Below are 70,982 nucleotides of genomic sequence, written 5' to 3'. Positions count from 1 at the left end.
AGTTTTGAGGCTTTTGATGATGTGAGATGCGGGATGTTTTTGGTGGGCCTGTGGCATGTGGGTCTCGATCCCGATAGTACAATGTTTCCTTTAGAGATCTCTGAATTTGATTTTGTGGCTAGATATTATGCTCATTTTGTAGCGGCTCTTCTCAGATTCGATTGTTTACTCTATGACGTGATCGCCGGCTTGTTGTCGTTGAGTCCCCCTTGTTAGCTATGGCTATTTGTTTTTTTTTTTCGTTGTTTTTATCGTTTTGTAATAAAAGCGTTGATACTTCCGCCATGTTGTTGGTTTTTGTTATTTTGTTATTGTATTAGTTTTGTAATAACGAAATGGTTTCCCTGCCTTCTAACTTTATTAATGTGTCCCGCCCATTTATCGATAGCATGGGTTATGGTATCCGATTAGATTTGGTTCTATGTCATGTTGTTTGTTTCTCCATTATTTAGGGTTTGATCTCAGTCAACTAGGTTAATTCATCGACTGTAATGGTTCCGTCTAACGAGCCTTGGTCGCACTCATTCTTTATGTGCCGAGCGAATCCTTTCCTGTTGGGTCTCAGCACTTATGTTTCACTTATGTGCTTCATTCATCTTTACGAGCAGATATTTTCTGTTGGATCAAATTTCATTGTAAGTGGTGCTCACTTGCCATTAGTTTGAGTATATAATTTTTTTTATTAAAATGAAATTTTTTCCTAAAAAAAGTGATTAATTAGATATATTTCGTAATGTAAAAGAAAAAAAAAAAAAAAAAAAAAAAACCCCAATTGCATGTTGTCGTTTTTTCAGTTTTAGAAACTCTTCGTTCTTCCATTACTTTACCTCTTTTTTTTTGTTTTTTGAATAATTTACCTCTTTATTTTTAATGGAAGTCAAACAAATTGTACTAGTACCATTTAAATTATAAGCAATGACATTTTCAAACTTCAAATCACGGAAAATAAGCCTAATGAAGTGGTGAAATGTTTCCTATTTGTCTCCTATCCTTAAGTCTTAAAAAGGTGTAAAATCTAATTGGCAATCATTGGCAACCCTTGAAAATCTTGCAAACTATCCAGCGTAGTCTTACATCAGATTTGCCTGTCCGCGGCTTAGCGCCGACAAAGAAGGATTATCCTCTCGACCACAAGCATTGAAGAGAAACCACCGCAGTAGCTCAAATGAAAGTAATAGTTTAAGGATAGTACCATATTGTCACTTTCGTTGTCTCATAGAACAAATGTCATCTTGTTCTTGGCCAGTTAAAAAAGTTTAAACCCATTCACTGGCATCTCTTTGTTTGATTGGGAGTAATGAAAAGGAATTAAGGTTTATTTTTATATTTAGTTGGTTTTAGAAAAAAGAATGGTCATTTAAAATGGAATGACTTTTTCATCAAATTGATGAATCATCATTCCTTCTTTATATGAGAGAAATGTTCATTCCAAGTTCTTTTAATTTTCTTTTACATCATTACCTTTGAATATTATAATTATTATATTAATATTTATAATATAATTAATATTATATTATACTAATTTATATAATGTAATTATATCTTATAATATAATATAATATACAATATAATGGTGATATTGTAATTAATAATAATTATATTTATCATTATAAGATAATATAATATAATATATAGTTGTGATGTTGTAATTAATAATAATTATTATAATTATATTTATCATTATATGTTAATATAATATAATATAGTTGTGATATTGTAATTAATAATTATAATAATAATTGGGATAGTAGTATTTTTTATAAAATTAAATATAATAATCATATATTTTATAAATAATATTATTATATTATATTATGTTATGTTATATTATATTATATAGATGTGATGTTGTCATTAATAATATAATAGCTATAATAAAAATTAGGATTTTATTATTTTAAATATATAATATTATAATTAAGTGTTTATATAATTACAATATAAATTTATATTATAATAGATAATATATGATAATATACTATATTATATATTATAAGTATAATATGTTATATTATATTATATTATTATATTTTATAATTATATTATATTTCTAATAATATAATATAATATAGTTGTAACATTATAATACCAAATAATCACAATATCATTATTTTATTATATTATATATTATATATCATGATTGTATTATAATAATAAATAATTATATAACGATAATTATAATTATATATATTATATCCTTATAATTTTACATATATAATATTAGTTATTAAATGATTATATTAATATAGATGATATTAGTTATATTAATATGAGGGGTAATTTTGTCAAAATGAAAATATTCATATCTCATTTTATTGTATTTGTAAAAGTAGAACCAAACAAATTAATCATCTTTCCTTTCTATTCTATTCTATTACCATTTTCATTATCATTCTTATTACCATTCTCATTACCATTCCTATTATTATTCCCCCACTATAACCAAACGCACCCTTAGATTTGTGCGGTGGAGCGACCAATATCGATGTAAACATAAGATATCCCATACTGAGTGTAACTGTAACATATCTTCTACCACGTGTTCAAGGCCTGATTGAGAAATGTCTATGAAAAATGATTGACTTTTGTCTCCATTCAGTTGGAATTGATTCTGTTTTTATTTTTCACGTTTTTTGAAAAAAAATAAAAACGTTTTCAAAACAATATTTGGTACAATAAAGATAAAAAATAAAAATGAAAATAATTTTTTAATTTAGTGTAAAATAAAAGATAAATAAAAAAAATTATTTTTCATTTTTTATTTTCATTTTCTCTTTTCTCGAGCAGAGAGAGAGACATTAATGAGTTTTTTTATACTGAAAATAATCTCTTGATAAAACTATCAAACGTATTCTGAGATTAAAAATATTTTTATTTTTATTTTTATAAAAATAAAATAAAATTATTTTAGAACGAATTCTAAACACGTCCTTAATTTTCTCTGAGTCTTTCTTTGGTCTTTGGAAGGTCCAGCACTTGTTGCGCTAGTACTACTTCCTTAGAAAGTGCTTGCCAATATGTAGTAGAAGGCTCTCCCCATAAATATGTTCTTTGACTCTTTTTTCCTTTTTTTTTTCTTTTTTTTTTTTCAATTTTCTTAAAATGTGGAATGATTTCACGACGGCGTGGCAAGACGTGATGAAGTATTAGAGAAGGGTTGTTGAGGTTATTTTCTTTTTCAAATGGTGTCAAAATCAAGCCCTACAAATGATCAAAGCAACTACTATTTAAAGTAAAAAGTCTGTTGGTCAGATGATTAAGGCCGATGGGGCTATATTATAAACTAAAAGCACGATTTAAAATAATCTTTAATTTGTTTTATCAAGTTTTTTTTTGTACGCGTGATTCATCTGTTTCTTCATGCGTTTTGACTCAACATTATCACGATTCACCAAATAGTGGCATTATTAGGGAAAAAGAGGCCATAATGTGCCAAGTGCCAACCAATTAGAGCTAATATTTGAGATGTTTTATTGTCACTTCCACATTAAACCGCTGTAAAAGATTGCCCCTTTTTTTTCCCCCCTTTATCTTGCTAAGAAACAGAAAAGAAGAGTGAATCCTATTCAAAATGGCATCTGGCATTCCCCTTTCAATACAAGGAATGTAGTTGCTACATGCTTTTTGTTCAGTTGCCTTGCTTTACTTCCAATCTTAGATTTCTGGGTATCATAGCACCCACACTATTAATATTATTACAGATATTTACTGCCAACCAAGTGAGACATGCGTAGTTTTGATATTCCTACTCAGTATGGTCCATTCTACATGTATATGAACACCGTGCGCAATTTAATCCTCATGAGCTGATAGTTAAGTTTTTGTCGTTTTGTATAACTAGCCTTAATCCACAAGCAACCCCGCATATCACATATTGACCTTGAAAAGCATTTTAGTCGTAAGATATCAATCTGACAGTTATAATAAATTAGATAATTAACTAAAAAAATTATAATTGTTAATAAAATTAGATTCTTATTATGTCATGTTATCAATTTTTCATATTTAATGGGTAAACTCGTCCATATATAATTATATATATATATATATATGTAAAAGGCCATATTATCAATGTAAATGTTTGTACTCTTTCTCCCATTTTCTTTTGGGACATCAGCCGAAAAGGACTAGCTCTTAGAACTCCTAAAAGTCTCATCTGTTTTTAATATTATCATGTTTTATATCCTGTTTGGACAACTTAATGCGTCTTGACTAGGAAACAAAAAATATGAACTTGAAAAAAAAAAAAAAAACCTAAAATTACGGCATGGTATCTGATTTACTTGTATATTAGTCAACTAACAATAGTATTATTAGAGATTAGTGGATAAACAGCATATATAATAGTTGATTCACTTGCCCTAATTGTAAGACTTTAGACAACTCTTTCAACCAATTGTGGTCGTACACTTTCCACAATTATATTTGCTGACGTAATGGGATGGAACTAATATATGAAGCTTCAAAAGATGATTTCATATTGTCTCAATTGTTGGTTTACAGAATTGGCATCTTATTTACGAAATCTTTTTTCTTTTTACATGTCAAGCTGAGCTGTTTAATTATAATTAAAAATTTTAATCAGTGAACTAAACGGACGATAAGAATTTTTCTTTTCCAACTCAAAGATATATAACTGTTTTTTCAGTGTGGCTCGAATAAATGGAGAATTCTTGGATAGTAATATTTGCGAAGTATATTCTCATTGATATAGTGAAGGAACTGCGAAGGAGATAATTAAACAACCCCTCATCTGCGGAATAAATTTAAATGGCAGGATCTTTGATAAATTTATTAATAAAAGTAAATTCAAGAATTATAAGATTTATCGCATGATCAAATTTGATAAAATATGGATTCACTTTAATGAAACCTTTAATTATTATTACTATTTTTTACCAGTATTTACTAATTGTCACTTGAATAATATTTGTTAATCTTTTTAGTTAATAAACATTGTTTTACCCGTACAGTCTTATTTAATTAAAAATACTGTTCACTGAATTTAGAGTATTGGATATTATTTTTTCAGACGAGATTCATAAAATGTCCAATTGGCTTCGAGGGGACAACTCAACGGTCACTATACTAATCTTCAGCACTGAAATAAAAAGAACTCTCCAATTTTCTCATTCTTTGCTGGAAACAAGCGAAGCCCATTTCTTTTAGCTTATATTAACCAACAAAAAAAAAAAGGAGATGATATAACTCTATTAACCGTATATATACCAAGCAAAAGAGCATGCAACGTCTATGAACTGGCTGATAGCAGTTTTGAATATTGCTAATTCAGGCCTCATTCATTTCATCAGTTTGAGTTTTTAATTTCAATCTTATTACAGTTAAAAACTCTTATGAAGAGTCACATTTAACTTTTTATGTTACAGTAAAAAATTCTCATATAAAATTACATCACAATTTTAATTAAAAACTCAAATCTGTAAATTGAACGAGACCAGAGTCTGAGACTTTAAAAAGAAAAAAGAGATGGAAGAATCTTAAACTTTAGAAAGAAAAAAGATATGAAGAATGATGTGAAAAAATATATTAAAAAAACATTCTAGTGATTCGGTAGAATACACTTTTGAACAATTAAATTCTATTGAATTTCTATAAATAAAAAAAAATAAATAATCCATTGAATCATATTATGATATTTTTTATAATGTGATACAACCCTAATTTGGTTTGAGAACTCAAAATTATGTCCTAGTAAAAGTAATACAAACAAAAGAAAAAACGACCAATAAGAAAGAAAATAACCAAACTTTAGTGAAGCAAAAAAAGCAAAGAGGATTTTTTTAGGTCGGTTTATGATAATTAGTGAGACGTTTAGTTCATGAATTAAAATTATAAGATTAGAATTATTTTTGATTTATGTGTATTTTTTATGAGAAAAAATATTATAATAAACTATGAATCATGATTTAAATCATGATATGAATCCTCTAACTAAACGTCCATTAAGTCATATTAAAATTACATTTAATTAAAAAAATATAATAAAATAAATTTTAAAAGAATATGATGATCAAAATAAAAAAAATAAGAAACAAAAGAAAAAATAGACATAAAAGCTGGCCGTCATGGTGATACGAATATCTGAAATACATAGATCAGAAAACCATAAAGTTTACTACTGGCAGATTGTACGGCCAGCCAAGCATTCTCTGCCCAATATTTACTTTTTTTTTTAACCATAAAAGGATTTACGAAAGAGAATTATAGCGGCGAAGCCCACCTAGAGAGTGAATAATTTCTTCCTGAGAGCAGAGTACCAGGCGCTATTGGAATTCTCTGTAAGCTAAGCTTTATACTATTCGAAGATCGGAAAAGAACTTGTAGATGATGTTTGAAGTTGGTTTTATTTTTATTTTTTACGTTATTTAAGAAAGAAAAAAATAAAAATATGAGAAAAATAACGTTTGACATAATTAAAGATAAAAAATAAAAATAAAAATAATTTTTTAATTTAGTATAAAATAGAAGATAAATGAAAAATAATTTTTAGTCGTTTTTTATTTTTTATTTCCGTTTTTTTCTTTCTTGAACACAGAAAGAGAGGGAGAGATATTAATAAATTTGTTTATACTGAAAATAATATCTTGATAAAATTATCAAATGCATTTTTAAAAATGATTTATATATGAGATTAAAAATATTTTTATTTTCATATAAAAAATAAAATTATTTTAAAACGAGTTCCAAACGCATCCGTAATATTATTCCTAAAATCATCAATATAAAACATACAAATAATTTTGTTAAATCCCACAATAGTAGTTTTTCGTCTTCTTTTTACCACCATTGTAGTTTTTCATTGTGCATCTCAAAATTGTGACCTATTTTTGTTGTTAGATTATTTGTAGTAAAAATAAATTTGTGTAATGCGCTGTAAATTTTTAATAATACATGCACAAATTTAATTGTTAAAATTTTAATCTCAAGATAAAAAAAGTCTTACTCTACTAGTGGATTACAAATGAAGAATGCACCGTGAAATTTTCCTTTTTTTTAACCATTAAACTATTGTAGAAGTAGAAATCATCATTTTTTTTTTCCTTTTTGCTCGTGACATCAAAATTATTATTAAAAACAAGTGTGAATACTAGACGATATGAAAGTAATTCTTTGTAAGAAACTTTTACGGTGGAATTTACATTTTTAATTGTTATATTCATTTTCTAACAGTTAAATTTATACAATTTGTATTAAAAATTTTATAACACGTCATATAAAATTGCTTGTATTACAAGTTTAATCATTAAAAAAATAATCTCATAATAAAAAGCAATGCTCTACTAGTTTTTTTTTTTTTTTTTGTCTCACCATAGAGAGCTTTTTTTACCAGCAGCGGATACAAAAGAAGTTCGTTACAAACTGACGAGTGTCCCAAATTTCAAGGCCTCTGGTAGCCTGCTTACTCCACTAGGCACTACATTTTTTTTTATTTTTTTATTTTTATTGCTTTTAAGGAAAGTTTTATATATAATCGAAGAAAGTGCGTGCTCTGAAATCTTCACGAGCGTAGCCCCTGAGTTCCACGTGAAATTAGACCTTTTCCTTAGACTTGTCTACTGATATTTTAGATATATTTATGTCTCGTTCATTTCACCGATTTGAGTTTTTAATTTTAGGTTTTTACAGTAAAAAATTCTCAAAAAATGTCACATCTAACTTTTTCTGTTACAGTGAAAAACTCTCAGAAAATATCACATCTCAACTCAAATTAAAAACTCGAATTCGTAAAATGAACGAGACCTTATTTATTTATTTAAATTTTTAATTTGAGATGAGATGTGATTTTATGTGAAAATTTTTTATTATAATAAAAAAATTAAATATAATTATTTTTTAGAATTTTTTACTGTAACAAAACTTGAATAAGTGAAATAAACGAGATCTTTATAACCAATGTGAATGACCTCTTTTTGCACTACGAAAATGGATGGTACGACTCCAGAAAAGAAAAAAAGTCTTCCCAAGTTCCAATTTTAGGCGAGGCTTGTCCGTCCACAATGGCTTCCCCTTGTTGTCAAATATAAACACGTATTGGATAAGATAATCGGCTTTTTCGTCGGTTCTCAGTTGTTTGTCGACATACTTTTGCTAGCTCGGCTGTTTGTGGTCTTTGATAGTTCGGCTTAATTTTGTAACTCACGCGTTAGTCGCTTATGTTTTTTTTAGTCCTGTTGATATAGTGTGTGTGGAATCTTATCCAAGATTTATCAATTATTTTATACAAACTGATTTAATTTCTTTTGAATAAAAGCAAGATTTCACTAAAAATATATATATCTTTTTTTTGAATAGTGTAGAATGTCTTACTTTCCTCTTCTTTTAAAACGTTTCCAAATTTCTTGTTATTCTAATAAGTCGTACTCGACCAACAAATTATACGACATTGTATTCATGGCAATTTTCTTGAAATGGAGCTCATATTTTAACTAGAATTGAGTAAAGCTAGCCAATGAGCCACAAAATGTTTTCTATAGACTGAAAATAATGGTAAGATGATATGAGTGATCTCTTTTTTATCAAAAAAAGAAAAAGAAAGAGAAAAAAATGCAGTACTTCGATGCAAACAAGACCTGTAATGTTCAGCTACTCCATTAACTAGGCAAATAATTGTAAATGATAAATGGAACAGATTTTTCATGTAAAAAAGAAAACCTTTACAGTTCTTAAACATAGAGTAATTGCAAAGGAATTAAAACTAAGTGGTATATTTATGCAATCACCCTTTATTAAATAAAGGAGTTTTTCTTGTAAGAATAGAAAACATGAACTAGTGATAATTTCATATCTTAAATTGCTAAATTTATGTAAAAAAACTATTTATTCTACGTATTTTGTCAATCTGATATTATTTTAACTAGATCTTATAGTTATTAATTGACTCTAGTATTAATTGACTCTGATAATAGAGAGACTCTCTTAGAGAAAGTCACTTTATTATTAAGTTTTTTACATCTATGTCTTTAATCTATAAGTGTTTTGATTGATTTGACCTTCAATTGTTTTTAAGTAAATTATTTTTCGAATTTGTTTTTAATTGGAAATTGCAATTTTTAATTTCCAAAAATTAGTAATAGATTTTAAAATTAACAAAATAGTTTCATTTTTCATTATATATTAACCTAAAAGTTTGAAAAAAAAAACATTCATATGAGTTTACAATTCGGACTTTCAATCAATAGTTTTTAGGGCCTTTACCAGAACATATGCACAACATTACACTGATTGCTTCTATTAAATGGAATCATTATTCATTTTACAATTTAAACACAAAAATTTTCAATAAAAATAAACTTAAAAGCTAATTTATCTAAAAAGATTAAGAGTCGTTCCTAATTCACCTTGTGTTTTTTTCCTCTTATTCTTCTTCTCCGTTACTGGTAATTAGCTCGACGTTGGTATTCATCTTCATTGGATTACACTGATTGCTTCTATTAAATGGAATCATTATTCATTTTACAATTTAAACACAAAAATTTTCAATAAAAATAAACTTAAAAGCTAATTTATCTAAAAAGATTAAGAGTCGTTCCTAATTCACCTTGTGTTTTTTTCCTCTTATTCTTCTTCTCCGTTACTGGTAATTAGCTCGACGTTGGTATTCATCTTCATTGGAAAAAAAAAAAATTAGACCTAAATATTTACTATGTTATTAGTTTATGCTAATTGTTCGATCAAATATTTATTGTTTGTCTCTATTCAAATTTGTCACGCCTGTAATTGAGAGAAACCCTATTCCTCTAGCATGTTTCTCCTCTTTCCTTTCTTTCCCTCTCTTAAACGTCGTTGGAATCAACTTTTAGTCGGAGCTCTGGCACCACCTACAGGCACATTGTCGGGTTCCCAATCTTGATTTTTGGTCCTCCGACTCGATTCGTCGTGGACTTCTTGACGATAGTGGTGGTGACATGCTGGGTATTTCCGTTTGAACGGATCGAAAATTGAAGGGAGCTTGGAAGCCTCACGATTGGGCTGCGGTGTCCAGCGCGTTCACAGATGGCTGGCTGAGATCTCTTGGGGTTTTCTTTCGCATGGTGGTGGTCTTCTTTTGGTGGCGGCGGCGTCTCTTTCCCGTAACTATGCAATGGTGCGTGCTACTCACATGCTCCTGTTTAGAGGCACCATTTCGACCCCCTCGAAGCCAGCCACCTTTTTTTCACGATTCCTTCGCTTGTTGCCCCTTCGCCCTAGGCATTCGACAGTGTTATCCGGAATTTTTTTTTCCTTTCTTTTCTATAAATCTAGTATATGTGTAATAACAGCGTTGTTTTCGCCGATGAGTTTTATGTTTCTTCTAACAACGAATGTGGTGGTTTCTTCACCTTTTAGTTTTTTTTTTTTTTTGACTCACCCGCTTTAGTTATTTACCGACTATGTGGATAGTGATGTCTGACTACATGTGTATCTAAATTGTGTTGCTTATGCTCACATTATTTAAGATTTGGTCTTGATCGATTAGTTTAATCAATTGATTTTAGTGTTTCTTTCAAACAAGTTTTGTTGTACTTGATTTTTATGTGTCGAGCAAGCTTTTTCTCATTGCATCTAGGTGTTTGTGTTCGCTCCTTATGCTTCAACCATTTTTACTGTTAAATCCAATCAATAATCAGAGTCGAATTCTTTTATAATGAACGGTCATTTGTAATTAATTATGACTCCGTTTATTTTATCAATTTGAGTTTAAAATTTAAATTTTATTATATTATAAAATTTTAAAAAATAATCACATTTAATTTTATTATTATAATAAAAAATTCTCTCATAAAATTACATTTTAACTTAAATTAAAAATTTAAATTAGTGAATAAACCGATCTTATGTATTTTTAACTTTTTTTTGTGTGTAAAGGAATAAAAAAAATATATTCGAAAATCTGTTTGTCCTGTCGGCATATGGCTTTCACTTGCACTAAAGCTCTGATTGGACGAAAATGCCCTCTGAACTCACACCAACGGACTCTATCTGCGGTCGCCAGATGCGACACGCAACCTTAGTCCACATCCTTATCCAACGCCACTATAATTTTTAGACCACAATAAAGCCCCCATCGAATCCTCACACGAAACGTGGACGGTCCAGATCCTCCCACTTAGCAAATCCCCATTGGTTTCGTCACATGAAAGCCTCCTACCCATTCCCCTTGGTCCACGTTTTAAAGCAGGCTGATCGGTGATCCACCTCTCATTTATTTTATTATTTTATTCATATAAATATTTCAGACAATTCGATTTATTTTTAATGATTTTTAACCCTACACTCCCTTTCCCCCACAAACAGAAGAAGGAAAAAAAAAACAAAAACAAAAACACAAATAATAAATAGAAAAAGAAAAAAAACACTAAAAATGAACAAATATATGAAAATCGTTTATATATATAGGCGAGCAGCAAAAGACAGTAGACATTTGGCGGTTGTGGTGGCAGAAGGCCTGCTAAGCTAAGCAAGAAAAAAGAAGAACGCAGCCAAAGAAGCCACCAGAAAGAGAAATTTTCTGAAAACCCGAAAATACCCAAAAAAGCAAAAAAATAGAGTAGACGAAAAAAAAAAGAAAGAAGAAGGTAAATGTAGTAAAAGCATCGCTTTATCTTTCTTACTTTTTAATTTTCCTTAATTATTATTCTCTCTTAAAATTCATATGAGTTTATCATTTTCCCAACTACTACTGCTCTCTGCTCCTCCTACCTTTTCTCTGTAAATTGTTCTGTTTTTGCAAGAATTTTTTTTTTCTGTTATTTATTTTCTTCTCAAATTCCCTCTTTTCTCGCTTTTTGTTTTTTGTTTTTTTGTTTTTCCCGGTTGTGAGCTTGAGTAACGATGTCAGAAATTGATCGGTTCTAAGGGTTTTGAATCGTTTGCCTGATGTGAAGCTCAGAAGAATTTTGCATCTTTTGGAGTTTTGGAAATTCTGGTTTTTCGAAACCCAGTGATTTTGTTTGATCGGAGTTCATGAATTAACAATGTCGATTTTCGTCTCCTCAATCTGAAATTTCTTCCTCTGTAAATCATTTTCTTGCGATTATAGGCGGAACAGAAGCAAGATTCATATCGCGGACAATCAGAAGCTTCGAGATTTTTAGATTCGCGCGCAAAAATGGGGTCAAATATGAACTTCAGGGCGTTCGGGAACGAGCTGCCGGCGAGCGGCGGCGGCGTAGGGAGGCCGCCGGGCGGCAATCAGCTGGTGAGACAGTCGTCGATCTACTCTCTGACCTTTGACGAGTTCCAGAACACCATGGGTGGGAGCTTGGGAAAGGATTTTGGTTCAATGAACATGGACGAGCTTCTGAAGAACATTTGGAGCGCGGAGGAGATCCAGTCGATGACGTCGGTCGGCGGCGCATCGGTCGCCGTGCAGAGCGGTGGCGGCGGCGCGCCTCTGCAGAGGCAGGGCTCGTTGACTCTGCCGAGGACGCTGAGCCAGAAGACCGTGGACGAGGTCTGGAGAAACATTTCCAAGGAAGGGAATGGAGCCGTTGGGGCTAGTGTACCGCAAAGGCAGCAAACCCTAGGAGAGATGACTTTGGAGGAGTTCTTGGTGAGAGCTGGGGTTGTGAGAGAAGATAATAATAGCCAATTGGGTGAGAAGCAACCGCCGAATGGAACTGGCTTCTTCGGTAATAACATCAACAACGCGAGTTTAGGAATTGGAGCAGGATTGATCGGGAATCGGATTACGGATACTAGTAACAATCAGATTCCAATTCAAGCTGCGAACTTGCCTTTGAACGTTAATGGCGTGAGATCGAATCAGCAACAGCAGATTTTTCCAAAGCAGCCCGCTATGGGTTACGCGTCTCAGTTGCCTCTGCAAACTGGGGCTAATCATCTGGGAAGTCCCGGTGTGAGGAGTGGGATCATGGGCATTTCGGAGCAGGGTAACTTGGGAGGTGCTTTGGTACAAAGTGGAGGAGGGATGGGAATGGTTGGATTAGGAGCTGGGGCTGTGACTATGGCTTCTGGGTCGCCTGCGAATCAGATATCGTCTGATGGGATGAAGAGCAACGGCGATACGTCGTCGGTTTCGCCGGTGCCCTTCGTGTTTAACGGCGGTTTACGGGGGAGGAAGTGCAGTGGGGCTGTGGAGAAAGTTGCGGAGAGGAGGCAGAGGAGGATGATTAAGAACAGAGAGTCTGCTGCCAGGTCGAGAGCTCGCAAGCAGGTGAATTTCACTTGTTTTGATTTGATTTTGTTTTTCTGGTGTTTTCTTTCGTATATATGGTTCAATCCTAGATGTAGTGAGTCAGCTGCTGAGTCCCATGTTTGGTTTGTGTTTAGACAAGTGAACGCTCGGATAACACAACACGCATTCAAGTTGAATTAGTAGATTAAAAAAACGCTTCAAGTGAACGTGTCAAAAATTTATTAGTGGGCTCTCAGGTCACCTGTAAATTTATCAGTGATGCGTAAACAGCTATTATGTTGCATCACCGTACCACTTGGCTGTATCTTTGTACTGGCACCTTAATGTGCTGACTGAAAATCGAAGGCTAGATAGACATTCCTTGCACGCTTTAACAAATGAGGAAGAAAGGGAAGTTTTTGGGTTATCAAAGCACCCTTTTTTTACAGATAAAAAGGGTGAAACTGTGATTGGTCCAAGAATTAAAGAAATTACTGATAATTTACGCGTCTTGTTGTCACTTTATAAATTTTGCTAGCCATTGACATTCTGCTTTTATCGTCTATTGACGTTCTGTGTCCCAAAACTTGGTGAAAGATTATGTGGCAGAATGGTAATGTGATAGCGATCTGACATGACAAAGAGATGAAAGATTTTGAGAAGTTACGGTCATGAGAAGTTATAAGGATCCAGTTTATTACGAGGTAATGGAACGCCAATGAACATAGTATGAAGTTAAGTTATACCATCTCAAATAAAAAGACGTTAAATAACTTCTGGAACTATGAACTTAATTCTGTTTTGATAAAAAAAAATTCTATAATTTGATTGGTTGTGGACTAGCGTGATGTATTGCGTAGGATGACTCGTAACTGTTGTTGGTATAGCATTTGGCTATGTGCTTGATATTTTCTACTGTTATCTATCTCTTGTTGGCTTTTTACAGGCTTACACTATGGAACTGGAAGCAGAAGTTGCCAAGTTAAAAGAGGATAACGAAGAGTTGAGGAAGAAACAGGTACTTTCTTATAGATTGTTTTTGTACGTAGGCACACATGAGTAAGTTGGCATGTCTGTGAAAAACTCATACGGTTGTCCTTTGGCTGTTGCAGGAAGAAATTATTGAAATGCAGAAGAACCAGGTACTTTGGATTTTCCTCCCTTTTCTGTTGATACAATGTTTCTCTCTGATTAATAATGAGTTTAATGAAAAAATGAAATGGATTTACAACTCCCTAGTCAGCATGAAATATGGTCAGACAAAATTTCCTTAGCTAATTAATGAAGTTGTCATAATACCATGTTTTTCGCTTTGTGTCTCTTTCTTTGTAGATGGTTTTTTGTAGTGTACGGCGAACACTTAATCCTGAATTAGAAAAAATACCAGTTTGAAGAACATATAAATGTCTTTCTGCAACTCATGTCTCATAAACATATAGTACTAAGAAACCATCACAATCAAAGGAGCGGGAATGGGATCCTGTAGACCACTAATTTATTCACCAAAGAGACAAGAAATCTGGAATTCGTGATCTCAGCATCTTTTCATGGATGAACTTAACCATATTTATCTCCTAAATACGTGGCAAATTATAGCCTGTCTAAAATCAAAGAATTATTTTATTTCAACCCCACGGATATAAAGTATATAACTGTCAAAAGAATTAATTTCTTAAGATTTTAGACAAGATTTTAAAAGACGGAATCGGGCCTCAAAGCGTTTTGCCTTTATGAGGTGAGGCGTAAGCTTCAAGGTGCTTTGAGGTGTAAGTCTTAAAAAATTTAAGAAAATGAATAATACTAACAAAAACTAAATCCATACTTAATAATCATTAAAAACAAGAAATTTAATCAAACATCCATATAAAGAGAAGTCTATTTCACTACTAGAAGCGTAAAAAAGACTAAAGGTTTGTTCTTTTGAGTGAAAAACTCAAAAAAATGCAACTCGAGTTACAACTTTATTCGAATTCATGTTCTTTTAAGTTTAAACTCAAGTTTAGGACTAAGGAGACGTTTGGTTCATGGATTAGAACCATGTGATTAGAATTATTTTCGATTTACGTGTATTTTTTGTGAGAGAAAATACTGTAGCGAATCACGAACCATAATTCGAATCAGGAAACGAATCTAGGTACCAAACATCCCCTAAAACTCGAGTTCAAGTTTTCTCTTCAACTCGAGTTCAGAAACTCGAACTCAAATTAATGAACAGTATTTTTTCTATTATTAAAAATGCTATAACTTTTTCGTTTTAATTCTGATTGAGATGATTTTTTTTTCTATGCGTTGACAACGAAAAGACGAATAAAACCCGACCCATATACCCTATTAAAATTTTTCATCAGCATTGAGTTTTTATTAAAATACTATTTAAATACAAATTTAAGTTTTGACTCATTCAAACACAAACTCAATAAGATTCTTATCTCAAACCATAACTCAAATGTATACAACCAAACACAAACTCAAGTTACAAGTTCAACTCAAATTCAACTCAAGAATTATAATAAAGTTAAACTCTAAAAGAACGAGCTCTAAAGGTTTTGTCCGGTTGTATTTTTGAGTTATGGTGACTTGAGTGTAGATCTTGAGTTGAATTTGAGTTATAACTTGAGTTGAAGTTGTAACTTGAGTTTGTGTTTGAATGTGCACATTTGAGTTATGGTTTGAATTGAGAATCTATTTGAGTTTGTGTTTGGATGAGTTAAAACTTAAATTTGTATTTAGATTGTTTTTTAATAAAAACTCAATGGTAATGAAAAATTTTAATAGGGTATATAGGTGTGGTTTTATTCATCTTTTCATTTTGAATGCATAGAAAAAAAATCATCTTAATCTGAGTTTGAGTTTAAGAATAGAAAAAGTACATTTTTAAGAATAGAAAAAATATTGTTCATTAATTTGAGTTTGAGTTTAAGAATTTGAGTTGAAGGGGGAACTTGAACTCGGATTTTAGTCTCAAACTCAAGTTAAAACTCGAGTTTAAACTCAAGTTCAAACTCAAATTTTATAAAAGAACGTGAATTTGAATAAAGTTATAACTTAAGTTTTTTAAACTTTTTTTGAGTTTTGATCTAAAAAAACAAACCCTAAATGATTATCAAGTCTTAATATTATAAGGTTCATAATGCACTTCTAAAAGCCTAATCTCCTAACTCATCAATCATCATCACTACTAAGAGAAGAAGAAGAGTGTTTGCCCGTGCGAGGAAGAAAGGAGAGACGGATGTGCAAGTGGCTGGCTTCTTTTGTTATTAGGGTTTTTTCTTAGTCATTAAGGGCCTGGGTACTTTAAGCTTTTTAAAACTTTTGGACCAACATGTTAAAATAACCCACCAGAAGACCCTTTGCAGAGAGGCGGACGCCTCACTAACTGCCTGAGGCGCCGCTCAAAGGCGTGTGCAGTGGCTGAGGCGCACGCCTCAACACCTACCTTGTAAGGTGTAGGAGTTGGGCGCTTTTTTACCGTCTCACCACGAGGCTTGCCTCAAGGTGTGTGCGCGCTTTTTAAAACCATGATTTTAGATATCCCCTCTCCTTGTGATAAGCATCGTCTTGAATAGAATATTTATTTTGTAACTTGGAGTTTCTTTATATAGCCCTTGATACATTTTGTAATGACGGGCTAAGTACTTTCATGACAGGCAATGGACATGATGAACATGCAGCGGGGAGGGAAGAAGCGGTGCTTGAGAAGAACACAGACAGGTCCATGGTGAAGTGTAGCGGTGCGATTGTGAATCTGTAGTTGGAAGCTTGTAGTAGGTGTCTTGTACATACGTAAGGCGAATGTGTTTTCTGTTGTAGATCATGAGAGCTTTAGTGTGTTGTAGGTAACTTTTTTTTTTAAAATAATAATAATAATAAGTTATATGATCCTCCATGGCTTCTCCTAACATGAGTATAGATAGGGAAGGAGAAGCCGAATACATCTGTGAGATATTGCCTGATAATACATATTTTAGAGCCATGTTAGTTTTTATCATCACTAGCCAAGCAAATATCCTAAACATAATACGTTGTGCCGTTGTCTGCAATTTTTTCCCCGTCGTTTATCATTCTTCCAAATTTCCAATTTTAAATAATAAATATGTAAAATAGGCAAACAAGTCTGTTTGATATCCTCTGGTACTAAAGTAGCATGTAATGGGATATTTTGCACGCATATACGGGTCTATTATTTAGTTTGTGTAGTCCGTAGGTTTGAGTTTTTAATTTAAATTGAGATATGATTTTATATGAGTTTTTTATAATAATAAAAAAATTTAAATGTAACTGTTTTTAAGAATTTTTAATTATAATAAAATTTAAATTTTAAAAGTAAATATTAAATTCTCGTATGCATGCCAATTACGGTCTATTTTCAAAGACGTCACCCTGTAGTCGGCCAGAATAAATTTGGCATATATATGTCTTGATGTGATTATGTCGTCATTTCGACGTGACAAATCCCTTTAACAACTCCTTTAACAACTTGACAAAGGCACACGGACGAAATTTTATTAATGGTTACGTAAAAACGGTGGTTACTTTTCATTTTATATGATATGAAATGATAAAAATTAATTTTATTAATTTTTTAATTAATTTTTTAATTAATTATATAATTTTAGATAATGGATAAGTACTTAATCTTGAGCACATTTAAAGTCTTTTTAATTTATTAATTTAAGTTTTTAATTCAAATTAAGATGTAACTTTATATGAGAATTTTTTATTATAATAAAAAAATTAAATATTACTATTTTTAAAAAAATTTATTATAATTTTTTTTAAAATTTAAATTAATAAAATGAATTCGAAAGAAAAAAGAAAGGCATTTCTAATTGATAGACCGAATCAAAGAATATACGGTGGCTACGGTAGATTCTTAACGTTGCCATAGTTAGTGTCAGCTTTATATAATTTGTGCCTCACCAAGTCTATCGGAACAAGGTGCTAAATATCTCGGTCGCTTATAATTTGTAGGGCTAACCGAGTCAATGGGAACAAGGTGCTTGATAAATATCTTGGCTTCCCAACATACTACATTGCGCTACAAGGCAGTATGCTAAAATTTTTTACATATATAGAAAAAAAAAATGTGGAAAATAAATTACACATGTAATGCCATGAAATAATCTCCTGGACAAATTCTAGGATATAGCTGGTGAGAGGTGACCCCTTTAACTGAAAGTCCCAAGTTCCAGCTGCATAAAAAAATCGCTTCAAAGTTCAAACTCGCATCTGAACTCATATTTTATGCCCAGTTCCACAACTCATATTTTATGCCCAGTTCAAAGTTCAAACTCGCATCTGAACTCATATTTTATACCCAGTAGTCGAAAATCATTGTCATTATAAGTTGCGTTTTCACAATATTTTTTTTTCCTCTTCTCCTGAACATTATTGTGACCCCTGGCTATTCAATGTTCACCTTTAAAAACCAAAGAAATATGCTTTCCTAGTAAGGATAGCCAGGAGTGCATTCCATGTCTTTCCAAGATATCATCTTCCTGCGATCTCTTCCTCTGTATGATCTGGAAACAAGCTGACCACTAACAGGCTTACACAAGCCAACGTCAACTACAGAAGTACTCTTTCTCTTTTCAGAGGAAGAGGAAACCTCGTCCATGTAATAGTCAAACAACATTGCCAGACAACGTATTTGATGGGCCAACACGTGGTTTTCTTCATCCAGAGGTAACATCTTCAGCATGTGCAGATTGACCTACAAAAGTGTGAATAAGCGGAAACTGATCAAGCCATCAAGCGGACTACAGTCGATTGAGAGTTTCTTAAGATGTCAAGTGGAATAAGCTTTTCTACATCCAATGTTTCTCACGTCCTAAAGAAATTCAAATTACCAAGAAGCTACTTCTAGAGCATCACAGCTCTAAGACAAATAACTACTCACCTCCGCTTCAATTGCACGAAGTTCATTGTACCACTCAGAACCATCATCCTCGTAATGATTTTCTCCAGATGAAGTGTAAATGCTCAATGCAAAAAGGGGAGGCCTCAACGGATACTCCATGCTGATCTTAATCTGTCATAATAGAAATGTCAAACTAAGAAGTATAATTCTGATGCAATGCAAGACACGAGACAAGAGGAAATTTGTTAGCTACCTTGGCTTCTAACTTCACAGTCTTCTTATCTGCGCCTGTATTCCTGGTTAAGATGAGAGAAAATTCCCTGACCCCATAATGTACCCATTTTCTGTCCACCTCGAAGCATTGAACGGGGTCCACTTGTTCTTCCTCCGGCTCCATATATGCTGGCTCATCCATATCACTCTCGATATCAAGCAAGAGAATTGAATCTTCATCACGTTTCTTAAAACTTTGTGATTTTGCCTTACTGATTGGAGATACAATACTTTTTGAAATTAAAGCCAGCTGCCTGAAGTGGTCAAGATTAGACTCTTTTGATGGAGTAAGTTCAATGTCACTTGCAGTAGAGAAAACTGGAATCAGAGATGGAAGCTCCCCATCTTCCCTAGCATTCTCTACTTCCTCCTTCGAAGAACCAGATCGTTCAACCACATCTATAGGTTGTGGAACCTGCTCCAACTCTATTAAAGAAGAACCCTGATTAGGTGGGGTTCCTACAGGTGAACAACTAATAAAATTGCACAAAGGAGTATGCAAAGCCCATGGAACACTTTCACAAGACAAATCAGGCCATTTAAGCTTCATAAGTGAATCAAGCTGTTCCCTGTAGCCAATCACAGAATATCAACATTTCAAGACAGAGAGTACCTTACCACGCTGAAAAAACATGATATAAAGCATCAAATGCAATTAAACTTTCTTATATAAGATGCTATTAATTATTAAAACATAAGTAATGCATTGATCAGATTCAAGATACAATAGCAAGGGGAAAAAACCACCACTTCATAAATGAGTTCCGCTAGTAGAACTCTACAAATTAGTAAAATCAGACTTGATCAGATGTGGTATTCATTTCCTAATGTTTTCTAGACTGTCCTTGATTCATGACTTAAAAGGTACAGAACAATGACTCACACAAGAGCCAGCTGTGCCTTCTTCCGAGAGCGAATTCGTTGAACAACTGTAAGTACACGATTTTGCTGGCGATATAGAGAAAGGCCACACACAACAGCATCATTTTTTGCTACATCCGTTCCTGGAGTTCCATGTCCATTAAGCAATGGAGACACCTCAGGTAAGAAATCAATTCCGGCCAGATGTTGGGCCCACTTGTATGGACGGGAAGTTCTCCTTTCACCAAACAGAAGAGAATCACCAATGACGAGCTTGGCTGACTGTGTCAAACAAATAGACATAAAGGTTATTATAACACAAAATAATAATAATAATAAATAAATAATTTATACAAGAGGTGGAGCAAAAGGAGTAAAACAGAGTTAGAGCTCGTGAGAAGAAATGGATTACTAACAAGAAAACAAATATCAATACCTGGTGTGGAAGCTCAAGACCGGTGTCATCGGGGAATAAGTTACATAAGATGTTATTCTCAGGCGCTTCATGGGATCCTTCAATTCCAACACATACAACATTCAACTTCAACAAATACTCGAACTTCAGCGTGATAAGTTTTGCAGACTTGGGGTCAGAAACCTCTTCATCATACACATGAAGCATGACCTTTAAAGGGTGAACTTGATAAACTCCTGCCTGGTCGAGGTTGTCCTTGGTTGGAATCTTCTTTGTCCGTTTTCTCCTTCTCTGGCCATCATCTTCCTCGTCCACTACATCATCCTCCATTCTAGAATTCTCTAGGCTGTTAGAAATGCCTGAACCACACAATATTCAAACGACATCAGTATTTCGTCTTTGGAACAACCAAGAAAAACGGTTCGGAAAACAGTTACCAGTGTCCACATTAGCTTGTTGGTGAGCACAAGTTTGTGCATCCTTGACACTTCCTACTATCTCCAGCTCAATTTGTTCCCCAAATGCTTCCTTCTGGGCCAAGAACTGCGAGTAAAGCACATAGAGAGGTGGTGGAAGCAACTCTGCTGAGTGTTGCTGCTTCAGCTTCTTAGTGTGCAGCACCCCTAATTGGTTCTGTACTGGTAAGGACGCTTTCTTCAGCGATTTGAGGTGGGACGGAAGACTTGATAAGAACTTTTTCCGATTCGCAATCGTCTCCTGAAGACTTTTCTTATGTTGTTCAAGCTTCTCGCGAAGTTTGCATAGCTCTTTTCGCTGAAGTAAACAAACCGTTAGTACTCATCATTCCATGCTCAGGAAAGCAATTAAAACAATAAATTGAAATTAGCTATGAACACCATAATCACCTGTAGGAGTTCAAAGTCGAGCCTTTTCAGCAAGAGATTGTGTGCGCTATCATTCGATAACACAGAATTTTGTATATCTTCAGGCGCGTCGCGGAAGAATTCTTCCTCGGGAACAAGCTCAATATCTGGATACTTCGATTTGAAGTCTTTGCAAGCCTTTATTGCTTTGATGTAGTGACCTTTCTCGTACATCAGATTGTGAAGCTGCAAAGTCGTGAAATCCACTGGCGCCTTGGCATTTTCCGTCTCCGCTTTCACTCGATCCTCTTCAAGCAATATCGAACGATTCGCCTGCAAATTCGAAATCAACAAATTAGGGCAAAGTGAGTCAGAATTAGCATGATAACATATAAATTCCTCCTAGATTCTTGAGTAATCAATGAGGAAGAAACCCTAGAATAGGACCTGACGAAGAGTGACGAAATGGATGAACATCTGAGTGGCGAGTTCTCTGAGAGTGAGGTCGGATTTGGAGTTGCCTTCCTTCTTAATGGAGAGCATTTTGGCGACGATACCCTCGACGGAAGCCTTGCTCTCTTTAAGCAATTCGCATGGAGATTTCTCCACCCTGGGCTCAACCTCTGAATGCGAATCGTCTTCTTCGATGAACATCCCCTCCTCGACCTCCCCGTCTTCCATTTTTTCCTTCTTCTTCGTATTCAGTGGTTCACGGCCTCCGCAGCGTTGTTCTGGGTTGGCTGAGGATAGAGTAGAGACTGTTGCGCCACTACCGCTGCAGCACTTCCATTTAGGTTTTAGACTTTCTCTCTCGTCCCTCCTCTTGTATTCTACTTTAGCCCTTCATTTTGGTGTCGTTTTGTCATTTGACATGTTTTCTTTTCCCCTTGTTTATTAGGCCCTTTTTTCACTATTTTCCCATGAATTTCTCGTTTATTGTCGATGTGCATCTCCTGACAATAAGTTTAGCAATTAACCTCCTGAAACTGGAAATATATAACAAAATTACCCTATTTGTCGGTCGCGTTAATTTTTCTTAAACGAAAATTGGTACATGACTCACACAGTTATATACTCATTTTCCTTTGTTAGTTCTCTTCTATGCCTTTATTGTGGATTTTTCACCTGTGCCAATTGAAATTACAAGGACATTTAACCCATGAATTTTAAAAATCTCATTTTTATCTTTTAAATTTTAAATTAATCTCATTTAATTTTATTTATTAGAATTCTCGTTAAGAACTGATAAAAAAAATAAGAATTAGTTTTACTTAACTAATTTTATTAGAATTTATGTAGAAAACAAACGAAAAGATCCACATGACTTGACTTGTTCTTTTAAAGTAAAATTTTAAAAAAATTTAAACGCAAGTTACAACTTTATTTAAATTCATATTCTTTTATAACTTTTAAGTTTAAACTTGAGTTTTAACTTGAGTTTAGAGCTAAAATTTAAAGTTCATTTTCCCCTTCAACTCAAGTTCTTAAACTCAAATTCAAGTTAATGAACAATATTTTTTCTATTATTAAAAATATCATAATTTTTTCATTTTAATTATGATTTAGATGATTTTTTCTATGCGTTTACAACGAAAAGATTAATAAAACCTCACTCATATGCTCTATTAAAATTTTTCATCACTATTGAGTTTTTATTAAAATACTATCTAAATACAAATTCAAGTTTTAACTCACCCAAACACAAACTCAAATAGATTCTCAATTTAAATCATAACTCAAATATGCACATCTAAACACACAAACTCAAGTTACAATTACAACTTAAATTATAACTCAAATTCAACTTAAGATCTACACTCAAGTCACCATAACTCAAAAATACAACTGAATAAGCCCAGTAAATTCACGTAAAAGAAAACATTGTAGTAGAAAAAGTTAAATTTATTTTTTAAGAGAAACACTGTAGCAAAAGCTTGATTTGTAATTCGAACTAACGAAACGAACTCAGTTTGTTTCGCTAGTTCGAATTACAACTCAAATTTTTACTGCAGTGTCACAAAAATTCAAATTTAACTTTTTATGCTACAACGTTTTATCTCGCATGAATTCACTTTTTAGGCTTGTTCATTTGCACTTTTTGAGTTAGGGTAACTTGAGTTCAGATCTTGATTTGAGTTAAGGTATATTTGAGTATGGTTTAAGTTGAGACTCTAATTTGAGTTTGTGTTTGTATGTGCACATTTTGAGTTATGGTTTGAATTGATAATATATTTGAGTTTGTGTTTGGGTAGGTCAAAACTTAAATTTGTATTTGGATAATATTTTAATAAAAACTCAACGGTGATGGAAAATTTTAATAGGGTATATGGGTGGTGTTTTATACGTCTATTTGTTGTGAACGCATAAAAAAATCATCTCAATCGGAATTAAAACGAAAAAATTATAGAGTTTTTAAGAATAGAAAAAATATTATTCATTAACTTGAGTTTGAATTTAGAAACTTGAGTTGAAAGAGGAACTTAAACTCAAATTTTATAAAAGAACATGAATTTGAATAAAATTATAACCTGAGTTCAAACTTTTTTTGAGTTTAGGTGCAAATAAACGTTGTTCTTTTGCCATTTTTGAGTTAAGTGACTTAAGTGTAGATTTTGAGTTGAGTTTGAGTTATAACTTGAGTTGAAGTTGTAACTTGAGTTTGTGTTTGGTTGTGTACATTTGAGTTATGGTTTGAGATAAGAATCTTTTTGAGTTTGTGTTTGAGTGAGTCAAAACTTGAATTTGTATTTATATAATATTTTAATAAAAACTCAATGCTGATGGAAAATTTTAATAGGGTATATGGGTGAGGTTTTATTCGTCTTTTCGTTGTCAACGCATAGAAAAAAAAATCATCTCAATAAGAATTAAAACGAAAATGTTATAGAATTTTTAAGAATATAAAAAATACTGTTCATTAATTTGAGTTCGAGTTTCTGAACTCGAGTTGAAGGGGAAAGTTTAGACGTTTGGTTCATGGATTAGAATCATGAGATTAAAATCATTTTCGATTTACGTGTATTTTTTGTGAGAGAAAATACTATAGCGAGCCACGAACCATGATTCGAATCAGGGCCCGAATCCTCCTTCCAAACGTCCATGTACTCGAGTTTTAGTCCCAAACAAAACTCGAGTTCAAACTTAAAAGAACATAAACTTAAATAAAGTTGTAACTCGAGTTACTTTTTTTAAGTTTTTTACTTAAGTTTTAGGCTGCCAAACAACCCCAAGTCTTTTTAACTCAAATTTTTAACTCGAATAAACGAAAGTTCACTTTTTCTTTTATGGAAATTCAAAGAAAGGAAGTCAAGTGAAAGTAATTTAAAATTCACAAGGTAAAACTATAGTTTTTAAAATTTCGAAAAGATAAACTAAAAATGACCCAGGTACGAATGAGAATAATTTGTACAAAAATTTGCTAAGGCTATCCTCTCTTCTTATATAGAGAAGACGTAAACCTTTTAATTGTCGTTTTTAATGTTGTTGTCGTTGTTTCCTCACTGTGATGTCATGTTTCACTTTATCAACGTTTTTTAACATTTGTTTTGGTTTCTCTCACGGGAGGCCTTTGTAAAAATAACCTAATAGAAAAATTTTATTCATAAAATGACAATTTAAAAATTTTTATTTGTAAAATGACTTTTTTGTTTTTTGTTTTTTTTTGCTTTTTCTTAAAGCCACGAGCGTAGAAGAAAGCTCACCAAAACAATCCACAACCATGACATTCATGATCACCCTCTCTCCTTCTCCTTCTTCTCCATCTTCTTCAACTACTCTAATCTCGGTTTCCTTTGTTTGGAGTGCTTTGCTTTTGGATTGGAAGCTACCAAAAAGGTTGAAGAAAATAGAGAGAGAAAGAGAAAGAAAAGAAGAGAGAGAAATGAAGTGTTGCCATTGATTCCGGCGGAAGGAGACCGGCGGGAGAAGAAATAAATAAAATTAAAATTAAAAAAGTCATTTTCCTAATTTTACTTTTTCACTTGGTTATTTTAATCAAATTCTCCTCTCATGGCATCAATATTGCGTTGTTTTCATATTGTCTGCCGTTAAGCAATTTTTGTTGTTTATTTTATCTTATGTTATTTGCTGTGGTATCTTGCTGCTCTTATCTGTGTCATCTGTATAGATAATTTGCTTTTTTGTATAGGACCCCCTGAATTTTGTAAATCAGTTCCTAAACTACAAATTTTAGGAATTAATCCTCTAAATTTTGAAATCCTATACATAGCAGGTTCAATAGAAAATGACGGTTAAATCATGGATGGTTTAGCAGGTGGGTAACAAAAAAAGGGCACTAGTAGTCATTCTTCTACCTCTAACTCAAATTTAATTATAAATCTCAAATGTTATATTTTAATAATAAAAAAAAAACTCAAACCTATTGTTAACTCAAACCTTTAACTTTTTATAAAATAACAAACCTTTATTTTTTATAATTTTTTTAAAATTGATTTAATTTGAATCATTAGAATATAAAACAAAAATATGAGAGAGAGATGACGTGACTTTTACACTCTATTTAGTAAGAAAGAAAGAAAATGAGAGGAAAAAAGAAAATTATAATGCATAAAAAATTAGAAGAATAAAAAATATTTTAATTTTCTCTTGACTTGTTTAGTATGATAAGAAAGAAAGAAAATAGTTCTACATTCTCTTGTTTGGTATTGGAATTGAAACTAAAGGGATGGAAAAAATATTATTGGTGTAATTATTTTTTTGTCCAAATGAGGACAATTTTAGATGAAAAATAAGGACAACTCAGTAATTTGACTTTATTTGTGTAGTTATCTATATTTTCCTTCATAAAATTCACCCACTTTTGGAGGGATTAAATATGGTGAGACCCACCAATAAAAATTTCCATTCAATTTTTCTTTCCTTCCCAATTTATTCTCTACCAAACAAGCTAACTTCTCAATTTCTATCCCAAAATCCCTCCAACATTTTATTTCCTTCCACTTTTCGTGCATACCAAACACACTGAGCTTAATAGTGCGTTGCTTGATGGCATATATATAGGTTTTTTTTTTTCCTTTAAACGTAATACATATTTATGAAAATATAACACGACAATTATTAAATGTAACATTAACGTCAAAAAGAACACCAAAAAATTTATTCATTTAAATATAACTTTGATGTTACGTTTAGTAATTATGTTATGTTTTCATAATTATGATCTTATTCATTTTACAACTCCAATCACAATTTAAGTTATACTGTTATATAGTATTTTTCACACTAAAATTTAAATTTAATTTTTTTATTACAATATTTTTTTTCTCATATATACAACTTAAAACTTTTGTAAAATGAACAATGTCTATGTTATACTTAAAACTCGAGTTATAAAAGAAACAAGGCTTACATGTTACGTTGGAGAGGGACGGTCCCTCCGGAGGGACCCAAGAAAAAACCTATACACACATACACGATACGAGTGGAGCGCACGCACCGCCGATGTCCTAAATTCTTTGAATCATCACGGAAAGCTGATGAGGGCGGGATTGAAAACAAGTACCGTTGCTAATGCTGCTCTGCTTGCCCTAAATTAGACCCGACTCTCTTCTGTGTTCATCTATGGAGGTGTCCGAGCCCGAATGCCAAGGTCCTGCTATTATAGCCCTCGGCTCTCTCTTCAGGCTCACTGAAATCCATTTATGGTGCGCTTCTCTTGTTCGTATATTGATTAATTTTGCAATCGCCAAAGACTCTGGCATTTGAGTTTGTTTTGAGTAACAAAATTCGAAATTTTTTAACCTCACTGCTCGTTCGGCAGGGACGATGGGTCGGCGGAGGCGCGAGATCGGTCTTCTTTCCAGGCAGACACTGCACGCATTGTTCTTGAGTTATGAGTATTCTATTTTGATTTTATTTGGTTGTTTCTTAGGAAATTGTTTTTGTTTGTTAATTTTGCAGAAAGCAGCTCAGGAAGGTGACGATGACAATGATAAGGATTCAGACGTCCATTTTACAAGTACAGGTTAGTGAGTCCTTTCTTTATTTATAATTGGAGTTGCTGCTTAATTATCTATTTGCTCAATTTTGTTTGCTAACACCGGTGTTATAAGTGGTCTTTTTCTGGGTGATTCAGATGCCAATGTTTTATCAGAGGATGAGGAACTTACTCGACAGATGAATGCACTGGGACTTCCTCTCTCTTTCAACACAAACAAAGAGGTAACTCTATTTTGGAGTATTGAAATTAGACTTTCCTTAATGCCCCCGTGAAAATTAGATGTTCTGGGTTGTACTAATTTACCCCCTTCTATTTGTTAAATCCAATACTGTACTCAATCCAGATCCCAAACGTTTCAATTGAATTTTATAGTCGAATTGTATAGTACACGATGGGGTTTTCTTTTTCTCACATTTTCAAGCAGGAGAAAATGCTGCTTTGCTGTATTGGTATAAAGCAAGAAAACTCTATGAGAGTGTTTTCTCTTTCTCTGCTAATTCCTTAAAGTGGTGACGTTATTTGACAACATTTTGCAGAAAAGGAGTGGAAAGACTAAAGGAAAAAGAAAGGGCATGCGGCAGAAACATACAGACACTTGTCAAGACACTTTTGGTGAAGCAGTGGAGTCCTCCAAAGTGAGTGTGAGTGAGATTACATCTTCTTCCGTGTTTCATGATAATGCAAGTGATCCCTTATTCTGTACGTCATTAGTCGGCCAAAGTGAATCATCTCACTCTGATGTTGCAGCAGGCGCTGATATTTATCAACCATCTTCTCAGGATATAGATAATCCAGCAAGTTTGTCTGAGCTCCTTTGTGTCTCTGGCAAGGAACAAAATCATACTGGGATACTTTGCACCGTCGGTGCTGATGACCAAGATTCAGACTCTGAGCACAGAAATGTTAAGACCAAAGATCACGGGGAAAATGCAGTAAATTCTACTAGCTCTGACACTGGACTTTCCTCTAGAAGTTGCTTGACCGATGTTGTCGCTGAACATGGTCATACAGAGCAAGGTGATGGAATAAAGGGGTGTAACCTTTTAGAAGTTTCTTCTTCTGCTTTGCATGAAGCAGCATATGGAAGTATTTGTGAAGGCAATGGCACCGAGGAGCTAGAGGTTCCTGAATCAGCTGCATATTCCTCTAAAACACTTGTCGTTGATGGAACTGCAAAGTATGAATGCAGTGGTGATTTCGGAGATTGGATCGTGTGTTGGGATTCGTACTACTCTAGAAACTACTTTTATAATAACACAACACAGACTTCAACATGGTATCCACCGGAAGGAATGGAACATCTAGCAATCTGTGACAACAAATGTAATTCAAATGAAATAGTTACCGAGTTAACCGAGATGGATGCTAGTCCTACTATAAATGCACCAGATTTATGCATTTCGCAAAATAAAGTTCAATTTAAGAAATCTATGGATAATAACTTATTAGTTGGTCTGGTATATGATGAGATCTTGGAGGGGGTTGGACTTACTGCTTGCAATTACGTGTCTGCATTGAATCCTCTGCCTGTGACTCGTGGCAGAAATATTGACGATTTGGACGAACTCTGCGAGACCTATGGTACTGGTAATGAAAACGACGAATGCTTATTATCAAGGTATACTTTTGTCTTAACTATAAATGTAGTTTTCACTCAGTTTTTACTAAATCTTATCAGCCATAGAATCTATTTGCAGTGATGAACCTTATAAAATTATCTTTTGTGGAGACGTGAGAAAGTCATGAAGATATAGTCTTTGATTTTTTTTTTTTTTTTGGATAAGTAAGTGTTTGAAACCTTAGATACAAGCATGCACAATTTAGATGAATTTTCTTGGTGTTGGTTTTTTGAGCCCTTCTTCCTGACTAGTGACTCCATTAATTGATTCATTATGTTTCCATTTCAGCTTGTTCCGTAGTCACTGAAGCACTTTCTGTGGTTAGTTGTATGTATTCAGGTGATGGAATTCCAGCAATTCCGTTGGATACCCAGCATGGCCCTTCTATCACAAAACGTAAAAAGAAAGCGAGGAAAACAAAAAACCAGAGAAAAATTTCAAATGAAAAGGAAGGTTTGTAGTTTAGCTTCTTACTTATTGTAAGACCATCTCCATTGCAAATGCGACTACCAATGCTATATTTGGCACAAATAAGGGTAGAAATGGCATAATACCATCTCAGATGCATTTAATTTCATGTTTCTTTCAAATGTCAAATTAGTCGAAGTTGGGTTTGAGTGAGGTGCCTAATGATTCATGTTTTACACCCCTGCTAACTAGTTATCATGCCTTTGATTTTGGTTTCCTGTTTGAAGAGAGTGCATAATTTTTGTTCTTCATCTTTTTGTGAAGATTTTTCTTGCACAAATAATTTGGCGAAATTCTCTTGCCTCCTCTCGACTTTTCTATTATTTTTGTTGTACTGTTATGAGGCAGTTCTCATTTGATCATTTGCAGCACGTAAGTTTCAAGAGCTGGTAGAGTTTTCTGATGGTATTGGAAAATACTGGTGGCAGAGGTATCTATTGTTTTCCAGATATGATGATGGTATAAAAATGGACGAGGAAGGATGGTTTTCTGTGACTCCAGAGCCTCTAGCAAGACACCATGCTTTTCGTTGTGGTAGTGGCACAGTAGTTGACTCTTTCACTGGTGTGGGTGGAAATGCTATCCAATTTGCACAGAGGTGAATATTATATAATGTATTATATGAAAATATTCTGAACTCTCTTTGTTATGCCAAAAGTTCCTTTTCGGATGAAGCTGATGTAGTGATCACAAATATGTCTGGAGTGGTTCTGATATCATGATATCATCATTGATAGGGGAAGCCTACGCCCTAATTTCTACCTTGTTTGTTTAGGAACGTGGTTTTTTGAATGATTAGATCATATTGTGAATGGTTTATGAGCGTAGTTGATTGGTCAAAAAAATTGATTAAATTTGCACACATGCTCACAGCAGATTATGAAATGTCTCTATGTCTTTATGTGCAGCTAATGAACATTCAACATCAATGCACATACATACACGCACAGAGAAAAAAAAAATGTTTGTATGTCCTTTTCATATTTTTATGTTCCATGGTATTTCAGGTGTGAACATGTAACTGCAGTTGATATTGATCCAAAGAAGATTGAATATGCCCACCATAATGCTACCATCTATGGGGTAAATGATCGAATAGATTTTGTTAAAGGGGATTTTTTCCTTTTGGCTCCAAGGTTGAAGGTACTAAAGTTTCTCTTGACGTGTTTACAATTGTGTGTTCTCCTTCTATTATTTATTTATTTATTATTATTATTTTATTTCTTCTGGTTGCTTATATCCTTGAATCCAGTATAGCTTTTCTATTTGATCAAGATTTTTTTTTTCTGGGGCTGCAGGCAGACATAGTCTTCTTGTCACCTCCATGGGGGGGACCTGATTATGCTAAAGTGGAGACTTATGACATTAAAACAATGCTTAAGCCACATGATGGGTATGTCATACTTCATTTTAGCTTCCGGAGCTGTCATAAAAAGCCCTTTGCCCCGTCTTTAACTCTCTGTGGTTTTGCCATGTACGTGTGCAGATATTTTCTCTTTAATACTGCAAAGAAGATCGCTCCTAAAGTTGTAATGTTTCTCCCAAGAAATGTTGATCTCAACCAGTTGGCAGAGCTGTCTCTGTTATCTAGTCCGCCATGGTCACTAGAGGTATGTTTCTTTCACGGTGTGTTATTGTAAATGTTAAAAGACTGCACAGATGATGTTTCTTTCACGGTGTTATCGTAAATGTCAAAGCATCTGTTAGTTTCATGTTCTTGGGTTGTACTTTATGCTTCTTGTTTGTGCATATAGCGTTATTATGCTGTTATATCTGAGGGCAAAGATCTTTGGTTTCAGGTGGAGAAGAATTTTGTAAATGGAAAGTTAAAGGCCATAACTGCTTACTTCGTTGATACGGCAATTACAGGAAACCAACATCATTCACCTTTATATCATGAAAAGGGGTGGTGGACTTTTTGTGAATATTAATCAGCTCTCGAAGTAGCCAGGAAAATTCAGCTATCAAGTGTTGTATAGCTCGGTAAGCTATAATATTATACAAAACTGTATATCATGCTTGGCGTTTGGGTTAAGAATCTATTCCATGTAAGTCGTGTTGGTAGAAATTTTCCTGCTCTTTGCGGCTAGCCGCTAGCGTACTTACTACCAAGGTTCCCTTAAGCTGTTCGGTATTTAAAGTTGCTTGTATTATGAGGTGTCCAAATAGGGTTTTCATCCGAAATAGTAGTGAAACAAGGTATTGCGTATGGAATTTTGCAATTATTAGTCTTAAATCTAATGGGTAGTGGCTTTTATTGATAAAAGAAAAGGCCTAATGAATAACCGGCAGACTCTAAAAACACATAATTGGGTAATTAATTGGATGGTGCAACCACCCATTAGACGTAGAGATAGAGTTGGCCTCGTTTCCTTTATTTGCTTAAAATGATAATCTGGAGTTTGGATCCGAGTCTTATTGGGGAAGGCGATGCAACAGCTGGCCTATGGCTGTCTTAACTGTTTCTTGATTATGCATAAAAAAATAAATAAAAGGGTATATGTAGTTAGGTTCTAGGATTACAAGCGGTTGTGTTTAAGCTTTCAAGTACAGCTCTTTTGGTTGATGGATTCAGAATCATGATTCAGAACTATTCCTGATTTACGTGTGTTTTTTGTGAGAGAAAATATTGTAGCGAGCTATTAACCATGATTCGAACATGAATCCGTTGTGTGTTTGCTAGAGTTTCTGCAGATGTAAAACTTTTGGTGAAAGTTGGAATACAGGTTCAGCTCTCATAAATGGAGTTTGAGCTTGTAGGTTTATGATTTTTGTTTTTGTTTTGGCCTGTAGTATTTGTGGACCGCTCACTTTAATATTTGTAGCTACTCTATATTTACCAAAAAAGAAAAAAAAAAATTGCAGAAAAGAAAATCTTGAGTTTGTTGGACCACCCCCTCTAGTTTCTTAACATACATTGGGTGCGCTTAGAATTAGTTTTAAAATGATTTTGTCTTTAATAAAAACTAAAAATGAGATTGTTTTTAGAATCATTCTATGACATTGCGTTTGGTTAGTTTTTTAAGAGATTGTTTTGAATATAATAAAAAAGTAAAATCTTATTTATTAATTAATATATTATAATATTATTAATAAGTATTAAAAAATAAAAACAGAAAAGTAAAAATAACTTTTAATTATTTTTTAATTTTTTTACAAAAATTATTCTCATTATTTTTATTTTTACTATTTTTATTTTTAAAATATTTACTAAATAAACGTGATTTTTTTCATTTTTTATTTTTTGAAATACGTGAAAATTATTTATTATTGGAAGGACAGTTCGCGTGTAATGTACTTTAATTTGTTAAACAGGGCGTTTACAAAGGAGGAAGCTTCTGCATAGTCGGTTGCGTGTTCGACTTCAAAGTTATGAATCCAATGGAGATGGAAAGAAAAAGAAGATAACTCAAAGACAAAGCCTACTTGCTTGTGATCGACTTATGGTTTTGCCCTCCTTTTTTATACACACACACACACACACACACATATATATATTTGCCCCTAATGTATATGGTCTTTCATATTTATAATATGTTTTCTAGTTTATTACATGAGAATCAGAGTTGGGTTATCTAATTTGAGTCAAGGATTTCTGATTAATTATTTAATCAAGTAAATCCTGTACACTGATTCACTAGAACACTAAAGAAAATGCTGATGGTTGACATTTAAACCAACATCACCTATAAACTTACAACATAACTTTTATATCGTAGACTAGTTTATTGATTGAGTTCCATCAAACTTATGTCTTGAAAATGCCGAAGTTGACTCATACGGTTGGGGTAATCCGTTCATGTAGGTTTAAGGACCAACCTTAACCCTGAACCCATTGTTTTGCAGTCTCTAAGGGGATGTTTGGTTGAAGGATTCAAACCATGATTTGAATAATGGTTTATAATTCGTTACAGTATTTTCTCTCATAAAAAATACACGTAAATTAAAAATGGTTCTAATCACATGATTCTAATTCATGAACCAAAGGTCTCTTAATTCTTGATTTGCATGGGTTGAAAATTTGGAAGCTTTTAGTCGTCATGAGCGAGGTAAAAGCCACAACCATTCACTGACCTGAATAGTTAATGCCCTTCAGATTACCATAAAAACTAGCCTATTAGCGGGTTCTCTTTGCTGAAGAAGCATTCAAAATATTGAATGCAATCTGATCATTTGTTTTTGTTTTTTTGTAGCCTCAGAAAAAATAAAATACTAATAATTATTTATTTTTCAAATTAAAAACTGTCTATTTTAGAAATTGATACTACTAATATGGAAATCTAGTTAAGAAAGTCTTCTTTTAAATTTACTCTTTTAAAAAAAAAAAAAAAAAATTATTGAGCTTTGTAATACCGGTAGGAAGGTCTGCTTGAAAAAGTCTCTTTTTTTAAATCTACTCTTTTCTTTTTCAAAGTTGTTGAGCTTTGTAATTGAGCATGATTTCGATAATAGTTAGGTTTAGAACCTTTATCATCGAGTGTAAGGGCACTAAACGAGCACAATCAAGTTTTTAAATGATTCCTCAGAGGTGCACAAACCCGGTTTGACCGGCACTAGTCCAGGTTGGTTGGTTGGTTTAGTGCCGTGGGTTGGACATAATTATGGCTCAGCACTAAGCTCTTTTCTCGATAAATACACACCCTTCGATGAGTCATTTTTCTCATTAATAAGAGCTGGAGGTGAATTCTGAACGCTGATTTATAGGACAATTCTTTTTCACATTTCACGTGAAACAGAATCCTTAAGGGTACTTTTTTTATTTATTTTTATTTTTTTAAGACAAACAAAATTCTGCAGTAGTGGATGTTGTTGTTGGGGTGCTTGTTTTTTTTTTTTCTTTCTGATAGGTTCAGGATCTCAGTAGGTGATAAATAATCAGTGGCGATAAAATAACGGGTCAATCTTTATGCGATATCAAAACAATCATGAATCACGAATCACGGTCGTCTGGTAAGACGGTAAAATTATCAATTTTTCAATAAGGTTTTGAATTCATACACCACACAAGAATACGTTTTCTTTCCGCGATTTTTTATTTTCTTTATTAAAAAAGAATAATCACGAGTTTCCATTTTTGTTATAGCCATTGTTGTTGGCTTTGGTTCTTTAATAGTCTTTGACAGACAATTGCTGACTTGGAAAATTATGGGCTAGGGATGGAAAATAGAAAGGATGAAGAGAGTTGGAAGAATGAAGAGTAAAAAGGATGGAGAGGATTATGATAATTCTTTGTGTTGTTTGGTTAGATAGATAAAGAGTTAAAATGATGGATGATAATTATTCGTTTAATTATTATATTATCTAATTTATTATTTTGTAATAATTTATTTTGAAAGGTTGAAAAGTATTTTTTTAAAAATTTGAATAAATTGGTTAGATTCTTCAATTAATGGAAGGATCTAAAATGGTGGACTCAAATGGAGATTTTCTTCCTCCTCTTTTCTTTCTTACTAAACAAGAGATTCACTTTCTCCCTCTACTGTGCTCTCGCTTCTATCAAACATACTTAGGTTCGGAATAAATAGGAACGAAAAAGTTGAAAAATTAAATTGCAAGTTAAATCAAGCGATCAACAAATTAATACGATTTCTTAATCAATAATGTTAGGTGGATACGCACCTTGAGCTAAAAGGGTTGCATTTACCATTTACAGCTAAGGCTTTAAGAACATAAGGCAATCAATCGTACAAGAACAGAAGGCAATCAATGGTACAGAGAAGTGTGACAATCATACGAACTACTTAAAAGTAAGATTTTATTTTTCCAAAATGGAAAATTGGATTTTAATTTACTGCACATAATTTGAGTGTAGTGAGATGCTAAAATAATTGAATTGATGGTATTGGCACTAATATGAATTTTGACCAAACAAACTTGTTAACAACAAAAGAAAAGAAATTATCAACAAAAGGCATGTCGCAAGCAGCAGCTTTAGATCTTTGATTTTTTTTTTTTTTTTTTTTTTCATGAAAGATGGGTTCCCATCCCTGGACTGCTATTTGTATGTTCTAAGGGGGACAATATACGCACAACTGCACAAGAAATTGAGGACTTGTTCGTTTGTCCTCAAACTCAAACAAATTTTGAACTCAAATTATAATTATATTTAAGTTCATATTTTTTTGTAAAATTTAAATTTAAATTTTTAGTTTTAACTTGAGTTTGATGTTAAAATCTGAGTTCAAGCTCTCCCGTTAACTCAAGTTTTTAAACTCAAACTCAAGTTAATGAATAATATTTTTTCTATTCTTAAAAACGCTATAACTTTTTCGTTTTAATTCCGATTGAGATGATTTTTTTTTCTATGCGTTCACAACGAAAAGACGAATAAAACATCATCCATATAGCCTATTAAAATTTTTCATTACCATTGAGTTTTTATTAAAATACTATTCAAATATAAATTTAAGTTTTGACCCACCCAAATATAAACTCAAATAGATTTTCAATTCAAATCATAATTCAAAATGTGCACATCTAAACACAAACTTAAATTAAAATCTCAACTCAAACTATCATCAAATACACCTTAACTAAAATCAAGATTCGAACTCAAATCATCTTAACTCAAAAAATACAAATGAACAAGTCCTGAGTTTCTTCTGTGGTTGATGATGTTGTCCGTATTGATAACTTCAAATGTTTTTTCCTTCAAAATTATAATAATTGAAGATATGATTAAAAAGTAAACTTTAGTTATGCTACAGTAAAATTATTTTAAAAATAATCATATATAACTTTCTTATTATATTAAAAAATTATCACATAAAATCACATTTCAAATTAAATTAAAAATTTAAATCAACCAATTAAACAACCCTTTTATCACTTTATATTCCGAAAATGTATTTTTAATCAAAACCACAATTTTCCGATCCATACTATTTTTCAGTAATGGATAAACAACCAGATTCAATGCCTCCGTGCAACAAAGCTTATACTATTTTAAACCCCCTTCTTTGTACCATTTTTCTTTCAACGGTAAAATTTTATACCCACTCAGTGAAAGTGACAGAGGACACCATTATAACGTTCTGCCACAAAATTTGTCCTGATCCGCAGGAACTTTTCAACAACTGAGAAAGTCCCCCACCAAGTCATAGACATAACCCCAAGTTTCAAAAGCCATGACAAAGCAAAATCTGGCATATGATCCAAGGGCTCTGCTGTCATTTTACTTTTTAGTCAATTCCACAGTCAGAGTCTTGAATAAAAAGACCCACCATTAAAAGAAGCGAAAAATTGAACCCCAAAAAAAAAAAAAAATATATATATATTTTTTGGTCTTTTCTCGGGGTAATTATCAGTTTTCATTTTCACCCTCGAAAAGTCATTTGCCCCCCCATTTTCTTGTTTAACAAACTAGCTTTTTGGAGTTAATTAAGCGTGCTTTGGAATAAAGATAGTAATTGAGAAGGACACAGGGAAATTCCTTTATTATACCCGCCATTTTGTACGTAGAGATTCTCTGACCCTCTTATATATAATAACCACGATTCTCAAATCTTTCTTAAATCTCAAATCTCGCTTTCTTCTTTGTCTTCGTGTGTATGTGGACTGGGTTTCCACAATGCCGGAGCTAGGTTTCCCGGAGCAGAGCTCGTTGTTGCCGGCGGCGGCGAGATCCGGCCTCAGAGCACGCGACGCCAGCCCCGACTCGGTCATCTTCACGCTTGAGTCTAACTTGAGCCTCTTCTCTTCCGCCTCCGCCAGCGTCGACCGCTGCTCATTCGCCTCCGACGCCCACGACCACGACTCCATCGTCTCCGAGATCTCTCTGGTAATTTCCGAGCCTTCTGCTGCCAATGTTTTTGCGTCGGAGAAAAAATGCGAGTTGATTTTGATTAGAAACAGAATGTTTTGAACTCCGATCCACTAGGTTTTGGAAGTGTTGCATGTTCGATTTTTCTTGTTCCGACGAGCTAGCTATCAATGTGCGTGAATGATCGTATAAATTCAAAAGCAGAATGGATAATGTAGTCTATCGCTTAACCATAATATTCAGTAGTGTGTAAGTTGATGTTATTTTGGAGTCGGTCAATTTCGTTTGACTAGAAACTTGGAAGAGAGAAATGGCTATAGATTTGATTTTTCTGGAGCGCCAAACTTTTTTGTGTTTTTTTTTTTTTTTTTTTTTTTTTTTTTTTGTAAATATTGTTCGTCATTATTATATTTCCGCTTTTTCTGAGAGAGAGAATCTAGATGATGAATCTGAAGGTAGTGGTGAATTGATGCAGCATTTTGCAGCACAAGATAGTGAGCAACAAGAGAGTTCAAGTGGTCCAGATCCAGATCCAAACAAACCCGCTATTCACATCAATAGGAATAGAAAAGGCAAAAAAGTGAAAGGTACAGCTATAATCGTAACTTTTCTCTTAAAGTGAAACAACCAGCGACGTCTTTTAGCGAATTTTTCAAATCGAAATTCGAAAGTCCTTTTCTAGCAGCTGGCTTAACACTGTTTTCCTTTCAACTCAAATATTTTTCGCAGTTCAAAAAGAAGAGAGCGATGGGGAGGTAGCTCTTGATTCTGCTAGGAGCTCCTTTTCTCTGGCCCTCAAAGGTAAAGAATTTCAAATTCAATTTAACCATAGAGTCGGTATTTTAGGTGAAGCTTCGTTGTAAGGCTTCAATTTGACCACTTCTTTGTAGAGTGTCAGGAACGGAGATCCAGATCTGAAGCTTTATCAAAGAAGCAAGACAGGCGACGACCCGCTTCCTTGGATTTGAACAATGCAACTGCTTCTTCACCTCGATTGGTAACCATCAAGAAGGCGTCCTTGACTTCTCGCAGGTCGGGTAATTTCCCAAGTCCCGGAACCCCAAACTACCGGCACGCAAGTGTAGGAATGCAGAAGGGTTGGAGTTCCGAGCGAGTGCCTTTGCATTCCAATGCTGGCCGGACGCATGCGAATGCTTTGCTGTTACCTTTCAATAGCGGAAAGACCTTGCCTTCAAAGTGGGAGGACGCTGAGAGATGGATTTTTAGTCCGGTTGGTGACGGTGCGGTGAGATCTTCGTATCAGCAGCCGCAGAGGAGGCCAAAGTCGAAGAGTGGTCCACTTGGGCCTCCTGGAATAGCGTATTATTCTTTGTACTCGCCAGCCATACAGATGTTTGATGGTGGTAGTGTGGGCAATTTCATGGCTGCTTCTCCTTTCTCAGCTGGTGTTATAGCAGCAGATGGATTGGGGATCCAAACTAACGGTCACGGTGGAGCCTTTCCTGTTCGCACAGAGCCTTGCATGGCCCGTTCAGTTAGTGTCCATGGTTGCTCTGAGATGCTGACCCAGTCTTCAGTGCCTGTTCCTGAAGGCACAAGTATACCTTCGCTTTCACTCCTTTCGTTAAACACAAATTATTTATTCCAATTTTAGAGAAATACACTTCTTTTTTGGCGGTCCTGTCTCTTTACTGGATTACGTAGGATATCAATCGAGTCTCGTACTAGTTATGGCTTCTGATAACTCGGATTCTTCTTGTTAAGCCTTTTGCATGTTGCAAACTGCACTTCTGTCTTTTACTATTTCCTTATTGACCATCTGTTGCTTGGGGGTGCGCTTTAAGTTGGTTAACATGGTTGAAACAACTGATTGGAACAATATTATTTAAATTTAGGTAATACAATTTTATAAAGATCGCAACTATTTTCAATCTAAAATTGGATTTCTTTATATTGTCAATTGTCTTAATATTGTGCTCCATTATCGGTGATCTTGGGCCTCATGCAATCTATTCAAACGTACAGATGAAAATCTTGATGGGGTCAAGGATGCAGCCACCAATGTATCTCGTGCAGTTTCAAGAAGGGATATGGCTACCCAGATGAGCCCAGATGGTAGCACCCACTCATCTCCTAAAACAGGGCCTTACTCTGATTCTACCCCCTCAATCCTGCCTATCCTAGAGTTGGAGAGTGCCCCTTCTTGTAAATTGGAAGTCAGGGATGTGCAGGTAGATGAACGAGTCACCATGACTAGGTGGTCCAAGAAACACAGATCACGAATTCCTGTGAAGGGTTCTGAAATTTTTGAAAACTGGAAGAAAAAAGATGGAGATGCACGATCACCAGCTTGGGATCTTTCTGACACAGCAAAGAGCATTTCAAAGTATGCACACTTTAGACTTACAACTTTAACAAGCGTATTTTCTTCTTATTCTTGGTCAAGTAAGGGTAGATATAAAAATACGAGGGTAAATATGATGCAAAAGATATATATTGCCGTTTTTGTTATCCCTGTAACACAATGCTTTGCCGTTTAACTCAAGTCAAGTTTTACAATTGCGATTGAAGATGTGTAGATCATAGGCTTCTAGGCTTCTAGGTCTGCACGAGGAGGGTTGAAGTTTTCCAAAATGTCAGTTGATATAGGGATATCATGGAGCTCTTGAATGGTTCTGAGGTTCTCTATGTTTTTTATCCACACTGAGACTAAGAATCTTCTCCCATTTCTAGAGTACGATGTTGGTCCTTATGCAGCATACAGTTACTTGCCCTAATTGTTTCAGTCATACTTTTGCTTTAGTGAATACTAATTTGATTGAGGTGTTAGACAAAAGATGCATAGAGGCGCGTCTCTGATGATATTGGCATGTTAACGTCCTCTCTTTTCAGGGTTAAAAGAGAGGAAGCTAAAATCACGGCATGGGAGAACCTGCAGAAGGCAAAAGCTGAGGCAGCAATACGGAAGCTAGAGGTTCTTACTACATATTTCTCCATATATCTGAGGTTACCAGTTTCCCTGGAGGAAATAAAAAGAGGAGGAAAAAAAAAAAAAAACCCCATTGAGAAATGAAATTAAAAGGGCTTCCCCCAGTTTCTCATACTTTCTATACTCTCTGTGATATTATTCATTGTTAATAAAGGTAATAAGCGAAAATTTGTTTTAATCCACTTTTGATCTCCTCCACCCCATAAAGATATTGAATAGACAGAGCTTCTTTTTTTACCACTCTAAGTTTGAAAATAAAGATTTAAATGTCCCTCATAAGTAAAAGAGATGTCTAAATGCCTTTTTCTCTTTCATGGTTCGCCCCTTCAATCTTCTGATCTGGCAAAGAAACATATAAAGATAAAAATAAATTTTCATGATTGCTGGATTTAAAATTTTTTCCCTTCAACAAATTGTAGGCCTTTTATATAACTCCATGCCAAGGTGTATAAATTGTGTGTTTTCCTCCTAGCCAGTGGAGGTTCTCTCAATAAGAAAAGAAAGACATTGCCGATTCTGCTGTCTGGATCATGCTTTACTGTGTGGATTGCTTTATTATGCCTTATAAAATGCATCCATGTTCCACAGATGAAGCTGGAGAAAAAGAGATCATCATCCATGAATAAGATAATGAAGAAGCTGAGATCGGCTCAGAAGAGAGCTCAAGAAATGCGGAGCTCAGCAATAGCTAACCAAGCTCACCAAGTTACTAGGAGTTCTTCACACAAAGCTGTATCATTTCGTAGAACCCGTCAGATGAGTTCTTTGAGTGGTTGTTTTACTTGCCACGCTTTCTAATTCCTTATCCAGCTATCTGTTGCTCCACTTGACCTCCGATGCCAGGTATCTTATCTCATCATTTTTGTTCTATGGCGAAAATGAATTTGTTTTGGTCAATAATGGATTTCTTATCTCATCATTTTTACAGGTTTAAGTAAAAGAAGGTGTCCAGAATGAGTGCGATCATGAAGATGTATAGCAGTGAGTAGCTAAGATTGTGACACAAAATCAGTGTCCGAAATAGATTTTTGGTGTGACAAGGATCAGTAACTCCGCACGTTTGCCGAAACAAGAAAATAGAAAGACTACCCAGTACTGCTTTTGGAGACTGAGAGTCGAATAATGCATGTATGTACGTATTATGTAAATCAGAATGATAAGATTTTATACTTTTTATTTTTTCAATGTCTTTTCCACTATAGCATTTCGCCTTCGTTGTGCAAATGAAGAAACGATTAAGGGGTTTAATTCCATTAATTACAGAAATGAAGATTACTGAGTTCCCACTCTGGGCATTGTATGTTACTATTACACACACACACACACACACAAACACACACATATATATATATATATATTCGAACGGTCACCAATATATCGGCTACGGGAAAATCCTTGTAAAAGAATGGCGCCTTCAACATTACGAGGGTGCAAGCTTGATTAAGCGAAAACCATGGCTGAAGGAGGTCCGCCTCCATTTTAAGGTTGCGTTTTGTTTTGGTACGAGGGTTCTAGAAGTGGAACCGTGATTTTGGTTTTTGGTTTAAACTTCTGTTTGGTTGTAAAAAGTAAAAATGGATTTTAAAAATCAGTATTTAATTTAAATGATTTTAGTTCAAGATTTGAGCTTTAATGTAACGTTTTAAACTAGAATCACCTTAAAAAATAAAACTACTCCTTTTGGTTTTAGATAATTCAAACTCCTAGTTCTGAATTTGATTCTAGAATCATAATTTCAATCTCAAGTTCAAATAATGAATCATACTTCTAATTTTAAAACTAAAACTACCATGGTTTGAACCTCCGTACTAAATGCAACCTAAGGGTTGTTAAACGCCACAAAAAACGGCACTAAACAAAAGAGTTGCTTACGAAAGTAACATACGCACCGACAAAGTAGCATTTAAAAGGGTTATTAAAACTCCACAAACAATGACACCAAACAAAAAGAATTGCTTATAAAAGTAACTTGTAAAATTATAAGCTGTACATGGGTTGTTTTTTTTGTCCTGTCTGAAAGGGTGCGGGTTGCACATATTTAGCCCCAACGATGTTAGAAAAATTTCACAATCAAATGACGTTTGGGTTGGGTTGGGGTGGGGCAGGGTGGGGTTTGTGGTCGGGTTCATCATTCAAAGAATCAAAGTTCAATCTAACATTCAAAGTTTATCATCAAATAGAAATAATAACTCCAACATTCAAAGTTCATCATCAAATAAAAATAATACTGATAATCAAACATAACTCCAACATTTAAAGTTCATCATCAAATAAAAATAATACTAATTAGTCCATCATCAAATAGATAGCAATTCAAAGTTCAATCTAACATCAAACATGAAGCAAAGTAGTCCATCTAACATCAAACATAAAACAAATATAAATTAGAGGCTTAATTTAAATCCATTCAAAATAAGTACTGCAACAGCAATATCCTTATCAGTCTACACTCATAGGCTCTTTATCAGGCATATTTATACGGGTTGGGTTGGGGTGTGTGGGTTATTATATATAGGCCCAACTCACAAACCGCTTCAAACATCTCGGGCTAGACATTTAGTGGGCTGAAAAATAAAAAATAATACGGAAATAGTAGAAAATAGGCTAATATGAAAAGCTTAAGGAAGTATATAGGCTAACTTTTAGTTATAGAAATTAATAGGTCATAACTTGTCAAGTTATGGTTCATAAACAGATAAGTTATGGACAAACTTGTCAAGTTATGGTTCATAGCCAGACAAGTTATGGACAAAAACCGTGATTTATGGACAATAACTTGTCAAGTTATGGTTCATAACCAGACAAGTTATGAACAAAAACCGTGATTTATGGACAATAACTTGTCAAGTTATGGTTCATAACCAGACAAGTTATGGACAAAAACAGTAATTTGGCCTATTTATTAACTTATGTAAACTATTGGCCTATTAATTTTAATTCATCTCAAATATTAACTTATTTCTCTATTTCTCTCAAAATAATATTATAAGTTGTATTTTTTGAGTTGGGTTGGATTTTGGGGTTGTTCGGATTTACGTACAAAAACCGGCAAGTAGCATTTGAAGACGACAAACAAAGATCTTAAATACATAAAGCACTAAAACGACTAAACCGCAAAATAAGAAGAGATAAACTAGCAAGATATGGACTCAGCACTCAGGTTCCTACATCAGTCCACTTGGGGATTGGTCTTCTGGATTTAAAACAAAAAAAAAAAAATATCAAAGATAAGTTAAATTTTGTGAAATTTGACTTTGGCCCGATTATTTCATGTTGAGAAAATTTGCCTAAAATCTAAACAAATAACAGAGAATGAAAAATAACCAAGGAGGAATAAAAGCACAAAATCACACTAAAGATTTTATACAAGTTCACCAATTTGAAGGGCATACATCGTTTCTACCGCCGCAAATTTCACTAATTAGTTAAAGAAATTTTTTACAGAGAAAATCACTCAGTCTCGTTTTGTGTTTATCTCACACTCAATAAATGTTTCCTAACCTCACTCTCTAATTTTCTCCAAGAAAATTCGTGATAAATAAATCACCTAACAAGGCTGCTGTGCAGCCCTCTCGTAGCGCCATTTTCTCCACTTTTTTTCCTCCGTGCAATGATTAGGCTCCATCTTCAACATTTCATAATCGGCCTTTTTTCTTCTGAAAATTAATAAATCAGCTTCTTATGATTAGAATTTAAGAAGTAGGCAAAGCACTGTTCTCTAACATTCTAAATCAAATTTCCAAATCCTTATTGTCCTTTTTTCAATTCCTATTTTTTCTCAACTCACTTTATATAATACGTCGAGTTTACCTCCTCAACCTTGCTTTTATGAATCTAGAATCTAGATTACTTTCTTCTCTAACGCTGAAGCATGAAAAATAGAGGCTGCACTATCTCAACTCACTTGACTTGCTTTTTTAGTTTTGAACTCTTATTTTAGAATTTTTTACCTTTTAAGTTGATATATAATAAAAGAATTTGATGGCGGAAATTAACAGTGTTTAAAGCAGTTCGTAAATTTTTTATGCCCCTAGAACTTTGTTGTGAAAAAAATATGAAGAGAGGTCGATTTTTATATAGAAATAAAAATCACTATAAATAAATGTTAAACATATATTCACCAAATTACACTCAAACATTCCGTGGGCTCCACTTTATTTATAAGAGAAAGATGTATATATACATATTTCAACTTACGAAGCGCACCAACCAAACACTCAAAATTGTTTTTTGAAATCCAAAATAACGCTTAGCAATAATTATCTGAATTTTTTCATAGCTAACAATTTATTTTAACAGCAAAACCAATATGGGATCTTTTAAAAAGTTGATGCAATGCAACAGTACTGGCCATTAAAAATGGAGCTAGGACTTTATTTCAGTAGGGGCACTCACAAGAAATTTTTTTTTTATTTCTCATCATTTTTATTTTTTTCCTTCTAGTTACTAACAATTTTTTTTAAGAAATAAATTATAAATATGCAAATCAAAGTTAATCCCCAAGATTAAATAGTAAAATTCACACATAATTAATCAACACAAACTTATCCTGTTCGATAGTATTAATTCAAAGTCAAACAAAGCTTTTTATAAAAGCGTGGAAGAAAAGAGTGAATAATAAAAAATAAATCAAATATTGTCTAAGATTATTCAACCAAAAGAATAGTGGCTATCTAGGAGATTAAGAAAACCAATGAAATAACTTAAAATAGTGGGATTGGTTCAAGAAAAAAATAAATATGGTCACTTTTTATAGAAAATATATTTTGATGGGAGGCGCATTTGTAAAATTATATAAATTATAAGTGAAAATTAAATAGATAAATAAATAAGTGAGTGCACGAGTCACATAGGCTTCCATGTAGCTCCGTCCATGCTGGCCATAGACAGTCATTGACATGATATTCCGGAATCTCAGTCGGGTAACGTCAAGGCTGTATGAGTACTTTAATCGGTTCATCAAAAGGACCGATAAGTGCAGGCACGGATCCCAAGCGGGTAAGATTGACATAATCTTGAACGCCATGAGCTGATATTCCTGGAAGCAATATACCATTCAACCTATAAAGTGTCTGAAACCAGCCCTCCTTATATTCTGGACCATTTCTACGTGGGAGTATGAAGCTCCTAATCAACTCCCACACCGCATACAGAAGCTTCGGAATGCTCCATATCAAAGAGAAGTAGTTCTTGTTTGGTGCATCGGCAAGAACCTGAAAATATCCTCATTAGAAATTTACATGCTATATTTCAAAGAAGCTAGGAAACATTATATGCACACATATATAATTGTCATACTGTTTGATTTATAATTGAACCTCCGATTCCTTAAAGAACAAATTCAATCCATCAAAATAGAAGTTAAAGAGGGTATTTATGCTCGTCGTGTCCTTAATGTGAAAATTAGAGGCCAGAAGTTCATTCTCTTAACTCGTACTGATGAGAATTTGACTCTACAACTGTTTATTTCTTATATAAGTTTCTTTTCCAAACAACTGGGCCGTGTATAATTCATATTTTAGTTGTTGGATGATGTTGAACTATTAAAAAAAAAAAAATTCAATCACAATTTTTTTAATTGAATGAAATTAATTTTTAATTTTCTAGTGATTGAAATAATTTGAAATGCATGGTATATCTTAAATTTTTGAGATGTAACTAAAATTTCAAAGGGAGAGATCCTTTTTACCTTCCCATTGTAGAGGCTGTTGAAGAAGGGGCATTTGCCAAAGTGGTTTGTACAAGAAACTTTTGTCATTAAAAGGGATCCTCGGCACCAAGTCGAAGGAGTAAACATACCTACTGTAACTCAAATTGTACTTTGACAGTTTCTGTTCCATGTAGGTTCAAAATTGTTCATCCCCAACCCTAGGCTGTCCATAAGTGTAAACACCCTGCAAAGCAAATCAGCCTGGCCGTGCATCGCGAGCGCCGCCGCGAACATCACTGACAATGCGCCACCTAAGCTGTGACCCGTCACTATAAACTTGGCATTGCGGTTGAGTAGCAGTATACCCTTGAGCAGCTTTACGATCTCATAGTAAGCGTAGGGTTTCAAGTCAATGCCATCTTTGCCTTGTTCTAATAACAACTGGGACGGCGTAGTGTTGTCTTGTTGAATTATGCCGAGGGCTTTGGCGAAGCCCCGGTGGACCTTTCCGACGTTCTCGATCTCGTAATACGAGAAATCGATGTCCGTGCTCCACCCATCTGCACTAAATGGGTCGGTGCCTCTGAAGGCCATGACTACCAGTTTGGCGTTGATCTTTGCGTCTTGAAACATGAAAACTGGTGTTGAAAATGTTCCGAGGTAATCTGAAGCATTGGACAATGGTGTAGGGTCCACTTTGTCTTACAAGAGAAAAGCTGTTATCTGCAATATAATGTGAGTTTGGTGCTATTTTTTGCTAGGATAGAAGTAATAATTTTGTCATCAATTTTTTTTTATTTGTATATAATTATCTCAGCCAAAAAAAAAAAAAAAAACTGTTTAGTGAGCTTAAGTTAAAGTGAAATTTTCGACGAGATTAATAGTATGATAAATATTTAAAACCTACTAATTGTTTTTCTTTAAATATTTGTCTGTCTATTTTTCTTAAATTAATCTATAAATATCATTGTTTTTTTTTTTTCTTGCTTCAAAGATATATATGAACTTTAGTACCATTGTCTAACTTTTCTTTGTTTTTAGATTTAAAATAATAGCTAGATACGATCATACAAAGAAAAAATTTTGGAATAATAGAATATAATTTAAAAGTAAAAACCAAATGTATAAATGGAAATTTTAAACCATTCTGCAAAATTTTGAAATTAGAAAATATTAGCGGGTCAAAATAAGAAAAGAGAAGGTGGAATCGTAATTTTTTAATATATATTTATATAATCGTGCCATTCTGCCTCATAAAATATGAAATGATATTTATAAATATTTCTGATATGATAGAGTACCTACCGCATAAGTCTCCGCATAAGTCTCCACAGTATTCATGCGTGTTTAAAAGTGATACCACATCAAAATATATCTAGTATGCAAAATTTATAAAGATTTTATAAAAATCTTATACTCTAGAATATACATATACGTTACAAGTAATTTATTTACTCTACAAGTAAATTTTGGAGAATTCTGTGCTATATATGGTTAATGCATCTTACCGGAACATACAGGTAAAACCTCAAATTAAGCGAAATGAGAGCAATATAGAAACATCATATATTTGTTTTATTATGTTTTAGAGTAAAATGTATATAAAGGATATTTAGAAATTCCAATTTATCATTAAGGTCATTTTTTGAAAATTCAAACAATGACAGCCGGCCGAAAGAGATTCTGAGAAGCAACCAGCCTTGCCTTCTTCGCAAATTCCAATTATATATTGTCAGTGAATTATATTAGGTTGATTAAACCAGCTGCTTTCATAAGCGCATATATCAAACAAATCTTATCCCGCATTACTTTACGAGTGTCTGGGGAGAAAGCATTTTTTTTCCTCTGTGAGGAGAGAGCATAATATCATAAATTGTTTTTATATTGTTATATAATATATATACCAATATATTATATACCACGTCTAGCCCAATAATATATACCAATGTATTGAGAAAGATGATTCAATTATGAATAATTTTGTGTTTATGTATCCACGTCTGCCCAACTTTTGACCGAAGAGAGAGATTTTACCAATGGGTTGCTTTTTTTAAGATTCAGAAAGCCACCAGTTACCAAAAATCATAATATATAAGTGTGTGTTTTTTGTATGTGTATGTATCTATCTTCAAAGCTATGGATATCTAATTAGGAGCTTGCATTCTCACCATTCCAGTAATTATAGAAACCCAAGAATTGCATCTGTACACTAAATTAGGAAAAAGGGTTAATGTTATACTCATCAATATTCAATATTAATCTTGATCATATATAATCCAAATACATACATATATATATTATATGTATAATTAATGGCTAAAATTTTAATGAACAACATTTGAAATGACCAAACTAGATTAATTATTAGTTCTGATGAGAGTTGAGTTTGTACGTATATACATAAAGACGGAATGAACTTTTGTGTCTTTTTTATTTTTGTCTCATTTTATTTCCCTCTAATAATATAAGCCACGTTAATTAAAATGTCATATAACGTCAATTTAAAAGTCATGACAGTTAAAATATTTTAATTGACGTGAGTTTGTACGTATATACATAAAGACGGAATGAACTTTTGTGTCTTTTTATTTTTGTCTCATTTTATTTCCCTCTAATAATATAAGCCACTTAATTAAAATGTCATATAACGTCAATTTAAAAGTCATGACAGTTAAAATATTTTAATTGACATGACATGATTTTATTAAGAGACATAAAATTAAGAGAACATAAAAAGATACTAGCTAGTAATATTTTTTCTACCTTCCAATGAAGCTGAACTACGTTTGTAATGTAAGCTGCACTCTCATATGCCAGTCTAGCTGCCATCGCAGTCAGCGCTCCCAAATATTTATCGTCGTCCGTAGTAATTTTCTTGTCTAAATCCACTCGCGCATCAAGGTTTCCAACTATGGATGCAGATTTATGTATTGGACTCGGTAACACTACCTTTCCTGCATTTACTTACACAGGCCCTCCATTAATTATTACACATGTTATACAATATATATTTACACATATATAAAAATATGAATTTATATAACTTATATATGAATATGCATGTGCTTTCAAAAAATCAAAATGCACGCGTAATAACGATACTTGGATGCATGAAAAGTTAGTTAATATATACTGCAGGCTAATAATCATTTAGGCTTGCAAGAGGCCAACAGTAATAAAAAGTAGGTATATAATTAAGGTAATATATTAATAGCCAACCTGTGATTAAGTTACGTAAAAGAGGTCAATTAACCCGCCGTTGACCGGTAAAGATTAAGAAACGACTCAAGAAGATCGCCAATCTTAGCCATGGGATCTCTTATTTTAAGTAGGAGCTTCTGCAAGACAGCAGAAGCAATTATCAGAATTCTGAATAAAAGGCTCTCTCTAAGTTTCTGTCCTTCTTCCGAGAACTCAACGAAGGTTATTCTGTGCAAGTTGGAGGAAAACTAAAGACGGATGAACCGAGAGAAACTAGCTTCTTTTGGTTTAATCAGGAGATAATTGCGAAGCTTAAGTCCATTTTGGTAAGCCATGTTTTTTCCTTTTCTTTTCTTTTGTGAAGGGAAGGCAAATTCTTGAATAAATAAAAAATAACCTAAACTAGAAGGGGATTTGTGTGGACAACAAATCCACTGCAACTTTTATAACACTCTCAAACCTTAACTTACGTAACTAAAAGCCCAACCAATTAGACCATATATATATATATATATATATAGAATCTCTTTGGTTGTTTTTCCAAAACCTTGCACCTTCTACAATGCAGCTCCCTCCTTTCATAGATACAAGATGACCATCATTGGGTGCCTATCGGTAGAAAGACTATTCTATATATTCAACATGGACCATGCGTTTCATTATTTATCTATATTTTAACTCTCATGATTTTTTTTTTATATCTGATATATTATGAAATTTTAATTGATGTGACGTGATATTATAAGAATATGAGAGCGACATATAAATAAAGGAAGGACATATCAGCCGATTCCTTTCAGCATACATTTTTTATGAATTAATTAGGTTTATACACTGTTTTACTAATGTATATAGTGCGCTAAGCTATTTCCTTGGAACTGGATGGACTTGTGAAAACGTTTTTCTTCAACGTACGATTTTCTCATACACAAAACATAAATCGGTATAATTACTTTTTTCCGTTAATTAATTAACACGCTAGGACTGTCATATTTAAAAACTGAAAGAAAAAGGAAAGATGTTTTGTCAAAATATTTTACTGGAAAAGTCCAATGAAAATCTTGCACGTTTAAGCACGCCATTGTGAATGTTTGAAAAGTCATTTATTTGACCTACTCCTGAGTCATTAAAATAATTGTTTCTTGAGCTAGATGTTATATGGTTGTTCTTAATTATCTGAATTTCATTTAGGTTTTGATAATTCGTCATGTGGGTAGCGCTATTGCATATATTTAAACAAATTTTATAGAGCACAGTTTGACCTTTAGTCAACTGGTTAGGTAAGATATATTGCTAATAGATGAGCAAATCCTATTTCGTTCATTGTTGCATAACTGACTAATCTCATTGGGTCAAATAATCTTAGAACAAGAAATATCAACGTCACTCTTTTTATCACTCTCTGTATTCATTGTTTGATACGTAAATCCCGTTATCTTATTTTCTATTTAAATAATAATATCATATTAGTAGAATCCATGTGTCAAACAATAAATATAGAGAGTGTCAAACAATAAAAATGATGCTCTAGCATTTCTAATCTTAAAACTAGTTAAGTAATTAGTTCTAGAATGGTATGTTTGTTCTTGGATATTTCTCTTATTAGTGCATTAAAGCCGATGCTAAACGAGTTAGGTAGAGCCGTGGAGGAATTTAGTACTTGAGTAAGGTGGGGACGGTTGTTTGAGGAAAAAAAAAATTAACATAAACCTAGACATAAAAAAAATTTAAACTTTAAAGTGAGGGAGATGTGGATGAATTATATATGAAAAGTTGCGTGATCCCTTGTTTTAATTAAATATAATGATCAGTGATATTTCATTTCCTTTCTTTGTCATATCGTTTCTAATATTAATTCCCACTTTGCAATTAATTTTGTCATAATTTGTCTCTTGTTGCAACAGCTGTAATGCACTAAAAAGTGACAATTAATGCGTAATCGTTTATTATTGCAAGCTATGTGTAGACAGAAATAAAATTATATCGTTATATATATAGTTGAGTTTTCAGAGATTACATTTTATTGATGGTCATCTTCAAATACAGATATTTGATGTCATATAGGAGAAAAGCTTCAGAGTTTGCGTTTGACAGGCTGTCCCTCCGGCAATAGAAAAGCTCTGTACTAGACCAAATAGACGGTTCATCATTTTCGTGGTGACTGGGCTGCGGAGGATCTTGAAATTGAGACAAAGAGTGAGAGAGAGAGAGAGAATTTGTCAAAAAAAAAAAAAATTGTAATAGATTTTGTCGAGAAAAAAATTATTTTGATAGATATAAAAAATATTCTGTCAGAAATTTTTTTCTTATAAGACATCAATATAAAAGATATCATACCATAATATTTTTATGACATAAGTGATAAATTTAAAATTAATGTTAAAAACAAAATAGTATTATCTTTTTTATGACATTCTTAAAAATTTCTTTAATATATCTCCATGAACGTTCTCAAATAGAAAAGAATATTATTAAAAAAAAAAAAAATTAAAAAACGTTTTTTTTTTTTTTTTTTTTTTTTTTTTATATATAAAAGGAGGGGTGAATGTAACAATTTTTAAGTGAGACTCGAACTCTCAATTTATGATCAAACTCTCCACCTAACCAGATTCAGTACTATGCTAAACACCACCTTGTCTACTACCTAACCAATGTTTGCAACAGAACCAAGAACCCGCATGCCAAGTTCATGTACAATACAGAATAACCATACCTTGCCCTTTACCATCTTCGTCCCTTTGGCGAAATTACTAAAGATGACATTTGGTACCTATGGTGCCAAACAGTTCTCTACAAGATCGCCTTAAACTGTCCACTCATGAATCTTCACACACACCTCAATGATCCCAACAATGGGGGATCAACTCTGTGGCAACTCCTGGAAATATTTAATCCACTCATGTGGTGGAGAAAAGAAGTCTCAAGACTCCTCCAGTGATACAAAGTCTGGACCTTCTCCTCAGCAGAAGTTCCACCCATGCATACCATCTTCTTTCTACACCGACCATACCTACTCAACTCAGAGACACAGGGGCTATACACACAACATGAAGTATACACCTGGTATACTGGCTTTGCTTATCCCCAGTCACTTAAGGACATCACAGATCACTTTGTCAAGGTTCTGTGCAGAGAAAATGGACACTAGCCAAAGCCTGCTCTACAGCCAAGTATAAGCTCTGCAATAGCTCCACCCACTGAAATTTATGGACCCTACAACATCTTCACTATCAGCAACAATTGATACTTTGGAGAAGAAGATGCAACAACCTCCGCTGCAGCACCATCATCACAACAAGACACACAGGGCCAGAAAAATTATGACCCAACACTGTTCCAAGATTCTTAGGACCCAGACTATGACTCATCGCCCAGCAAATGCCAGCGACAATGGTATCCTTATGAGCATGGTTCAATGAACTCTGACTCATCAGATTATAGCTCTCACTACAACGGGTCCTTGTAACTGAAGAAGAATGCTTTCCAGCTGTCATCCTTTTACGGAGAGTCACAAAATCTTATCCTAAAATCTTATCTTGTATAAAGCTTATTTGTCTTTTGCGTACTAAGTCAAAAGTTAAGATAATGTGTCTCCCACTTTCCTAAAAGTGGTTCCGTCTTTTGTAAAAATAGTCAACAAGTGGAATAGTGTGTCATCCACTGTGTCACTTTGTCAAAAGTAGTTCTGTCTTTTTTTTTAAAAAAGTTGAAAGATAAATAGTGTAAATGGTAAAGGGCAAGGTATGGTTGTTCTGTATTGTATAGGAACTTGGCATATGGGTTCTTGGTTCTGTTGCAAACATTGGTTGGGTAGTAGAAAAGGTGGTGTTTACCATAGTACTGATCTAGTTAGGTGTGGCTATACTGTCTAGACCGGGGGGAAAACAATGGTCTGGTTTTACAGGGAAGCACAGTGTTGTGTGGATATTGGAAGTCATGAGGATGAGAGGAAAAGTCTTATAAGGGGTGATGACTTGGGTCGGTTTTGATCGAGTTAGGAAATCAAGTCATACTCCAGATACTCTGCTTATCACAGCAGAAAGAGAAAATGAGATCCCAACCATTGTGCAGATCCCCAAGCAACTCTCCTGAGATGAGATCACAAAGCTTATGCCTCTGAAATGGTTCACCAACTATGAAAAGCTACACCAGAACCATAAGCCCATGAGTTTCTAAAATTCCCTTCCTCCTTTATGAAATTATGAGTTCTCTTCCTTATATCATAACTGTTCTCCTCCTAACTAGTATGCTCTGTGCTTGCCTGCACATCAGAAAGTTTAAGCCTAAGATCCTTGCTACGATCTCCATGACCATGAGTGATAAGCATCTGTGGCACTAAAGGTCAAAAGTCAGAATGGACGCAGTGGCTATACAGTGCATAGGGTCCTTGCACTATTCCACTTGTTGACTATTTTTACAAAAGACAGAACCACTATTAGGAAAGTGGGAGACACATTATCTTAACTTTTGACTTATTACGCAAAAGACAAATAAGCTTTATACAAGATAAGATTTTAGGATAAAATTTTGTGACTCTCCATAAAAGGATGACAGCTGGAGAGCATTCTTCTTCAGCTACGGGAACCTGTTGTAGTGAGAGCCCAAAATGGAGATGAGTGTGGCCTTCAGCAAGCCATTGGGTAACAAGTTCTTTTAGAATCTCAAGATCAATATATTGTTCTTGAGAGGTGCTGGGGATGAGACACTTATCAAGCCTAGAGGACTGGGCATATTCTTTAACAGTAGGTCTAGTATTGGAGATAAGCTGTCTAATGGTACGTCGGTGTCTTTTGAAAATATTGTACGAACTTAACAAGGGAGGGACATACTCTTCTACTATAGTAGTTTCAGGAATATAGGAGTATTCTACTAAGTTCTCTATTTTTGAAGAAAGGGATCTTTTACAGGAACTAGGAATAGTAATAATAGAGGAGGATAATCTAACTGGTTCTAAGGATTGAGTTGATTTCTGGGTAGGAGCATCCATAGTGTATGGTGTTTCTCCTCTTACTCTTCTTCCTTCCTATTCTTATATCATAATCTTCTCATTCTTCACAGGACTCCTGTGAAGTTGCCGAGCCCATGTTTAGGCTTTGATACCATCACTGGCCGAGAGCTCCAAAAACCATAAACAAAAAGGACCTTGTGCACTATATAGCCACTGCGTCCATTCTGACTTTAGACTGCCACGTCTTTTCCTTCTGAAGAACCGGAATTTTCTCCCTTCTTTTTTGTTGAACTTCTTAGGTCTGCAAGACCGTCTTGGAGAGTGGAGGGGCTTACAATCAAGTTGGTCCCTCACTCATCACATTAAATACATTTTGGATAAGAGTTAATTAGATATCAGTTTTCAAGCAAATATATATAAATATATATATGTTTTGTTTGTACTTCATCAATTAATATCGATTGTTAATGCCACCAATCTCACTAGCTGTCGAGGTTGGACAGGGAATTTTGGACATTGTCTGTTAGTTTATTTATTTATTTCTTTTTTTAGGGTCCAACCTTAATTTTTTTTTCTTTTCTTTAGAACTTAAGGCACATGCCCCCTGATTTTTGGTTTTTCAACTTTCACTCTATAGAGTTTTAAAATTTTTTTAAATGCCCCCCTCAAAAAGATATAAAATCTTGGCTCCGCCACCGGACAGTTATATCCCACCTTCCCCACCCCACCAACCCCACATGTTTTTATTCATTCCCCCCCCCCCCCCCCCCCAAAAAAAAAAAAAAAAAAAAAAAAAAAAACTATACCGTACATTGATTCTGTTTGACATAAAAAGTTAAGCTTTTATCATTTGAACTTTATCAATAAGGGGATATTTATGTTAGAACGGGCTATTTAAGTTCACTAGTGGAACAAGTTGTGTCGGGCCGTTATAACAAACTTACATGGTCCAAAAGACATTATTGCTTCAGTTTGCCTTTTCAAGTCTCCACATAAGATTACACAATTTTATTTTTTTTAAATATTCAAAATCCTCACTTCTTCTTCTTCTTCTTCCCAAAATTTATTCATGATTACCTCCACATAGCCAAATCCTTCTGTAAAACATATACCCATTTCAACAAAAAACGTTAAACCTACAACAACAAAAAAAAAAAAAAAACTTTTTTTCTTTTACCTGGACCAATTACTCATTAAGTTTTCTCAAAGAAAGAAAGAAGAAGCAAGGAAAGGCAAAGCAAGTTGGGTCCTCTCGAACATAAATCCAACTCAATTTATTTTTATCTTTATTTTTTCTCTTTTGCTAATAAGTGCATTTAATTCAACCAGAGGCAAGAAAAGATCTCAAAAGGAGAGTAAAATGCCTAGTAACAGATCGACAAGAGAACCCTAACTTCTGCAACAACGAGTAAATAAATTCATCAAACTTGTACGACAAAAACAACAGAAAAATATAAACCGCGTACGTTCAATTTCAGCATAGCCACCGGACCCACTTAATCACTTAACTCAGTGTTTTAGTTTTGTGTCATTCTTCAATAATTCCATTATTCTTAAATCGATATTTAATACGAAAAACTGATGGCACAAATCTTATATGTGTTTAAATTTCTATGCTCTTACAGTGAGATAACATTCCTTTAGATTTCTCTAAATTTTGAAAGTCTGCCGGTGAAAATTAAAATGCGTGAAGGTTGATTTTCATATGTAAAAGTAAAAATGACAATAAATAAATTATGCAAAATTAAGCATATATCATTTTGAACTCCACGACTCACCAAATTATCCGTGGGGTCCATTTTATTTATAAGAAAAAGATTTATATCTACAAAATTCAACCTACAAGGCGCACCAACCAAACACCCAAAAGTTGCTTTTTGAAATGCAAGAAATCCAAAATAGCGCTTAACAATTTATTACATGAGCAGAAACCAACATGGATTATTTAAGAAGTTGCTACAAACGGCAACAGTGACCATAGATAGTCATATTTCACATGATATTCGGGAATCTCAGCAGGGTAATTAATTATATCAAGGCTGTATGAGTACTTTGATTGGTTCATCATATTCATAATCATCATCAGGGCCGTTAAGTGCAGGCACGGATCCCAAGCGGGTAAGATTGACATAATCTTGAGGGCCATGAGCTGATAATCCTGGAACCAATATACCAAACAACCTATACAATATCTGAAACCAGCCCTCCTTATAGTCCGGACCATATTTATGTGGGTTTATGAAGCTCCTAATCAACTCCCACAACGCGTTCAGAAGCTTCGGAAAGTACCATATCAAAGAGAAGTAGTTCTTGTCTGGCGCATCCTCAAGAACCTGAAATTATATTTATTATGTATCTCATAATTAGAAACTTATGTACAATATTATATAAACCAAATTTTGCATCGATTATTATCTTGTGACTTAGATTTGAACTTCATGATTTATCCTAAATTTTTGACATGTAAGACAATATCCCAAGGAAAGAAGAGACTTTAATTAATTACCTTCCCCTTGTAGAGGCTGTTGAAGAAGAGGCATTTCCCAAAGTGCTTGTACAAGAAACTGTTGTCATCAAAAGGGATCCTCGGCACCAAGTCGAAGGAGTAAACATACCTATTGTAACTCAAATTGTACTTTGACAGTTTCTGTTCCATGTAGGTCCCAAACTGTTCGTCCCCAACCCTAGGCTGTCCATAAGTGTAAACACCCTGCAACTTTCCGAGCAAATCAGCCTCGCCGTGCATTGCCAGCGCCGCCGCGAACATCACCGACAACGCGCCACCCAAGCTGTGACCCGTCACTATAAACTTGGCCTTGGGGTTGAGTAGCAGTATACCCTTGAGCAGCTTTACGATCTCATAGTAAGCATAGGGTTTCAAATCAATACCATCTTTATTTTGTTCTAATAGCTGGGACGGCATGGTGTTGTCGTTTTGAATTATGCCGAGAGCTTTGGCGAAGCCACGGTGGACCTTTCCGACGTTCTCGATCTCGTAATACGAGAGATCGATGTCGGTGCTCCACCCATCTGCGCTGAACGGATCGGTGCCTCTGAAGGCCACGACTACCAGTTTGGCGTTGAACTTTGCGTCTTGAAACAGGAAAACTGGTGTTGAAAATGTTCCGAGATAATCTGCGCGGAAGCATGGAACAAGGGTTTAGGGTCTACTTTGTCATCATGCATTTGGAGGGTATAAAAATGATCTTAGAATATTGGGTATAAAAATAAAATTTAAATGTATAAATAAAAAGTTTTCAACTTCTTAGCTTAAGATTGAAACTAGAAAAATTTAACGGGAAAAACATAAAAAGGGGTGTGATTTAAAAAAAGAAAAAGAAAAAGAAATATAAATGGAGCCACTTGGGCCTCAAACATGCTACATCCCGGATAATATGTTTATGTTGTGATTCGATATTCATAAATATTGTCGATATGATAGAGTAATTACCACATAAGTCTCCATATAATTAAAAAGTTTATAAAGTAGTTTTTTATTCTTTTTTCTAATCAACAAATAGTGATAAAAATTAATTGTAATGGTGCATTAAATTACTAATTTTTATCTTTTACTCTTTGTTTCTCAGTTCTTTAATTAAATTACAGGCGTTGAAAGAAAATTTTCTTATAAGAAAGACAAAAAAAAAAAAAAAAAACTATGATGTACATCTATTGAGTTTTTCAAATGTTTATGAGGAAATTGTATCGATAATACTATGTTTTATCGAACAAACCAAAATTGCATTATAAGTACACAAAACTATAGAATTTAATAAAAATCTAACAACATGAAATATGCTTTATACTCCTACCGATAATTATTTTTTACTAAAACTAATTTTCACTGTAGAACTGTTTAGATTTCTGTGAAGAGATATAATATACCCTACCTGTACGTATTGCACAGCTCTACACTGTTAGATTACATTAAAATCGTATCATTAAAAAAAACATATAAATTTAAAAAAACTTGATGAAGATCACAAGGATTAAAACTACATATAGCATTGGTTGGGCTATTTTTTTAACTGCTAAAAAATTCTCCCAGAACTGTTCACTGTATTATATATTCTTAGTTATGTTGATAACATTCCTTCCTAATTTGGATTATATTGAAGTGTTCCTATTGGACCAATCAGATTCAAGCAGCGGTATCAATACTTTTAATTTTTGGGTCTTGCCGGTTAAGTGATCATGTCATTAAAATCTGACGACAATTATTGGTTTATGATTTCTTAGTTTATTAAAAGACAAAAAAAAAAAAAACTGAGTAACAATTATTTTAGACATAATTCAGATAGTTATGGCCGGCAGAAAGAGATCTTTTATAATCAATAAATTCCAATTATTGTCAGTAAATATTATGTATAACAGTTTTTTAAATCAGGTTATTTCAATTGATAAAATCAGGTTTAATCAGCATATATATCGAAAAGCGATCTTATCCAACATTATTTTATGTGTGTGAGGTGAGAATATTGCAACATAAACTGTCTTGGTATCGGAATATATACTGAGAAAGAGGATTTAATACGATTTTTGTATGTTCATGCATGCACGTCTGCCCAACTTTGGTCGAAGAGAGAAATTTTACCAGTGGCCGGGGTGCTTTCTGTTAAGCTTCAGAAAGCCACCACTTACCAAAAGTCATGTTTTCTATATAATATATATGTGTGTATTTTCAAAGCTATGGTTATCTAATTAGGTAGCCTTGCATTCTCACCATTCCAGTAATTATAGAACCCCAAGAATTGCATCTGCAGACAAAATTAGGGAAAGGTATTAATTTCTTCATCATAAATTTAACATATCAATATATGATATATACAAATGGCTGAAATTTTAATGGGCCAAGCATTTTGAACTGACCAAGGAATTAATTACCCTCCGCCGAGTTGAGTTCGTGTGTGTGTGTGTCTCTCTCTCTCTCTCTATATATATATATATATAAAGTAGTAATATTAATTGTTTACCTTCCAATGAAACTGAACTACGTTTGTAACGTAGGCTGCACTCTCATATGCCAGTTTAGCAGCCATCATAGTTAGCGCTCCCAAATATTTATCGTCGTCCGTAGTAATGTTCTTGTCTAAATCCACTCGCGTATCAAGGTTTCCAATCACGGATGCAGATTGTATTGGAGTCGGCAACACCACCTTTCCTGCATTTACACAGCCCCCTCCAATAATTACACATGTTATGCTTATATAATGTGTATTTACATGCATCTATACAAATTATATGAATTTATATTACTTATATTAAAAATGAAAGTGCATACGTATTAACGAGATATGGATATTGCATGAAAAGTCAATACACACATATAATATGTATTATATATTTATATAAATATATATATATATATTTATATATTGGCTGTCATTTAGCTCGCAAGACGCGAACAAGAGTAATTTGGGCCCAATTAGGGAACTAATAATAAGAGCCAACCTGTGGTTAAGTTACGCAAGAGTGCAATTAAGCCGCCGTTGGCTGTTATAATATTAAGAAGCGATTCAAGAAGATCACCAACTTTAGCCATGGGAACTCTTATTTTAAGTAGGAGCTTCTGCACGAAAGCGGAAGCGGTTATGATAAGTCTGAACAAAAGGCTCTCTCTAAGTTTCTGCCCTTCTTCTTCCGAGAACTCAATGAAGCTTATTCTGTTCGAGTTAGGGGAAAACAAGAGACGGATAAACTGAAGGAAACTAGCTTCTTTTGGTTTAATCAATAGATAATTTCGAAGCTTAAGTCCCTTTTGGTAAGCCATTTTTTTTTTTTTTTTTTTTGTAAAGCAGAAAGGAAAATTTGTGAACAAATTAATAAAAGATGAAGGAAAGTAGCAGGGAAATTGTGTAGATATAGGAAAACCACACTCAAAATCCTTAGGTACCCAAAAACCCAACCAATTAGACCATATGTAGGATCTCTTTGGTTGTTTTTCCAAACCCTTGCACCTTCTACAATGCAGCTCCCTCCTTTTTATAGATACAAAGGTGATGATAGTTGGTGGCTATTGATATTGGTAAAAAGATTATTCTATTCAGCATGTGTATTTTATGATATTAATTATTGCTTATACACTGTTTTACTAATATAGCTAGTACGGTACACTATTTCCTGTTTGGAAGTAGATAGCTTGTGAAAAACGTGTTTATTCAATGATATCTCCTACGGACGTAAGAGATGAGGAGATTATTAGCCGCAGAAAAAGAAGAAAATATTGTAATTGTAGCAGGCACAGTGTAACGGTAATTTTACGTTTATGATTATTTTTAATACAAATATTAATACTTATTCTATATTTGATACTAAAAAATATGACAGAATATGTTATTTTTATTTGTGCTTTAATGTATTGGAGAGTGTTTTTGCATTCAAAATGCCATAATCATTCGCTTTAAAAGTTGTGAAAATAAACTTTTATTTTTAAAATAATATGAAAATACAAAAGTTATAATGATTACATTAAAAAGTAAATATATCAATAAATAGCAATTAAATGTTAAATTTATCATGTGCTATATTTGGTGAGAAATTTACAGTACAAAAAGCCATAATCATTCGCTTTAAAAGTTGTGAAAATAAATTTTTATTTTTAAAATAATATGAAAATACAAAAGTTACAATGATTACATTAAAAAGTAAATATATCAATCAATAGCAATCAAATGTCAAATTTATTATGTGCTATACTTGGTGAGAAATTTACTACAAATTATAGCATATGACAAATTCGACACAACAAATAGCATTGCATTGGAGAGTTCATTTTTGCACTCAAATGCTAAATTTCTAATTAGCACATCAATTATAAGACCATCTCCAACACAAATGTTAATGTCAATTGTATATTTCACGGCCAAAAATATGATATGATCGCTTATTTTCATTTGTGTTCCAATGTATAATACTATTTGAAATGTTAAATCTACATTTTCTCATAATCATTAAGTCTTAAAAGTTGTAAAAGTAAACTTTTATTTTTAAAATAATTTAAAAATGTAAAAATAACAATGATAACATGTGAGAATAAACATTTTAATCAATGACAATCAAATGGCAAATTATAAATTTACTATATGCTATATTTGGTGAGAAATTTACCACACATCATAACTTATATGGCAAAATTAACATTGATTTTTTACACTCAAATGCTAATTTACAATTTACATATTATTATAACATTATGTTCTTAATATTATGTGAGAGATACTCTAAATGTCTTCATTATAAAGTTTATAGTTCAGATTCCCCACCTGAAGCTCAAAAATTAAATTTTTTTTTTTTAAATTTAATTAATCAATGAGTAAAGAAGTGTATTTAGGCTAGCTAGGAGAGGCTGGCCCATCTCACGCGGTTTTCGAGTGGCCCACTATATTAACGTCGCAATAGAAGTCAAATACTCCAACTGCTAGCTACCCACATGGGAGAAGGTACTCATCATAATGGTAATGAGGCCCGCTAGCTATGCATGTCGACGTGCGTCTCCCATCATAGGATGGCTTATAAATATGATTTGTTTATATGCTAGCCAGTAACAGTGCACAAATATAATGCACATCTGATCCGGATTTATTTTTGGACTAATTATATCCAAAATGATATATGGTTAATATTATTTCTCATATACAAAACTTAAATTTTTCTTCCAAAAAAAAAAAAAAAACTTAAATCAGTATTATTACTTTTTTCCCCTACTAATTAATTATCTATCACGCAAGACAATCAAATTAAAAAGTGAAAAAGAAAGACATTCTGTCGTTTCCATATTTGCTTTGGCTAAAAAATTGACGCACTTGGGTGCCATTCGTGAATTATTAAAATAATTGTTTCTTGAGCTAGAGGTGGTATAGTTGTGCTTAATTAACTGAATCTCTTTAGATCTTGATAATGCATCATGTGGGTGGCTCTAGTATACATTTAAACACAAATCATATAAACTACAGTACGGTTTGACTACCTGGTGCAGTTCATTGTCTTAGAATTTTAAGGTTAAGTATCATGTAATTATTAGTCTCGAGGACAAAACAACTGGTTAGTCAGATCAGATATTGCTAATGAGCAATCCTATTTTGCCATTGTTTCGATAACCGACTAATCTCGCGGGGTTAGATAATTTATTATTATTATTATTATTATTATTCAACTGTTTTGCCATTGTTTTCTTTTTCTTTTTCTTTTTTCTTTTTTTACTTTTACTTTTCAAAAGAAATACAAAGCTCTCTCCTCACGTCTATTGCCACCTACCTCCTTTTTTTTTATTTTTACTTTTTTGCTTTTATGCTCTTATGAATTTTTGCCTTATTTTTTTTTTTTTTTTGCTTTTTTGCTTTTTTTTTTTTGTGTGCAAAATCTCTCTTTCTCCCATGCCGTTTCATTTTTTTTTTTTTTTTGCTTTGTTTCTTTCTTGCCTTCCTTCATTAGTTGGTCCATAATTATTTTTAGTTTACATTTTTTTCCTTCATTTATGATTCTTATCATTTTTTGCCCCTTTTTTGCATTTCCTACGTTCTATCTTATATATTTTCAAACCCACTTCAGTAAATTATTCTTCTAATTTCTCAGTTAAAATATTTCTTACCAATATATCTAATTATCTAACTATTATAGAAGCCGTGAATGCAAAACTCTCTCCTTTTCCCATGTAGTTAAAATATTTCTTACAAGTACCTAAAAATATAGATATATTTCTTACAAATATTTTCCTACAAGTACATTTCTTACCATCCTCTGTATATTTTACGTTACATGTGTTTGATAAATTTTTTGCTCTTTTTTACTCCACTGAAATTATTTTTCTAGAATACATCCTTAATCAAACATTTTTCTCATTCTCATGTTCACCCTAATTAGTTTTCTATTAATTAGTTTTTAAATATGTTCTGAAAAAAACTACTGAAATAATTATTATCAAATATGCCTTTACTTCAACATATTTTTCTTTTTCATACGTACACATTATTTGGTTTTCTATTGGATATGTCTCCAGATCAAAGTATTTCCTTTAGAATGTTCTATTTTATTGTTTGTGAAAATATAATATTTGACAGAAACACATGTTGTGATTGAAAGGACACATTTTGATACATCAATTGTTTTCTTTTCAAATCTAATATTTGTAAATATTGTGTCTCATCAACAACTATACATCAATTAATTAATTGTTTTTTAATCTCTTGTAGTATTGTGTGTTAAAATCAAAATGAACCACACACGGCAACATGTACTCAATATGTCTCCAAAACTAGTATATATATAATGTACAAAACTAGTATATATATATATGAATTGTCTCTAGTCAGGCACTTGGAAAGTGCCTGACCAGTCAGGTACTTGTATAATCATATATAAATTGTGTATATTTATACGTAAATTATGTATATTTACTTGTAAAGTCTTGTATATTTAGTAAAGTCTTGTATATTTAACATGAAATACAACAAATCAGTCAATATACATATTTTCATACTATGTGTTCACTAATTGCTATAAAAAAAACATATTTTGAGAATTAATATACATTGTCGTTTCTTATAACTTAACCTACATGATTTATATGTAAATATACACGATTTACATGTAAATATACACGATTGCACAATTATACAAGTGCCATGTAAATATACACAACTTACCTGTAAATATACACAACTTACTGTAAATATACACACTTCATACAAAAATGTACAAGTGCCGTTCTGGTCAGGCACTTTTCCTATATATATATATATATATATATATAATGTACTAAATGATAGGGCCCTATTTTTTATTTTTAAGGTTAACTGAGTATATTTCTAACCATGTTAGTTGTCTGACCTTCACGAGTTGTTAACTTTATTACTTATCCCAACTTTTCAATCCATATATGATTAATCCACTCATTATTTTATACAGGGAGCATGCACCCACTAAAAATAATCAAAGAAATCCCCTTAAAAAAATATAATCAAAGAAACCGAAGCATTATTAATTCCCTTTTGAATCTCGTCATTTTCTTCTACATTTTTTCCCAATATGAAAATGTTGGGTTGAAGAAGATGAAAAGTTGTTGCTTTTGATATGTGAAATTGACTCGTGTCTGTGCTCTTATTCTTGTTCCGTTATATATCGTTTTAATAATATTACACCACATCAAAATAAATGCCACGCTAATTTAGAATTTCATTTCACATCAGTTAAAAAATTATAACAGTTAAAATATTTTAACTGACATGACATAGTCTATTTAGAGGATACAAAAGGAGATAAGAATAAGAGGATGTGCGAGCTCAATCCCTTCTCGTAGTAGCAATAAATCGGTGGTGAGTAGTAATAAAATGAAAAATAATTATCAGTCATTATGCTTCAATTTTGTAAGAGTGAGATTATATGTGACAAGAGAAGAATAAAAAGAACGAGAGTGAGATGAGTGATCAAACATTAATAGCCTCTTCTTGTAGTTGAAAATAAGAATAAATTAATGTTCAGCATGTGAGATTAGTTGCTCATCATATATAGAGTTACAAATTATCAATTAAGACTGAGATTGCAGAAACTTTAGCCGATGGAAAAAGACTTTGTCGCTGCATGAAGTGATTCTTAAGGATAAAAACATTTCGTTACTGAAAATTCTCTCCAAACATAATGATCAAATAAAGAGTATTATTAGCTAGCATTTCAAGCGCCATTTTATTTATTTACCATGTTTTTTTATCTTGATTTGCATTTTAAGATCACATAATTCTTTGTATCAAAAAAGTTATCAAATCAAAATATTAAAAATAACTATTGATGCCTCAACATGTTATTTACACTGGAAACCTTCATAAGCTAAATTCATATAAAATGATCCACTATATTCGTACGTAATCGTGGTTGGCCTTCCCTATCACGCATGAAATATATGCCCATCACATTAAATGCATTTCGCGTTATACATAAGAGTTAATTAGATCTATCTGTCTTGTTTGTACTTTTATCAATTAATATTGATTGTTAATATTGCCGCCAATTTAATTAATAAAACACAAGCTATCGAGGTTAAAAATTATTATCCCTGAACATGTTTGCTATTTTCTAATGTTTATAATTGCATTGTAATAAATTGTACCATCAATTTATAATATTCTTTTTATAGTCCTTCGTCCAAAATCCCATGTCCTAATCCCTATCCATGCAATTTGAACAACGCTATCTCGTATTTGATTGTTTGATCTGGGAATTTTGGACATCTGATCCTTTTTTTTTTTTTTTTTGGCCCATGTTCCTTTCAGTAATGTAATTAGTACGGCAATATCGTTCTATCACCCCACACACCAAAAAATAAAATAAAATGTAACTGTACTCTAGTACTTCACATTAAATTTATGATCTTATCGTTTGTATTTTATGAATAAATAATGAATATTGTTAATGCGGCCAGTATAATTGATATGTAAAACTATATAATTTATATCTATGATTTATAATCTATAATCTATATATATATATCTATAATTTAAAATGGCCATCAAATTACTTTTTTTTTTCAGGCTCGTGTTCAGTAATATATTACTTACATTAGCTGGTGTTAATTTTACAACAAATAATAATAATAATAAATAATAAATAAAAGATAAAAAAATAAATACAAGTCTCTCGAGTAATAATTGTTTTTGTATGAGCAGTACTGTTGGGCAACAGTCTGCTGCCATAACAACTGACTTATATGTATAGAGTGAGTTTCGTGTACATTCAGTACCAACTTATTTATATCTCTTATCATTCACTTTTGAAAATTATATTCTAAAAATAGGCCTTTAGTAGAAATACCATGTTTGAGCTTTTCACTATACAAATATCTATTATATCATACTGTTTTTGAAAAGAGTCTAAATCCATTTCAAAAGCACAAAAGTTTAAAATTATCTCCGTAACAGGTTAAATTTTTTAAAATACCAAGACCATATTCTTACTATTTACATTAAATACCATTATAAACTTTAATTAACTAAAAACTTAAATAAAATAAATTTGGAGCTGATTAAAGTTTTGAAATTTAGCACATAAAAAAAATGAAAAAAGCCAAAACCAAATTTCAACCTATCTCTCCGAAAAGACTTTTTGTCTGTTGGCTTTTTTTAAAAAGAAAATTAAAGAATTGACATTTTTTAAAATTTGACTGGTTAAGGAGTTATTTTATATTTTCTTTTAATAATATAAGGAATATTTTTTTAATCAACAGTAAGATGTAAGAATATTAAAAAATATATGTGTGTGATAAGGAAGGCAAATATGATATTTTTGGTTCATGTGTTTGGATTCATTAAATCTATCCGAATTAGTGTTTAAGAGAGAAAATAGGGAGTAAATAAAAATTTCAGAATTTGAACCCCTTATATTTGTTCCAATGTAACCTATCTTTTATTTTTATTTTTATTTTTAGAATTCAAGCTCTCGTTTCTAAATACAAATTTAAATTTTATTTACAATTTAAATTAAATTACAAATTGTGGTTGTAGACATAGTTTAACGGTAATACCATATCTAATTCCACCATAAAGTAAAGAATTTGAATCCCTCTACCTTTAAGTTAAAAAAAAATTACAAATTATGTATATGTGAACTACCTTTTATTTTCCGCCATGTAAGCATTTCTATTAAAATCTTACAGTGCCTGAGTTCCAACATGCGAACCAACTTGTAGAATTGTTAATTTTGACGCTTCGTCAATTTTCTTATTCATAAGTTAGCGAAATGGTCAGTTCTCCCTATAGACCATTTAATTTGATTTTAGTTCCTTCAAATCATGTTCATTCGAACTTCATTCTTTTCTATTTTTTTCATTTTTAAAATTTTATATTCAAATTTTATTTGCTTAACAATACGGTAATTAAAATTTAACATATGGATTGCTCCACACATGCATCTAAATTATACTAGTAAATTTAAAAAAAAAATAAATAAATAAATGTATAATTGTTTTAAAAAAGAATTCATTTTAATATTTTGTGTTATATCGAAATATATTTTGATATCTTTTATTTTTAATAATTTTATGCTGGTGCCTCGACCGTTTTAAAAAAATTATGTTGAAGACTTTTGACCCTTTTTTGAGACCTAAAATATCATTAATACTCTTTACTTAATTTTCCTAGTATTCTTTTTACAAACATATTAAAAATTTTAAAAAACCCCGATAAAATAAGGAAAAAAAATATTTAAAACTCAAATATCTTCCACCCTCTCTCTCCCCCGCCGGCCAGCGTAAACCCATCTGAAAAAGCCTAGAAGCAACTCTCTCACTTAGGAATTTCACTACTTCTTTCTTAGGTTTTGTTTGTTTTTCTTATGCCACACTGTACTCACGAGTCATGACAAATCTCTGTTAAATTTAAGTTTCATTTATTTTACTGATTTAAATTTATAATTTAAATTTTATTATAATAAAAAATTTAAAAAATAATCACATTTAATTTTTTTATTATAATAAAAAATTTTCATATAAAATTACATTTAAATTTAAATTAAAAAATTTAAATTAACCAACTAAACCAACCTTCAATCTTTCATTCATTTTCGCCCCGAACCTTTTGTTCATGTGGCGGCTTGTAGGTTGAGTACCAGGCAAAGGACGATTCTTTTCCTGGATGAAATTATTTTAGTACTTTGTTATATCAAAATATATTTTTTATAATTTTTATTAATATTAAAATAGTACTTTAATTTTTTTTAAATGTTATTTTGGTATTTTAAAGTCCATTTTTAAGATAATGTACTTTTATTATTTTTTTCTTAAAAATTTCATTTAAAATTTTAAATATTTAAAAATTAAAAAAACTTTAAATGAAAAAACCACGATATATAGATATGAGAGAATGGATACTGAGAAAACCCAATTAAATTCAACTTTTTTTTTGCTCGAACAATCAAATTCAAAGTTCCATCCGCTAAAATTCGCTTACACAAATACGTACAAGGAAAAAAAAAAAAAAAAAAAAACACCAAATCTGAATTGAACGAAGCACTACTATCATATCTAAAAGACCAAGAAAAATAAAATCAATGGATCTCAAATGAAAAAAAAAAAAAAAGAAAAAAATCAAACACCAGATTCCTTTATCTAACTCGATTTCACACACCGTCAATTCAAAAAATTTTCAAACGCAAACCCAGATTGTGAAATCAACATCATAGTCCAATAAAAGATGGAATGTTTAGAGGCTAGAACATTTCTACTCTTCCTTTTCCTATACCCAAAACCCAGAAAAATGAGTACAAAAAATGTAGAAGGTCAGATCTGGGAAATAATTAGAAGGGTAGGAGATAACATCTTCATCTTCCCTCCCCTCCCCCTCCCCTATTGAACTCAAAACCAAGGAGGCCATGGATTGGATCTCCCACGACGGCCATACATTGGCGAGGTGGGCAACGACACCTGAGTTCGTGACTTGATCGCCTTGCTTGGTTCGCGGCTGAGATGGGCTCGTGTGGCGGCGCGGACATGGGATCGCTTAAGGAGGATGCGGTGGCATGTGGGGTTCCCGATGATGGAGGCGGCGAACGACAGTGTTTGTGTGTTGGGTTGTGGGTGTTCTGTTTGGCTATGAAAATCTTATTTAAGGTTTCTTTTTTATCTGAAAATGAGAAAGTTGGTGGGTTTGGTGCGCCATCTTCCGCCAGAAATTCAATTACTGCTGCCGACGGGTTCAAGGTGCCGGCGGCAGAGGAGAGGAAGATGGCGTGACGACGGGACGGGGGGCGTTGGGTTCCACATCTGAAACGTTTTCAGATAAATGTATTGAGGTTTTTTTTTCTAAAGATTTTTTAATTTTAAAATATTTTCTAATTTTAAATGGAATTTTCTGTAAAAATTAGAAAACAGTAGGGTATATTTAACATTTTATATTTTAAAAATGGACTTTAAAGTACTAAAAAAATATTTTTTAAAGATTGAGATATCATTTTAATATTATTAAAAATATAAAGTATTAAAAACATGTTTAATATACTACAAAGTATCGAAATGATTTTATCTCTGTTTTCAAAATTACAACCTCTTGAAAAATTACGATCTCCTTCTTGTTCTTCTCCATCACTGAGGGCTTTGGTATTGTTTACAGATGTTAATGATCTTTGCAGGTTTTGTTTGGCTGGTATTTGGTGGAGAAGGAAATCTGATCATGTGGGTGTTTGTTTTGCACTTTTTTTTTAATCACAAATGATCTCAGTTTTTTTTTTTTAAAGAAAAAATCGTAATTTTGTAAAATTAGCAAAATGATTTCTTTTGTTAAATTAGTTGTCAATCACTGATTAATTTAGTAGTCAGAGGTTGTTTGGTTGGGGGATTCGTCTCCTGATTCGAATCATAATTCGTAGTTCGTTATAATATTTTCTCTCATAAAAAATACACGTAAATCAAAAATAATTCTAATCACATGGTTCTAATCCATGAACCAAACGTTAATTTAAAAGTAAATCACTCATCATGATTGATTTAAGTTTATTAATGATTAAAATGATAATTTTTATTATTAATTAATATTAGTTAATAATTAACTAAAATTAATTAATAATTAATCAATGTCAATTAATAAATTACATGTTTATTAATGATAAATCATTGATAAATTATAATAACGAATCAGTTAATTGATCAATCACCAATTGACTACTGAAATAATAAAAAAAGTTCCACCATTGTTTAAAAAATAAAAAATTCGGCAGTTTATTAAAAAAAATGTCTAATTTTTCCTTTTTTATATTGAATTTCTTCATATCTAGGTTTTTGGTGGAGATCTAATCTGTAATTGTTTTCCAAGCTTTTTTTGTCTTCATATTTTGGTATAATTTGGTGGCGCTATGAAGAGGAAAAAAAAAATAAAGAAAAGAGAGAGAGAGTCTGTTGCAGAGAGATTGGAGAGAGAGATTTTTTATTTTGTATTTTTTAATATATTTAAAGCGTTTTTTAAATGTGTCTAAAATATTTTTGTTTTTACTTAACTAGTGAGGGAGAATGATAAATTTGACATTTTATCTTACTAAAGTAAAATCTCTACTGTTTTTTTAGAGACAGATTTTTTATTTTGTATTTTCTAATATATTTAAAGCGTTTTTTAAATGTGTCTAAAATATATTTTTTTAATTAACTAATGAGAGAATTATAAATTTGACATTTTATCTTACTTAAGTAAAATCTCCGCTGGTTTATAGAAGGATATATAATTAAAGTTCATTTGGTTCATGAATTAGAACTATGAGATTAGAATTATTTTCAACTTATGTGTATTTTTTATAAGAAAAAATACTATACAAACTATGAACCATGATTCAAATCAAAAAATGAATCCTCCAATCAAAATCAAACGGGCTCTTAGTACTTGCCATCAATCCACTATAATATATATATATATATATATATATATATATATATGGGGCTAGTCTTCCAATAGTGCGCAAAGATTGTACGTGAGATATTCGACACGGTCAAAATCTTTTCGACTCCGTTCACTTCGGCGATTCGAGTTTAGAATTTGAGTTTTACTACAGTAAAAAGCTCTCAGAAACAGTCACATCTAACTTTTTTACTACAGTAAAGCTCTCACATAACACCACATCTTAACTCGAATTAAAAATTTAAATTAGGGAACTAAATGGACCGTTAAGATAAAGACAAAATTGAATAATGTTGTCCTAAAATTCATAAAAAATCATATGCACGTGGAAAATATTGAGTCAGGTGGCGTTAGACTTGTCAAAATGGAAATCCAGCAAAGATCAGGAATCACGATTTTCCCATTCATGAGTACTGCTTTGAAATTCCTCGGTAACCGCGCGTTTCTGACAACCTGACTTACAACGAAATTAGAATGGATTGTAATATTTGTTTCAAATCTTTCCAGCGTTCATATTTGATTTCTTCGAATCAAAAAATATATATCCCATGCTTCATGTTTTTCCTGGTCTTAAGTGATAATTTTTATTATAACATTGAAATACATTACATTTTCTTTGTGTTATTTGTACAACAGTAATTACCATAAGTTATTATATCTAACCGCCAATCCGCCATTATAATCTGCACTATA

At 32.7% G+C, this 70,982-nt stretch overlaps 6 protein-coding genes across 9 annotated transcripts; 3 read left to right on the top strand and 3 right to left on the bottom strand.

Moving 5' to 3' along the window:
- The first annotated feature begins 11,360 nt into the window (after positions 1-11,360).
- LOC21392880 (ABSCISIC ACID-INSENSITIVE 5-like protein 5) lies at positions 11,361-17,126 on the top strand. 2 transcript variants are annotated; one of them, XM_024175927.1, is made up of 5 exons: positions 11,361-11,576; positions 12,041-13,177; positions 14,085-14,156; positions 14,251-14,280; positions 16,786-17,126. In XM_024175927.1, the coding sequence occupies exons 2-5, from the start codon at positions 12,110-12,112 to the stop codon at positions 16,858-16,860; spliced, it is 1,245 nt and encodes a 414-aa protein (XP_024031695.1). In that variant the 5' UTR covers positions 11,361-11,576; positions 12,041-12,109; the 3' UTR covers positions 16,861-17,126. The 2 variants fall into 2 exon arrangements, with proteins under 2 accessions (XP_024031695.1, XP_024031696.1); XM_024175928.1 differs by lacking the exons at positions 11,361-11,576; positions 14,085-14,156; positions 14,251-14,280; positions 16,786-17,126 and adding an exon at positions 13,736-13,837 and having other exon boundaries at positions 11,600-13,177.
- Positions 17,127-18,037: 911 nt separating this feature from the next.
- Positions 18,038-22,244, bottom strand: LOC21392879 (THO complex subunit 5B). Its single transcript, XM_010113886.2, has 8 exons — positions 21,819-22,244; positions 21,414-21,704; positions 20,985-21,321; positions 20,569-20,906; positions 20,155-20,414; positions 19,252-19,840; positions 19,038-19,169; positions 18,038-18,851 (listed from the first exon to the last, which is right to left on the bottom strand). Exons 1-8 carry the CDS (start codon positions 22,050-22,052, stop codon positions 18,585-18,587), a joined length of 2,448 nt encoding a protein of 815 aa, XP_010112188.1. The 5' UTR covers positions 22,053-22,244; the 3' UTR covers positions 18,038-18,584.
- Positions 22,245-26,766: 4,522 nt separating this feature from the next.
- LOC21392878 (trimethylguanosine synthase) lies at positions 26,767-33,062 on the top strand. 3 transcript variants are annotated; one of them, XM_024175931.1, is made up of 13 exons: positions 26,767-27,034; positions 27,151-27,193; positions 27,291-27,354; positions 27,466-27,551; positions 27,867-27,965; positions 28,110-28,948; positions 29,275-29,402; positions 29,787-30,015; positions 30,425-30,560; positions 30,716-30,810; positions 30,904-31,027; positions 31,217-31,400; positions 32,733-33,062. In XM_024175931.1, exons 1-12 carry the CDS (start codon positions 26,952-26,954, stop codon positions 31,346-31,348), a joined length of 2,058 nt encoding a protein of 685 aa, XP_024031699.1. In that variant the 5' UTR covers positions 26,767-26,951; the 3' UTR covers positions 31,349-31,400; positions 32,733-33,062. The 3 variants fall into 3 exon arrangements, with proteins under 3 accessions (XP_024031699.1, XP_024031698.1, XP_024031700.1); XM_024175930.1 differs by having other exon boundaries at positions 27,867-27,971; XM_024175932.1 differs by lacking the exons at positions 26,767-27,034; positions 27,151-27,193; positions 27,291-27,354; positions 27,466-27,551; positions 27,867-27,965 and having other exon boundaries at positions 28,824-28,948; positions 29,238-29,402.
- Positions 33,063-36,750: 3,688 nt separating this feature from the next.
- On the top strand, positions 36,751-41,412 carry LOC21392877. The gene is made up of 8 exons (XM_010113884.2): positions 36,751-37,197; positions 37,655-37,766; positions 37,909-37,980; positions 38,070-38,738; positions 39,166-39,526; positions 40,033-40,114; positions 40,718-40,972; positions 41,058-41,412. Exons 1-7 carry the CDS (start codon positions 36,988-36,990, stop codon positions 40,925-40,927), a joined length of 1,716 nt encoding a protein of 571 aa, XP_010112186.1. The 5' UTR covers positions 36,751-36,987; the 3' UTR covers positions 40,928-40,972; positions 41,058-41,412.
- A 3,645-nt stretch (positions 41,413-45,057) lies between these two features.
- LOC21392876 lies at positions 45,058-46,373 on the bottom strand. Its single transcript, XM_024175925.1, has 2 exons — positions 46,023-46,373; positions 45,058-45,342 (listed from the first exon to the last, which is right to left on the bottom strand). The coding sequence occupies exons 1-2, from the start codon at positions 46,371-46,373 to the stop codon at positions 45,058-45,060; spliced, it is 636 nt and encodes a 211-aa protein (XP_024031693.1).
- Positions 46,374-55,820: 9,447 nt separating this feature from the next.
- LOC21392875 lies at positions 55,821-59,870 on the bottom strand. Its single transcript, XM_010113882.2, has 5 exons — positions 59,380-59,870; positions 58,902-59,089; positions 58,652-58,685; positions 56,435-57,063; positions 55,821-56,261 (listed from the first exon to the last, which is right to left on the bottom strand). Exons 1-5 carry the CDS (start codon positions 59,696-59,698, stop codon positions 55,962-55,964), a joined length of 1,470 nt encoding a protein of 489 aa, XP_010112184.1. The 5' UTR covers positions 59,699-59,870; the 3' UTR covers positions 55,821-55,961.
- Positions 59,871-70,982: the final 11,112 nt, after the last annotated feature.

The sequence above is a fragment of the Morus notabilis genome, unplaced genomic scaffold (assembly GCF_000414095.1).
Source record: "Morus notabilis unplaced genomic scaffold, ASM41409v2 Scaffold2216, whole genome shotgun sequence".
Taxonomy (NCBI): Eukaryota; Viridiplantae; Streptophyta; class Magnoliopsida; order Rosales; family Moraceae; genus Morus; species Morus notabilis.
This window is presented reverse-complemented; position numbering and strand designations above follow the sequence as displayed.

Excerpts from the sequence above, each read along its gene's own strand:
- LOC21392880 (XM_024175927.1), top strand. The coding sequence starts at position 12,110 with ATGGGGTCAAATATGAACTTCAGGGCGTTCGGGAACGAGCTGCCGGCG. Across the intron at positions 13,178-14,084 it reads GGTCGAGAGCTCGCAAGCAG|GCTTACACTATGGAACTGGA; the intron begins GTGAATTTCACT and ends GGCTTTTTACAG. Across the intron at positions 14,281-16,785 it reads TTGAAATGCAGAAGAACCAG|GCAATGGACATGATGAACAT; the intron begins GTACTTTGGATT and ends CTTTCATGACAG.
- LOC21392879 (XM_010113886.2), bottom strand. The coding sequence starts at position 22,052 with ATGGAAGACGGGGAGGTCGAGGAGGGGATGTTCATCGAAGAAGACGAT. Across the intron at positions 19,841-20,154 it reads AAGGCACAGCTGGCTCTTGT|GGAACAGCTTGATTCACTTA; the intron begins GTGAGTCATTGT and ends GATTGGCTACAG. Across the intron at positions 19,170-19,251 it reads CTGTGAAGTTAGAAGCCAAG|ATTAAGATCAGCATGGAGTA; the intron begins GTAGCTAACAAA and ends CTATTATGACAG.
- LOC21392878 (XM_024175930.1), top strand. The coding sequence starts at position 26,952 with ATGGAGGTGTCCGAGCCCGAATGCCAAGGTCCTGCTATTATAGCCCTC. Across the intron at positions 27,035-27,150 it reads CTCACTGAAATCCATTTATG|GGACGATGGGTCGGCGGAGG; the intron begins GTGCGCTTCTCT and ends CTCGTTCGGCAG. Across the intron at positions 30,561-30,715 it reads TTTTGGCTCCAAGGTTGAAG|GCAGACATAGTCTTCTTGTC; the intron begins GTACTAAAGTTT and ends CTGGGGCTGCAG.
- LOC21392877 (XM_010113884.2), top strand. The coding sequence starts at position 36,988 with ATGCCGGAGCTAGGTTTCCCGGAGCAGAGCTCGTTGTTGCCGGCGGCG. Across the intron at positions 39,527-40,032 it reads ACAGCAAAGAGCATTTCAAA|GGTTAAAAGAGAGGAAGCTA; the intron begins GTATGCACACTT and ends CTCTCTTTTCAG. Across the intron at positions 40,115-40,717 it reads CAGCAATACGGAAGCTAGAG|ATGAAGCTGGAGAAAAAGAG; the intron begins GTTCTTACTACA and ends CATGTTCCACAG.
- LOC21392876 (XM_024175925.1), bottom strand. The coding sequence starts at position 46,373 with ATGGCCTTCAGAGGCACCGACCCATTTAGTGCAGATGGGTGGAGCACG. Across the intron at positions 45,343-46,022 it reads AGGCTGATTTGCTTTGCAGG|GTTCTTGCCGATGCACCAAA; the intron begins GTGTTTACACTT and ends GGATATTTTCAG.
- LOC21392875 (XM_010113882.2), bottom strand. The coding sequence starts at position 59,698 with ATGGCTTACCAAAAGGGACTTAAGCTTCGAAATTATCTATTGATTAAA. Across the intron at positions 59,090-59,379 it reads CTTGCGTAACTTAACCACAG|GAAAGGTGGTGTTGCCGACT; the intron begins GTTGGCTCTTAT and ends GTGTAAATGCAG. Across the intron at positions 57,064-58,651 it reads GTTCTATAATTACTGGAATG|ATTATCTCGGAACATTTTCA; the intron begins GTGAGAATGCAA and ends GCTTCCGCGCAG.